The 72,089-nt window shown below is 44.1% G+C and overlaps 2 protein-coding genes across 2 annotated transcripts in view; one reads left to right on the top strand and one right to left on the bottom strand.

Moving 5' to 3' along the window:
* The window catches only part of LOC140724378 (uncharacterized), a 24,693-nt gene extending 11,831 nt beyond the window's left edge, over nt 1-12,862 (bottom strand). The window contains exons 1-5 of the mRNA XM_073038824.1: nt 12,794-12,862; nt 9,052-9,142; nt 7,001-7,167; nt 836-1,007; nt 672-737 (exon numbers count right to left, since the gene is read on the bottom strand). Of these exons, the coding sequence (XP_072894925.1) occupies nt 672-737; nt 836-1,007; nt 7,001-7,167; nt 9,052-9,061 (415 nt within the window). The 5' untranslated portion in view covers nt 9,062-9,142; nt 12,794-12,862. The remainder of the gene's footprint in view (nt 1-671; nt 738-835; nt 1,008-7,000; nt 7,168-9,051; nt 9,143-12,793) is intronic.
* A 15,493-nt stretch (nt 12,863-28,355) lies between these two features.
* Nucleotides 28,356-69,385, top strand: LOC140724377 (NACHT, LRR and PYD domains-containing protein 3-like; the record flags this gene model as incomplete). The annotated part of the gene is made up of 8 exons (XM_073038823.1): nt 28,356-28,478; nt 35,642-35,809; nt 43,779-43,875; nt 47,095-47,526; nt 48,091-48,257; nt 52,773-52,944; nt 53,058-53,123; nt 67,648-69,385. Coding segments are annotated over exons 3-8 (2,585 nt in total), but the record flags the coding sequence as incomplete, so codon positions are not given.
* Between the last annotated feature and the right edge of the window lie 2,704 nt (nt 69,386-72,089).

Raw genomic sequence — 72,089 nt, 5'->3', positions numbered from 1 at the left:
ACAAGATTGGATGGATGAGGGGAGGATGTTTTCTCTGGTGGGAGTATCCAGAACTAGGGGCACAGCCTCAAAATTGAGGGGGCGACCCTTTAGAACAGAGGTAAGGAGTTTGTTTGGTTTTTTTTAGCGAGTAGTGATTCTGTACAATACTCTGCCATAGTCCGCGTTGGAGACCCAGTCCGTGCATATATTTAAGACGGAAGCTGATCAATCAGGACATCAAAGGATATGGTGACCAGTTTGCTTGAGTGGGATCCAGATTCAGCCATGATGGAATGGCGGAACAGACTCGGTGGGCTGAATGGCCGAATGTTGCTTCTATGTCTTGTGGTCACAGCAAAGCTCCGCTCCACTTCGGATCTGAGGTGTGAGATTTCCTTTGCTGGAGTTGAATGCTCCAATTGGTAAGGTCTGGCTTCAGTTTTGTCAAATCTCCAAATATTAGGCGACCGGAATGTCTGTTTATCTAACTCATGGAGGTCTCTGCATGCACAGCCCGAGACCTGGAAGGTGCAGGGGGCTGTGACAAATGCATTTGGTTTCCTGTCCTCAGCCACAGCAACAAAAACCTGCTTCCCAGATTCTGACAGTGCAGAAACATGCCTCGAAAGACAAGGATTCAGACTCTCAGAATTCAAGAAAGACTTCGAGATTTCCGTTCCATCGCTTACCTTTCAGATGTCTGGGCACTTCAGATAAACCCCGCTCAGTGTCCATGTAGGCGAACTGGCCGACACCTGTTCAAACAGATTAACCTGCATGAAGTCTGTTCCGTGTAATACTGTAAATTCATCAGCATTGACATCTGTAACACACAGTGTATTGTTCACCGTACCTCGTTCCCGTATTTCATTCAATATTCTGCTCAGCTTCGGTAAATGGTGATGTAGTTTCACAAAGGATTCCCACATCACCCTCTGGGCCCCGGAGCCCCTCTCCATCACCAGATCCAGGAGGAGTTTGGAAGCGTCCGCTCGGTTTCCCTTCTCCGCGAGCTCAGTCACCCTCTGTAATGAACAATGGGGACATATTGAGGAGCGAAGGGATGGGTACAAATCTACCCTGAACATGGACTGATCCAGCACATTTTGCACACCGCAGATCACTGAGAGCCATTGAACTGTTCATAATGGGGGAAAGATTTTTAAAGAAGCGAGCGTGGTCAGTCGTTTTTTTGTTCAACGCCACAGATTGCGGGGCAGTATCCGCTTGGCAAGGTTTAAGTGGAACGGACATCGTGTATGTGAGCTCAGAGATAGAATGTGGTGTTGATGCTTTGTGTCGGGAATGATTCAGTGAGGAGAGGCGGAGGCTTTAGGTAGATTTTGGATAGTATTTTCCATTCTATCTTTCACGGGTAGAACAGTGGGAATGCCAGGCAGCATAGTGGAATGCTCTTCCTATAGGGTGTGGTAAGACCGGAAGACCTCCAGTACATTCCTGCACCTTCAGCAGTTTCATCCAGCTGCAGCTTGTTACAGACTGCGCTAAGGAACTTGAGCTGGGGCTGTTGAACCCAGGATCATTCAGGAGGCTGAGAGGTTGACTGACAGGATACAAATGGAGGGGGCTATACCCAAGGCACAGGACACAGGGAACTTGGTGACGGTCAGGAGGGGGAAAACGGAATGCCTCGATGCAAGAAACCCCTCTATAACAGGTATGAGGCTTACTGTTCTGGGGTATGAGCTAGCTGAGTAGATACCCAGAGATTATACCTCTGGCACTCAGTTTGGCTTTGTGACTCGGAAAGGGTGAGAAGAGCTGAGCTGCACTGACTGTGAGAATTCAATGGTTAGGAGAACAGACTGGAGATTCTGTTGACGAGAACAAGATTTCTGAATGGTGTGTTGCCAAGGTAAGGGATATCGCGGATCGAGTCTGAAATATTTTTAAGGGCAGGGCGAGCAGCCAGAGGTCCTGGTCCACGTCGGTTCCAATGACAACAGTAGGAAGGTTCATGTAGTTACATGCTAAGCTGAAGGTCAGGAGTTCCAGGATTGTGTTCTCAGGATTGCTACACGTGCTACGTGCTAGTGAGGCCTGAAATAGGACGATAATATAGTCTGACGCGTGGCTGATGAGATGGTATATGATTGAAAGTTTCAGTTGTTTGGATGATTGGGCTCTTTTCCAAAGAATATGGGACCTGGACAGACGTGATCGTTTTGCATCCGAACTGGAGGGGGACTGATCGACTTGCGGGAAGGGTTGTTAGCGCTGCGTGGGGAGTGGGGAGGTGTTAAACTTGAGTTGCAGGGGTTGAAGAACCAGAGTGGATAATGGAGCGGTTGTGTGGAAAAGATTCTGTTAAGCCGACATGCAAAGTCAGGAAACTAATGCTTCGAAATGCGTATTATTTCACTGCAAGAAGTATTGTAGGGAAAGGTAGATGAGCTTTGAGCATGGATTAGAACATTGAATTACAACATTGTGACCATTAATGTGATTTGGATGGAGGAGGTGCAGGACTGGCATCTGGGAACTTTCCGTAATCAATATATTGAGGTCACAACTACAGACAGTGCATACTGGAATTCTATTAGAGTACCAGACAGGGCAAGTAACAGAGGAGTGTGCAAGAGAACACTTTGGATCTGGTGATCATAATGCCATTAGGCTAAAGATCATTATGAAAAAAATAGGTCTGGCTATCGAGTTAAGTATTTAAGTTGGAGAAAGGCCAATTTTTATGGTATCAGAAGGTATCTGAAGAAAGTGGATTGGGAGTTACCAGGAAATTGGATGAAGGGAAGGCAGTGGATGTTGTATACATGGACTTCAGTAAGGCCTTTGACAAGGTCCCGCATGGGAGGTTAGTTAGGAAGATTCAGTCGCTAGGTATACATGGAGAGGTAGTAAATTGGATTAGGCATTGGCTCAACGGGAGAAGCCAGAGAGTGGTAGTGGAGGATTGGTACTCTGAGTGGAGGCCTGTGACTAGTGGTATGCCACAGGTATCAGTGTTGGGTCCATTGTTATTTGTCATCTATATCAATGATCTGGATGATAATGTGGCAAAATGGATTAGCAAATTTGCTAATGATACAAAGATTGAATGTGGAGTGGACAGTGAGGAAAGTGTTCAAAGCTTGCAGAGGGATCTGAACCAGTTGGAAAAATGAGCTGAAAATGGAAGATGGAGTTTAATACAAACAAGTGTGAGGTATTGCACTTCGGAAGGAAAAGCCAAGGTAGAACATACAAGGTAAATGGTAGGGCACTGAGGAGTGCACTAGAACAGAGGGATCTAGGAATACTGATACAAAATTCGCTAAAAGTGGCATCACATGTAAATAGGGCAGTAAAGAGAGCTTTTGGTTCATTGGCCTTTATAAATCAAAGTATTGAGTATAGGAATTGGAATGTAATGGTGAGGTTGTATAAGACATTGGTGAGACCGAATTTGGAGTATTGTGTGAAGTTCTGGTCACCTAATTACAGGAAGGATATTAATAAGATTGGAAGAGTGCAAATAAAGTTTACAAGGATGTTGCCGGGACTTGAGAAATTGAGTGATAGAGAAATGTTGAATAGTTTAGGACTTTATTCCCTGGAGCGCAGGAGAATGAGAGGTGATTTGATAGAGGTGTATAAAATTATGGTATAGACAGAGTGAATGCAAGCAGGCTTTTTCCACTGAGGCTAGGGGTGAAGAAAATAGAGGTCATGGGTTAAGATTGAAGGGGGAATAGTTTAAAGGGAACATGGGGGAACATGAGAGTGTTGGGAGTGTGAAATGAGCTGCCAGATGAAGTGGTGAATGCGGGCTCACTTTTGACATTTAAGAAAAAACTTGGATAGGTATATGGATGAGAGGGGTTTGTAGGGATATGGTCCAGGTGCAGGTCAGTGGGACTAGGCAGAAAAATGGTTCGGCACAGCCAGGAATGGCGAAAAGGCCTATTTCTGTGCTGTAATGTTCTATGGTTCTATGGTTCTATGATTCTATGGGACAGGTTGTTTTCAGGTGACAGATGTGCTTATAAGTGCAAGGCTTTCAAAACTGATATTTTGAGAGTACAATGTACAAATGACCGCAAGTACACTATTTGAATGTTCATGACAAAATAAAAGGCAAGAGTAACATGTTTAGGAAATCTTGGTTTTTGAGACATATTGAAGCCCTGGTGAAGAAGAAGGAGCGCATAGCAAGTACAGGCTCGAACGATCAAATGAGATACTTGGTGAGTAAAATAACTGTAAAAGTTACTAAAAGAGGAAATCAGGAGGGCTGGAGTATGGCATGAGTTTGCAGACAAGGGAGAAGAGAACCGCAAAATCTTCATCAAATATTCTTAGAGCAAAAGCAGACCAACGGGCAAAATTGGTCCTCCTGAAGTTCCGAGTGGGCCTTTATGCATGAAGCTGAAAAAGGCGGGGGAGATTTAAAATGGATGTTTATGCATTTATATTTACTCAGCAGACTTACAGAGTATTTTGAGTGAGGCGAAACAGCAGTGAAATCATGGGCTCTTTACAGATTACAGAAGAGGAAGTGTTTGCTGCACTGAGAGAGAATAGGGTTGATTTATACCCAGGTTGTTCTTCCTAACTTGTTTGAAGTAGTTCAGAGACTGCAGGTGCTCCAGCAAAAATATTCTAAACGTCAAATGCGGAAATATTGAAGGGTAGCTAATGTTATTCTGCTGTTTCAAAAGGCTGTAAGAATAAGCCAAGAAATTACAGGTTGGTGAGGCTAACACAAGTGGTGGTAAAATTATTGGTAGGTATTCTAAGGGACTGGATATGAGTATTTGGATGGGCAAGGTTTGATTAGGGATAGTCAACACTGATTTGTGCCTGGTAGATCCTGTATAACCAGTCTTATAGTTTCTCACGGAAGTTACGAAGCAAGTTCCCAAGCAAGTAATGAAAGCATTAATGAAAACAAGTCAGTGAATGTTGTCTTCATGGACTTCAGCAAGGCCTTTGACACGATCCCTCATGGCAGCCTGGTCAATAAGATTAAATCGCTTGGGATTCATGACATTGCAATAAGTTCGATCAGATATTGCATTCGTGAGAGAAGCTAAGAATGGCAGTAGAGGTTTACTTCTCTGACTGGAGGTCAATGACGAGCGGTGTGCGGCAGGGATATATCATGTGGCAAACTAGGTATGCAAATCTGTGGATGACACCAACATAGGGATAGCGAGGAAGGTTATCAGAGTTTGTAGTGGGAATTGGAACAGCTGGAAAAAGGTGGGATGGAGATCGGCAGATAGAATTTAATGAACACAAGAGTGAGGTGTTGCACTTTTTGAGGACGAACCACGATAGCACTGAGACATTGAGAGGTTGGGCATTGAGTGGAATGGTAAAACCAATATATCAGTGAATACATATCCAAAATCTCTTCAAAGTGTTGTCGAAGGTAGATTGCGTTGTAAAGCTTTTCGGACATAGGCCTTCATAAATCAAAATATTGAATACAGAAGTTGGGATATTATGTTGAAATTGATGTTGCAGAGGCAAATTGGGAACAAAGTGTGCATCTGCCTCTCGGAAGGATATCAATAAGATTGAACGAGTGCAGGAAAAAATTACAAGGTGTTGTCAGGACTTGAGGGCCTGAGATATAGGGAAAGTTTGAATAGGTCAAAACTGCCATAGAGTGCAGGATGTACCAGGAGAGATGTGATAGAGGTATACAAATTTATAAAAGGTATAATGAGGGAAGATGCAAACAGGCATCTATTACTGAGGTTGGGTGAGACGGGAATTAGAGGTTATGAATTAAGGATGAAAGAGGAAAGAAAATTTGAGGGAGAACTTCTTCACTGAGAGGCTGGTGAGAGTATGGAATGAGCTGCCACCGGAAGTGGTACATGTGCATTTGATTTGAACATTTAAAAGCAATTCGGATAAGTACATGAATGGGAGAGGTATGGATTTCTCTAGTCGGTGTGCAGATCAATGCCACTAGACATATAATAGGTCAGTGTGGACATGATGGGCCGAACAGCCTGTTGCTGTAGTGTAGAGTTTGATGGCTACGGCTAAATCAAATTATTACCGGGTCACTGTTGATTTTCCCTGGGGCAATCCCTGGTGAACCGCAGCATGTTCACACTTCAATGCCAGGCTCCATGAGGGTCCAGTGTCAGCCTACAGCCAGGAATTGACAGTGAGGAGCTGCACTATTTCAGGGCGTTTATGCATGTGTGAAAGACCAAAGCCAAACGGCAGTAATTCAGCGAAGGAAGTTTGGATTGAAATTGTCAGTTGTCTCCTGTGGAATGTTAGGGTTGGGGATAATGTTGGGCTCTTCACTAAAATTCAGTCTGGTGAGCAACAGGTAAATGTGTCCCAGTAACACGAGGATCATTATAAAGGTGTTTCTTGGTAATTCTGTGTTAGCTGCAGACGCTTGGAATATTACTAATTGTATTATTTTGCAGTTCTCTGTGTTGTGGTAATTACAAACTCCAAATGGAACAGTCACAAGGAACAGAAGGTAACTGAACCATGAGGTATGTTGGGATACTTGATCAAATGCAAGAGGGTCAGCAATTGAAAAGAGAGACGATATTCAGTATTGCCTGTTCAATTGACGATGGGATTGAAGGTAGACTCGAGAAATGAGCTGAGAATTAAGTCACTATATATTTGACTTTTCGGAAACCCGAGGGTAATCAAGAGAGTCTGGTGATGGCCATTAAGGTCGAGTATGGGGAACATGATGTGATGTCAGACTGAGTGGTGTAAAGTGGTTCTCTGCCCACTTGCTATGTCCGTCAAGTGTCATTTCACTAAATTCACCTCTCAATCATTGTCTGTAATTTAGTCTGTCTAAAAGAGAATGTGTTCAGAAATATGGACAGAGACTTGTATTGGTTAACAAAAGTTCAGGGTTTCTGCAAACGAAAATTCTTTTCTTGATGTTAACCACAAACATTACAGGATTTTTATAGCCCAGAGATGCCGTTACACCGGTTCCATCGGTCTGTGATTGATTCAGTAGAATCTACACTCAGTCTGTGTTCCTCCCACTTACGTGATACTCTGGCCCGGTGAAGTGATCCTCGCCCATTAACATGAAGCTGACTCCCTCCACACCCTCCTCAATCGCCTGCTCCAGTCTCTCCATGTAGAATCTCGTCAACTGGAACAGTTGGTGATCCTCACAATTTGACAGGAAGTCGGAGATAGCGGAGGTAAGATCTGTAGTCAGTCATAGAACATAAAATAGTAGAGTGTACCATGCGTATGCGGACACGATGCCAATTGAAACCAATCCCAGCTTCAGGAACATGGTCAATATCCCTCCGTTCCCGGCCTACTCATGAGTTCAAACGCCTCTCAGATGCTGCTGAGTATCTGTTTCCAGTCTCTCCCTCGGCAGCTCATTCCAGACACCGATCACTCTCTGTGGAAAACCTGCATCCGAAATCCCCTTTAAACTTTACTCTCTAACCTTAAACCTATTCACACCAGTACGTGATATTTGCACCGAGTCACAGATTATCGATCATAAATGTATGAATTCTCTGAGATTGAGGCCTCAGTCTCCGACGCTCCAGATGAAGCAATCCAAGCTTGATCGACCTCTCCCGGCAGCAAGTATTCTGTAATCGTGGTGAAACTCATTTGCACCCTCGCCAGAGCTTCCACATCATCTTTCCACACCAGATTTGTGCACAATGCTGAGATTGACTCTGAACCAACGTTCATCCAGTTACAGCATAACTTTGAAAAATACATATTCGCACATCAACTCATCGTTAGCATGCTACCAATTGTGTTGCCACTTTCAGGGAGCTATGCACATCCATCACAGGACCCGTCTGTACATCAGCCACCCTAATGGTCCCAGCATTCACTGCGTACATTGCTCGCAAACTTGACCTCCCAAGTTGGAACTCCTCACATTTGCCCAAATTCACTGTATTTGGTGATTTTCTGTTCCAATTTCTAATTGGATGCTTCGCATTTTGACTACAGTCCCAAATTTACACGACCCCGCCGAGACTGTCAATGGACCAATCAGTCCACCTATATGATTTGATATACATATATATAATTAGTTTGAGGAATACATAGTTTATTATTGAACTACTTACATCACACACGATGCATAACGAGACAGTGATCCTTGTGGAGACTACTGGTCACAAGTCTTCACCCAGAAGAATGATCCTCCAGTCCTCACAGACCTGACTCTATTTTATGTGCCCAAGACAACACTGAAATCAATGTACAAAGTCTCCGTTGAAGATTCCTCAACCGCAACGGCGATTGTTCGTTTCCCACTGTAGGTGCTACCTGACCTGCTGAGTTCCTCCACCATTGTGTTCATTGCCTTCTCTACTTACTCTTTTGTTTTACTTTAATCTTATTCGCAAACGACATTCATTGCCCCGATAGCCCACTCAGATTCTCTGTTTAAAATTTCTCCTGTTCACAGTTTCCCACACCCAGCCCGTTCTCCCACAATATAACGTTCCTTAACTGGGCCACAGAAAACAGATACCGGGAAACTCCCCTCACCTCCATTGAGCAACAACCCGAAAATCGGGGAAGAATTCACACTGTCCTTCCAAACAGAAAACAGACAGCGGGAAACTCCCCTCACCTCCATTGAGCAACAACCCGAAAATCCGGGGAGAATTCACCATTGCCCTTCAAAACAGAAAACACCATCTATTTCTCTCACTGGCTGTCGGAGGCATTTCCCACATCAGGGCGTACCAAATACTGACGGAAATTCTGTCTGTTCCCTGGACCATTACATTGCCCGCTCTTGTATTTCTATCTGAGTTTCACCCACACCCACTGTTTTTTTTTTCCAGCAGCTCCTTTTCCTTTCACTCAGGTGAAGATCTGCATAGTGAGCGGAGTGATTCGACCATTCCCTTTCTTAGGTCCCTGCGCTGGACCTAGTGAATTGTTCCAGTGTTCAATGTCGCATTACCAGTACGATCAATGAAGGAAGTGTTGCTATGTGTCCTTTTAGCGCCTAAATTTATTCCTCTGAACTAATGACGATTTGGCTACACGTGTACCAGGATGACAGAGTTTTAATGAGAAAGAGGCCAGTGAGCATACCTGTTTCCATTCTGACTCTGACTGTCGTTGGTTGAATGTCGTTGTTTGTCTGCCGTCCGGGTAGAAGAAAACACCACCTGCTGGCGATGATCTGAATTACACAATTAAAAAATAACTATGAGCCAGTTACTCTGTCCTTCAAATTTAAAATACTTCTGTAAGGTCGCTGCTCAGTCTCCCACATTCCAGGTGGGAAATACGTAGAGTGACCATTCTCTTCCCAGAATTGAGGCCTTCTGGCCTTGACAACAGACTCGAAAATCTCTGCACTCTTTCCACTTTAACCAAGCCTTTTCAAACATATAGCGGCTAGAACTATACTTTGTACTGCAAACACGGCCTCACCAACGACTTACACAACGGCGCCATACAGGCTAGCACAACGTTTTACAGGTCGAACAACCCGATTGCAATTCCCGCCGCTCCCAGAAACAGAAGACATCAGAAAGAGATGGCGTGAATACATAAAAGAATTGTACAGAAAATATTTCAACAGCGAAGCCACCTGCAGTGACTCCCTCGTCGATCTAGAGCCGGGCATTCTGGAAGTGAAGTCGAATGCGCGATAGAAAAAAAATACTAATAATAAGGCTGCAGGATGTGACAGGAGTCCAGTTGAATTGCTTAAAACTTTAAAAGGTGATGATGGAAAAGTGTTGTATGTAGTTTGTCAGCTGATCTGGTAAATGGTAAATGGCCTTTAGACTGGGAAAAAAAAACAGTTTATATCCCAATTTCCAAGGGCCAACAGGCTCCGGGACAGCTTCTTTCACCAGTCCATCAGACTAATTAACTCATGTTGATTTGAGTACTGTATACTCTATTATATGGACTGTTCAATTTATTACAAATTATTATAAATTACTTTGTTTGCAAATTGCACATTTAGACCTAGACGTAGCATAAAGATTTTTAACTCCTCATGTATGTGAAGAATGTAAGAAATCAATTCAATTCATAATTGCTAATTTTGTACATTATTTTACAAATCAATGGCATTAATAATGAATTTGAGAGATCTCGACACTGTCACACACATCCCTCTTGTCACAGACTTCCATTCGTTAAAACCATCTTCGGTCATCTCCCTCTGCTTCTTGTTCTCGAGTCCGGTGTGAATCCACCTCGCCAGCTCCCCATTAATCCCACGTGACCGAACCTTCCCGATCAGCTGCCATGCGGGACCTTGTTACAGACTTTACCAAAGTTCAAATGAACAGCATCACTGCCCAACTTCACCTAACTCTCTTAAATAATCTCCAAAATACTTGACAGATATGATGTCCTATTGGGTAGCGTAGATGGTTATTTCCCCACAACCAATGCCCAACTCCCCGGGATTTCAGCTTCACTGCAGACTGAGAAAATTCTGATCCCAGCAGTCGAATTACCAACCTGGACTGAAGCCCTTATACTGCCAGTTCCATATTCTCAGAGTCACCGGCCCAATATCATCACCCATACAAAGACGCTTTGGTGCCAGCGATTTGCCGTGGGTGTTCCTGCCATTTCCGATTCACAAACTAAGGTGGAATTAGAACCTGATGACCCTCTGCCGGGGCCGGTGCTCAGGCTGGTTCCCCGGTCTGTATAGAGGATGCGGATACACTTCAGCCTGACCCCAGCAGCTAAACCGAGCACATTTGATCACAATCTTCCTGCTGTGTGGGGTCTTGCCCAGCACAGCTGGCTGCCATGTCTCCAGCTGTGTAGCAGGAACAAAATGTAAAATTATAAAGTAGAAAGTGCCGGGAACTCAGTACATCAGACTACATCTCTGAAAGGAGGAATGATGGAAGGCCCAGTTCCAGAACTGAGACAGTCCAAGATGCTGCCGATCTGCTGAGCGTTTCCAGTATTTTCTCCTACTTACTTTAAATTTCCTGCAACTGTAGTATTTTCTCCCTCTTCATTTATTGCACAGATAGTTAACTGATTGTAAAATATCAGCAGCACCCTAAACTGTAAATGCCAACCCACCCAACCAATTTCTTAGTTCTGAGGTAATTCTGACCCTGGTATAACACACCCCACAGTGTTCACAGCATCCTTTCCTCCCACTATCATTCTGTTACATTTGCCCCGAGGCCACTGTCTCTACCCTGAGGGGCGGTTACAACAGGGCGATAAAAAATTGCAACACTTGCTACAGCTCTGACGAGCTGTTACCCTGGAAACGGAGGAAGTGGCTCACTGAAAATAACCGAAAAAGGAAATAACAAACTCAACATCAAATGCTATGAGTTCCATTATGATAAAGATTAACACTGCAACCTTTTTGTAACAGTGAAACTAAAATTGAAATGGCTGCTTTTACCCTGCCTCGTGTTGTGTTCAACCAATCCTATAAAAGATGAAAAACAAAACTTCGCAATGTAGACAAAGTTTTAAAGAGAGATTGCTGAAATATATCATTGTTGCAATAGGATACAGGCTGGGCAAAGGTTGAACAAGATAGTTGATATACATCACTGAGATGATGGGATACAGGCTGGACAGAGATTGAATATGATGGTTGATATATATCATTGAGGTGGTTGGATACAGACTGGACAGAGGTTGAACAAGATGGTTGATATATATCATTGCTGCAATAGGATACAGACTGGACAGAGGTTGAACAAAATGGTTGATATATATCACTGAGGTGGTGGGATACAGGCTGGACTGAGGTTGAACAAGATGGTTGATATATATCATTGCTGCAGTAGGATACAGACTGGACAGAGGTTGAACAAGATGGTTGATATATATCACTGAGGTGGTGGGATACAGGCTGGACTGAGGTTGAACAAGATGGTTGATATATATCATTGCTGCAATAGGATACAGACTGGACAGAGGTTGAACAAGATGGTTGATATACATCACTGAGGTGGTGGGATACAGGCTGGACTGAGGTTGAACAATATGGTTGATATATATGATTGAGGTGATGGGATACAGACTGGACTGAGGTTGAACAAGATGGTTGATATATATCATTACTGCAATAGGATACAGACTGGACAGAGGTTGAACAGGATGCGCAGTGGATGAGCAGATGGATCCAGATGGCGATGGGGATGAAACCCAGATAAATGAAAAAGAAAAACTTAATGTTCGCATTAACAGGGCCGTATATCGGGAAACACTGTAAGCATTTCGGCAAGTCGTAGTCATGGAAAGAAGATGTAAATAAACTTCCCAGTCCCCTCAGAGGACGTGAGAGATCTGAATCTCACTGTCCCGTCTGAACGGGGGAAAGATGAAACTACTGATACACGTGGAGGTGTCTCCCGAGGGAGCAATTACTCTGTTTAACCCTCTGTCTGCAACAACACAACGGGCCGAACGGCCGCTTCCAGTGTGCTGGAAATATGTAAAACAATTCTCGACCCCAGGCGTCGATCCAGGTGAAGTTTGGATCCGATACCGGGCCGGGTGATCGAGGTAAAGTTCAGCAGGTACATCCTAATGGATGGGTTCAGTCTCGGCATCACCACCCCATCCCGCTCCTGGGACCAGAACACCAGGGGCTGAGCGGCGGCTCACCTCAGGCGATTCGGTGAGAAGGTCCCATAACCCGGAACCGACCAAGACAGTTTGTATCCAGGGAGCCAGACGAGGCCGCCAGTTCGGGAAAGTTAACGTGAGTCTCTGCCCAACGTCAGGATCCCCCCTGCCCCGGGATCGGATTCAGTACTCACCGATGGCAAATTATCGGTCACGTCCACCCCTAATGACCGGCCTCAATACTCACCGATAAGAACTTGATCAATTTGTCCCGGAGACAGCGATCGGACCACCCGCTCCCAGCAGACGACCCGCTTCAACAGAGAACGGAAAGAAAACCCCCGCCCACCCGGAGACTGTGAGAGCGGGGGCAGGGCCTCGGAAGCGAAAACCTGAGATACTGCAGATCTGTATTTGAAATGGGAGCTGGAAACGGGATCAGTTGACGGGTGGAAGGTCTCCCATCTGAACCGGTGACTCTGCTCCTCGCCCCTCACACGCTGCCCGACCTATTTGCCGCATTTTATACGTTATTTCATATTTACATCAGCTACATTTTTTATTTTTCCCTCTGTATCTTCCCCCTCGCCATCGCTCCACCTCCCGGTTCTCAGAGTACGGGTTCGATTCCCAACCCGGTACGATACACAATTCCTACCCGAAAAGGCCGTATATGGGGATAAGTATCTGGAGGAAGATTAGTGAAGAGGGATGAATGAATAAGGGAATTGTGGAGGGAGTGACCCCTGTTTGTGACATCCTAAACAAATTTGCATAAATGCAATCCCTACATTCATTAGTTATCTTTTTATTACAACATAAACATCATATATTCCATACAGTGGATGCGCAAGGCATCCGGGTCTCCACACCGGCTCCTGAGGTCACTGAGGGGCAGTGACCAGAGAGTGATAAAAATGTTCAACACTCTGCAGCTCTGGTGGGCTGTTACCCTGGTGATGGAGGAAGTTGCTCAGCAGAACTAACTGAAAATTGGAAATAAGGAACAACCTCACATGCTCTGCGTTTAATTGTGACAAAGATGAAAACTGAGCTCTCAGCCATTTTGCAATGGGGGAGATAAAATTATATTGGGAATTTTAACCCTGTCTCAAGGTGCCTCCAGTAAATCTGTTAGTAGTTTCATCTCTACAGAACTTCCAGCAGTGCCGAAGCTGTTCCAAAATCAAAACACGTTGTTGTTTGCGGCCGGTCTGTTCCAGATGTCAACTATAGGATATTTACAAAGGACATCATACAGTACATTGTGGTGGTAACCATTAAGTGTCCTTCTTTGTTCAGTTAAGTGGTCAAAAATTCCATTATATTCTATTGTCTACAAATAACCTATAACTACGATCAACCCCAGGCATTGTTACCGCTGATATTCATATCCTGCTACTGGACAGACTGATGGAAGAGAAGGACCCCAGATACAACTGAATAAATTGAAATTGCGATCTCAGACTCCCCTACTGTTGAAAACATCTTGCCCCTATCACTCTATCCAGTCCTCAGGATTTCATTGACATTTCTGTTGCCAGAGAAATGTCTGTTGAAAACTCCTCCATTGAGAACATTCTCAGATACACCATCTTTCAATGCATTGTGGTGATAACCATTCAGGGTCCTTATTTATTCAATTAAGTAGTTAAAATACCATTATATTCTTGTGCCTGCAATTAACATATAACTACGATCAACATTAGGCATTGATACAGGTGATATTCAGATCCTGTTACTGGACAGAAGTATGGAAGATAATGTCCCCATATACAACTGAATACATTGAGATTGTGATCTCAGATCCTAGACTCCTCTCCTGTTTAAAACATTATGTCCCTGTCACTTTATCCAGTCTTCAGGATTTCATTGACATTTCTGTTCCCAGAGTCACCACCCCTCCATTGAGAACAGGCACAGAGACACAAAATGCCCCTCATACATAAAACTTTTCATTCCAGACTGATTCTTGTGATATTTGCAAACAACAATTGAAATGAGCACACTTCCACGAATAACGGACAAGTTGGTGGCAGGATAATTTATTGAAAGAAACTGAGCTTTCCTTACTGCTCTGTTAACAGTCACAAAATATCTCCCGATGTTCAATGTGCCTATCTATGCATGGAGCCGAAAGAGATGGGAGAGATTTTCAACAAATTCTCTGTGCCTGTGTTTCCTTGGGATACAGGAAATGACTGTAGAAATGACGAAAGCCAGTCAAGTCATGGATTGTGTGCGGATTACACAAGCGGTGCTTGCTGTACCGGGATAAATTAAGATGGATAAATTCCCAAGAATAGGATGGAAACTGCAGGAGACCTGCCGGACACGGATGATGCTGGTATTTAAGGAGTAGAGTTACAGGGGTAGGTTGAACAGGTACGAAATTGTTTCCCTGAAGCACAGGAGAATGAGGGGAGATGCCAGGTGCTGTTCCCGAACTTTTTAATACCGTGGATCCCTACCATTAACTGGAGAGTCTGCGGATCCCAGGTTGGGAAACCCTGCTACAGGTAAATAAACCTATAATGGTAGAAATAGGGTGAATGCAGGAAGGGCATTGCCCCTCATGTTGTGTGTGGTCATAGGTTTAGGGAAAAAAGTGAAATATTTAAGGGGAATTGGAGTAGGAACTATTTCACTCAGAGAGTGGCACGGAAGCAGTTGCAGGTTGCAAATGCAGCATATAGGAGAAGTTTGTATGGGTACATGCATATCGTAATGTTCGAAAACGCTGCAAATACAAGAAACACTCTGGAAATAAAGAATATCTGTGGAGAGGAACAAAGTTAATGCTTCAGTTCCAACCCCTTGTGTCGGAATGGTTTCAACATTTTCTGATTTGATTTCAGGTCCCCAGCATCTTGAATGTTTCTTTAATTTCCAGCTGCTCACGGACAGACGACAGTGAGTGGAAATTTTCAAACACGGTGAGAATACGGAATCCGAGGTAGATAACCAACGATGCAAACACTGAACAGCTCGTCCCAGATACTCACTAACTCTGTGTGTTGAGATTAGCTCCATGTCTATTTGATCTCTCCGCTCAATTGTATCTGTGCCTTTTGGTTTTGGACTTTCCAACCCTGAGGAACAATCCTTGGTACATTTGACTGGGCATCAACGGCTTTGCAGACTACGTCAGGAAAAATAGCTCTGACTGTAACAGTGATCAGGCACCCCCCCCCCCCTCGTGCTCTAATCAATGCTTCAAGGCACCCAACACAAACCAGCCCCGAAAACTACCCCTTCCTACGTTTGAACAGATTTCAATAGGTACATTTAATGTCAGGAAAATGTATACGATATACATCCTGAAATTATTTTTTTCTTCGCAAACATCCATGAAAACAAAGGAGTGCCCCAAAGAATAAATGACAGTTAAATGTTAGAACCCCAAAGCCACCCAAGCTCCCCCTTCCATGCATAAGCAGCAGAAAAGCAACAACACCTCACCACCAGCAAAAAAACAAGCATCGGCAACCCCCACCGAACAAAAAGCATCAATAAAAACACAGACTTTCAGTACCCCAAAGACTACTCGTTCACCCGGTAATAATTCGACATACCACAGGCTCTCTCTCTCTCTGTCACTCACTCTCTCTCTCTCTCTCTCTCTCTCTCTCTCTCTCTCTCTCTCTCTCTCTCTCTCTCTCTCTCTCTCTCTCTCTCTCTCTCTCTCACCCACCCTCTCACTCTCCCTCTCTCTCCCTCCCTCCCCTCCCCAATAGGGGAAAAATAAGTTGTCGCCATTTCAGAGGTGAGCAGCCACTCTCTGTGACAACAATGAAAAGACTCAGCCAAGATTCAACCCCTGTCAGGCTACCGAGCCAGAAATCATCCCAGGCCGAGTGCTCCGGCAGTGTGGACACCAGCTCACTGATGACTTCACAGCCATCGTCAACACTTCACTCATCCAGGCTTCACATCGGCCAGCATCATCCCTGCAACAAATAATTCTACACCGTCAGAATGAAACGACTACCGCCGGGTGGAACTGACACCAATCATGACAAAGAGTGTGAAACAGCTGGTAATGACACATATCGACAACTCCAATCCTGCGCACAGGTCACTCACCAATATTCCTAGTGAAAGAACCGCTCTGTAACAAACTCCAACTCACCCATCTAAATACAGCCCTGTGCAACTGGGTGTTGGACTACTGAACCAACCGTCTTCAGATAGTCAGGATGTACAACCGCTCCTCACTCCCAATCATCCTCAACACAGGCTGTGTGCTGAGCCCATTGCTGTACACTCTGTTCACACATGACCACATGGCCAAACACCCGGGGAATCACATTGTCAAGTTCGCCAAAGACACGACAGTTGCTGAGTCTATCACATATCAATGAGCTGACTTACAAAAGAGAAGGGCTCAAGGCCTGGTACACATTCACCCACAAACTCACCCCATCACACCCCCATTACCACGAGTTTAACATTTCCTGACATTAACAATATGTACAAACACTGCTTTGCCTGACGTCAGTTTATGGATATACCACAAATGTTTTAAGCCATGATATGTGTTTTTATATAATTGTTATATTTATCTCTTTGTGATTTTTGTTTCTGCATGAGATCCACAGCAACAATTATTTCGTTCTCCTTTTCAACAATTTACTGGAATGACATTAAAGAAATCCTGAATTTTGAACCCTGGGGAGAATACCATGACCAACCACATTATCTACACACCCTCCTGATTTTATAAACTGCGACAATGTTACCCCCATTCTCCTGTGAAATAAAGATACAGCTCGGCCAACCACTCTCTATAACTCGGCTCTCTGGTCCAGACAGCATCTTGACCAATCTCTTCTGCGCCCTCTCCAGCTTGATGATGGCTTTCCTACAATAGCATGAAAAAAAAAACACAGTACCTCATTCATTGGTCTTACCAACAATTTATATAACTACAATAAACTGTGCACAATAGAGAACTCAATGCCCTAAATGATGCAGGCCGGCATGACTAAAACCTTCTTTTCCACCTTCTGTACTTGCACCTCGACTTTAGTGTTAGTGTTGAACTCTGAATGGCCGAGACACTGCAGCATATTACTGGCAACAAGGAGTCCTGGGCGAGTTACTGCTTGAGCTGTAATCCTGGGAAACACAGGGCGTATGGAACTGTCAGTATCTGGGATATGGCCCGAGTCAGTACTTCCACAGATGGGAACTGGATGTTCCTCCTTTCACAATGAATCAAAAGGTTTGGTGTGCAGGTCATTGGTTGTGGGGAAATTTCTGATCACACCACTCACTGTGAGATGTGGGGGCGATGTGAGGATTCGGGAGGTCGGTGAGTGGCAGATTCAGCTGTGTGACCCTGTGAGGTTGGGTCCTGAGATATCACAGTTTTATATCCAAGTACAATGGACCCGGGGTTCAAGCTTCCCATGTTTATGAGGTGTTGAGCCAGTATTTCTGTTCTGGGTTCAGATGTTTGTTTCTGGAGTTTCTTTGGAAGTAATGACTGCTATACTGAGGGGAGGATGTGTTACCATTCTATTTCTCACACGGAGAGGCTGCGAGTAAATGGGCTGCACTGTGTTTACAACAGTAGAAATAGACCCGTGAGTTCGGTGTTCAAACTGTGTTTGGAAATTCCGCCCCCCTTCCCCGACTGTCACCTGTCTGTCAGTCGGTGGAAATCAGGCAGAATCTCAAGATGCTGGTAATCTGCACTAAAAACGGGAAATAGTTGAAGCTATTCTGACTTACGGTTGAGAACCCAAATCACTGACTTTGTTCCTGTGGAAATGGACCTGTGCACAGGCGCTTGTTTAGTGATACTCAGTGGGACAGTAAAGGAACCACAGTTTTCCCGTGAATTATCCTGGTACCACTTTCCCTGTTGTTCCTGGAAATGTGTTCAGTACAACTGCTGCTCACATGGTTCACAAGAGTCATCTCAGGAATGTGAGGGTTTCTGTCTGACAAGCATTTGGTGACTCTGGGCCTGTACTCTATGGATTTCAGAAGTATAGAGGTGGACGGGATCCTAATTAAACCCACAGAATGCTGGACAGCCTGGATACAGTGGATATGGAGAGGAAGTTTCCATCGGACGGAGAGTCTGCGAGCTGAGAGGACAGCCTCAAAATAAAGAAGTTTCCCTTTAAACCTGATATAAGAGAAACTTCCTCAGCCAAAGAGTGTTCGACCTGTGGAGTTTGTTGCAACGATGGTGGTTGAGGCTGTCATTTGGTATATTTATGGCAATATATTATTGATCACTAGAGTAGGAATCATGTTTTATTAGCCAGAACTACTAGACGATTAATTCAATACAGCACGAGGCATGGTTAAAAGCAACCTTTCCGATTTTAGATTCATCATTTCAAAATGACAGCCCTGTTAATCTTTGTCACAATGAAACTCACAGAGCGTGATTTGTTATTTCCTTTTTCAGTTACTTTTGTTGGGCCACTTCCTCCGTTTCCATGGTAACAAACCACTAACACTGCAAGAAATGTTACACAATTTCCTCGCTCTGTGTTCACCTCCACTCAGCGTAGAGGCAGTAACCTCGGGAGCAAATGCAACAGAATGATAGTGGGAGTAAAGGGTGCTGTGAGCATTGGCTATATGGAATGAACTGAGAATATAGAACTATAGAAAATCTGCAGCATAATACACAATCCCTTCGGCCAACTGTGCTCTGCGAAACATGTACTTACTTCAGAAATTTCCTAGGGATACGCATAGCACCCCACTTTTCTAAGATCCATGTACATATCCAAGATGCTCTTAAAAGACTCTACTCTATCTGGTCGAACTGTGGAGATTGTTACAACAGATAGTGATTGGGGCTGTCACTGGGTATATTTACGGCAGAGGTTCATATATTATTGATCATTTTTGTTAGCCAGAACTATTAGAGGAGCAATTGAATACAGCACGTTAAAAGCAGTCTTTACAATTTTAGATTCTTCGATTCAAAATGGCTGCAGTTTTAACCTTTGTCATAATGAAACTCAAAGCATACGATGCTGAGTTTGTTATTTCCCTTTTCGGTTATTTTCGGTGAGCCACTTCCTCCGTTTCCAGGGTAACAGCCCACCAGAGCTGCAAGAAGAGTTGCACATTTTTTTTTATCGCTCTGTGTTCACCGCCTCTCAGGGTAGAGAGTGGCCTCAGGAGCAAATGAAACAGCATGATAGTGAGAGGAAAGGATGCTGTGAGCATTGACTGTATGGAATGAACTAAGAATATAGAAATTTAGAAAATCTGTAGCATAATACACAAGCCCTTCGGCCAACAGTGTTTTCCAAAACATGTACTTACTTCAGAAATTTTCTGGGTTTACCCATGGTCCCCTACTTGTCTAAGATCCATGTACATATCCAAGGTCCTCTAAAAAGACCCTAACCTATCGGCCTCTACCACCATCGCCGGCAGAGCTATCCACGTACACACCACTGTCTGGGTAAAAGAAAAATACATACCCCTGACATTGCCTAGGTACCTACTTCCAAGGCCCTTAAAACTGTGCCCTTTCGTGTTAGCCATTTCAGTCCTGAGAAAAAGCCTCACACGATCGGTGTTCTCATCATCTTATACACCTCTATCAGTTCACCTCACATCCCCTATCTCTCCACGGAGAAAAGGCCAAGTTAACTCAATTTTTTCTCAGAATGCATGCTCCACAATCCAGGAAACATTCATGTAAATCTCTTCTGCGCACTTTCTATGGTTGCCACATCCTTCGGGTAGTGAGGTAACCAGAACTGAGCACAGTACTCCAGTTGTGTCTGACCAGCATCCGATATAGCCGTAAAATCACCCCTTGGCTCTTGAACACATTCCTACGGTGATGAAGGTCCTGTAGACTCGGACCGCAAGATCCCTCTAATCCTCCACACTGCCAAGAGTCTTGCCATTAATACTATATTCTGCCATCATATTTGACTTACCAAATTGAACCATCTCACACTAAGCTGGGTTGAACTCCATCTGCTACTTCTGAGCCCAGTTTTGCATCCAACCGAGGTCCCGCAGTGACCTCGACAGCCCTCCACAATATCCACAACACCTGTAAAATTTGTGTCATCAGCAAATGTACTAACCTATGCCGACATTTCCTCATTCAGTTCCTTTATAAAAATTACGCAGAGAACGGGCGCCATAACAGACCCTTGAGGCACTGGGCACTGCACCGATCACTACCCTCCATGAAGAATATGACCTGTCTACAACTACTCTTTTCCGTCTGTAAACAAACCAGTTCTTGATCCACAAAGCAAGGTATCCATGGACCCCGTGCCTCCTTACTTTTTCAGGGAAATCACTGACTACGCCACACAGTGGGACATCGTACCTCTCAAATATTATCGGTGAAGCAGGGCAGTGATTTTTGTCTAAATGGACCTTGGTAAAGCATCGAACAAGATCCTGGAAGGTTCGGTCACGTGGGCTTCACGGGGAGCTTGCGAGGTGGATTCACACCGGGCTCGATGACAGGCAGCAGAGGGCGATGACTGAAGTTGGATTTTGCGAATGGAGGCCTGTGACGAGTGGGATGTGTGTGTCAGAATTTGGACCTCTATAATTCATTATTCGTGCCATTGAGTTGTTAGCATGAATGTTAGTACTAGCATGAATGTTAGTAAGTCTGATACTAAGTTTGCAAGTCTGTTTCATATCGCAACAGGTTACAATGACTTTCAAGAGGACCTTGTGTCAGTGCTAGGCAAGATCCCACAGTGCAAGAAGACAGTGATCAAAGATAGTTTAGCCGCTGAGACAAGCTGAAGTGTATCCGTATCCTCTCACAATCTACAGCCCGGTAAACCAGCCTGAACAACGGCGCAGGCAGAAGGTCCTTAGGATCCCCTCTGACCTTAGTTTGTGAATCGAAAATGGCAGGAACACAACGGCAAATCGCCGGCAACAAAGCATCTGTGACTGGGTTATAATGTAGGGATGGAGTCTCTAAGAACATGCAACTCACAGTATATGGACTTCGATCCAGGCTGGTAATTCTACAGCTCGGGTTGGAATTTCCTCAATCTGCAGTGAAGCTGAGGTTTCGGGTGGTTAGACAGTGGTTATGGGGAAATCACCGACCACAATTCCCATTGGGACCTCATACCTCTCAAATATTTTGGGACATCATACCTCACAAATATTCTGGAGATGTCCGAAAAGGTAACGATGGAGATAGATGACGTAGGGCAGAGATTTTGTCTAAGTGGACTTCGGTAAAGCCCTTAATAGAATCCTGCGTGGCAGCTCATCTGCAAGGTTGGGTCACGTGGGATTCGCGGGGACCTTGCGAGGTGGATTCACAGCGGGTTCAATGACAGGAAGCAGAGGGAGATGACTGAAATTGGATTTAGCGAATGGAGGCCTGTGACGAGTGGGATATGCGTGTCAGTATTGAGACCTCTGTAATTCATTATTCATGCCATTGATTTGACATGAATGTATCTGGCACCGTTAGCAAGTTTGATAGTAAATTTGAGAGTCTTTTTTCATATTCCGACAGGTTACAAATAATTTCAAGGGGCCCTTGAGTCAGTTATAGAGATAGGCTGAGAAATGGCAAATGGTTTCGACTTGGATAAGTGAGAGATGGTGACTTTTGGCAGTCAAACCAGGGTGGGACTGGTATAGTGAATGGGAGGGCATGGAGTGTTGTGGATCAGAGAGATCTGGGAGTACAGGAGTACCGTTCACTGAAAGTGGACGGGCAAGTATAGAGGGTGGAAAAGAAGGATTTAATCATGCTGGCCTTCATCAGTTAGGCATTGAATTCTCGATTATGGACATTATAGTGTAGTTATATAAATTGTTGGTAAGACTACACCGAAAATTAAATACGTGTTTTCTTTTCATACTATCGTAGGAAAGCCATTATCAGGGCGCAGAAGAGTTTGTTTAAGATGCTGCCTGGATTAGAGGGCCGAGTTATATGGAGTGGTTGGCCGAGCTGGATCTTTATTCCACAGGAGAATGGGGGTAACATTATCGGAGTTTATAAAATCAGGAGGGTTTACAGATAATGTGGGTGGTCGTGGTATTCTCCCCAGGGTTCAATACACAGCATTGTTTAATGTCAATCCAGTGAACTGTTGTAAAGGGGAACATAAATCATTGTTGCTGTGGAACTCATGCAGGAACAAAAATCGCAGAGATAAATATCAGAATTATATAAAAACATGTCATAGCTTAAAACATTGGTAGTATGTCCATAAAGTGACGTTAGGCACAGGAGTATCTGTACATATGGTGGGTGCCAGGAAATGTTAAACTCGGGGTAATGAGGGTGTGGTGGGGTGAGTTTGTGGGTTGAGGTGTACCCGGCCTTGAGCCCTTCTCTCTCTATGTCATCTCATTGGTAAGTGATGGACCCCACACTGTCGTGTCGTTGGCGATCTTGACAATGTGATTCCCCGGGTGTTTGGCCGTGCGGTCATGTGTGAACAGAGTGTACAGCAATGGGCTCAGCACACAGCCCGTGTTGAGGATGATTGGTAGTGAGGAGCAGTTCTACATCCTGACTTTCTGAAACCGGATGGTTCAGTAGTCCAACACCCAGTTGCACAGGGCTGTATTTAGATGGTAGAGTTGGAATTTGTTACAGAGCGGTTCTGTCAGTAAGAATATTGGTGAGTAACCAGTGCGGCAGGATTGGAGTTATTGATTTGTGTCACTACCAGCCGTTTCACGCTCTTTGTGATGATTGGTGGCAGTTTCACCCGGCGGTAGTCGTTTCATTCTGAATCTGTAGATTTCTTTGGTGCAGAGATGATGCTGGCCGATGTGATGCCTGCTTAAGTGAAGTGTTGACGATGGCCGTGATGTCATCAGTGAGCTGGTGCCCACACTGCCGGAGCACTCGGCCTGGGATGTTTCTGCCCTGGCAGCCTCTCAGGGGTTGGATCTCGGCAGAGTCTGTTCATTGTTGTTACAGAGAGTGGCTGCTCACCTGTGAAATTATAACACCTTTTTCCCTTATTTGGAGGGGAGAGAGGTGGGAGAGAGAGGGGGAGAAAGAGAGGGGGAGGGAGAGAGGGGAAGGGAGAGAGAGAGAGTGTCAGAGTGAGACAGAGGTGAGAGAGAGGGAGAGAGACAGGGTGCGAGAGAGAGAGGGAGAGAGAGAAAGAGAGAGAGGCGGAGAGAGAAGAAGAGAGTGTGAGAGCGAGGGTGAGAGAGAGAGGGTGAGAGAGAGAGAGGGAGAGAGAGAAAGAGAGAGAGGCAGAGAGAGGGGAAGAGAGGAGAAGAGAGTGTAAGAGCGAGGGTGAGAGAGAGACACATACACTGTGGTATTTCGAATTATCAGGTGAACGAGTAGTCTTTGGGGTTCTGCAGGTCTGTGTCTTTATTGATGCTTTGCTGCGGGCTTGATTGTTCCATGGGGGTTGCCGATGCTTTTTGTTTGCTCCGGGGGGGGGGGGGGGGAGTGGTTGTTGCTTTGCTGCTGCTTATGCATCGGAGGGGGAGCTTGGGGGGTGGGATTTGGGGTTCTAACATTTAACTGTCATTCATTCTTCAGGGCACTCCTCTGTTTTCATGGATGTTTGCGAAGAAAGATAATCTCAGGATGTATATTGTGTACACTTCTTTGATATTAAGTGTACCTATTGCAATCTATTCAAACGTAGGAGCGGGTAGCTTTCGTGGCTGGTTTGTGTTGGGTGCCTCGAAGCACGGGGGGCCGGGGAGGTGGTATCACTGGTACAGTCAAAGCTTTTTTTTCTAACGTAGTCTGTATTGCCTTTGATGTCCAGTCAATATATATCAAGGATTGTTTCTCGGGGTTGGGGAGTCCAAACCCAAAGAGCACAGATACAATGGAGCGGAGAGACCAGAGAGGCCTGAGGGGTAATCTCAAGACACAGAACGAGTGAGTGTCTGGAACGAACTGTTCAGTGTTTGCATTCTTGGTTATCTACCCTGGGTTCAGTATTCTCTCCGTGTTTGGAAATCCCCACTCACTGTCGTCTGTCTGTGAGCAGCTGGAAATTAAAGAAACATTCAAGTTGATTTGATTTGAAATCAAATCAGAAAATGTTTGAAACCATTCCGACATAGGGGGGTTGGAGCATTAACTTTGTTCCTCTCCACTGATATTCTTTATCTGTAGAGTGTTCCTTGGGCTTGCAGGATTCTCGAACATTAAGTTTGAATGATTTAGTCTCCTGGTATAAAACTTGTGTAGGACATTCAATTTAAATTCGCCATCTCACAGCACCGAAACAGGGCTTTCGGCCCATCTAGACTGTGCCTTCCTCTTCCTGATCCCATCCACATGCACCCAGACCATATCCCTGAACACCTCCCTCATCCATGCACCCATACAAACTTCTCCTATTTGCATTTGAAACCTGCATCCGCATTCATGTCACCCTCTGAGTGAGATTGTTCCTACTCCGATTCCAGTTTAATATTTCACTTTTTGCCCCAAACCCATGACCACACTGAACATGAGGGGCAAAACCCTACCTGCATTCACCCTATTTCTACTATCATAGTTGTCTTTACCTCTAGCCGGGGTTCCCAACCTGGGGCCCACAAACCCTCCAGTTAATGGTAGGGATCCATGACAAACAAAAAATTTGGGAACCCCTGCTAGTACCTCCCCTCATTCTCCTGTGTTTCAGGGAATCAATTTCTAACCTGTTCAACCGACCCCTGTAACTCTACTCCTTAAACACCAGCAACATCCGTGTCCGGCAGGGCTCCTGCAGCCTCTACCCTATTCATGGGGATTTATCCATCCTAATTTACCTCAAGACAGCAAGCACCTGTTGTGTAATCCGTACACAATCCATGATCTGGCCGGCTTTCGTCATTTCCACTGTCTCTTCCTGTCTCCCAAGGAAACACAGGCACACAGAATTTGTTGAAAATCTCTCCCATCTCTTTCGGCTCCATGCACAGATTGGCACACTGAACATCGGGAGATATCTTGTGACCGTTAACAGGGCAGTAAGGAAAGCACAGTTTCTCTCAATAAATTATCCTGCACCAATTCGTGGAAATGTGCTCATTACAGTTGTTGTTTACAAATTTCACAAGGGTGATTATGGAATGAAAAGTTTTATGTATGACGGGCATTTTGTGTCTCTGGGCCTGTTCTCAATGGAGGGGTGGTGACTCTGGGAACAGAAATGTCAATGAAATCCTGAGTGCTGGATAGAGTGATAGGACAAGATGTTTTAAACAGGAGAGGAGTCTAGGATCTGAGGTCACACTCTCAATGTATTCAGTTGTATATAGGGACATTATCTTCCATACTTCTGTCCAGTAACAGGATCTGAATATCACCTGTATGAATGCCTAGTGTTGATCGTAGTTATAGGTTAATTGCAGGCACAAGAATATAATGGCATTTAACTACTTAATTGAATAAATAAGGACCCTTAATGGATATCACCACAATGCATTGTGTGAGGCCCTTTGTAAATATCCTATATTTCACATTTGGAACAGACATTTCGCATCCAACAATGTGTTTTGAGTTTGTAACAGCTTCGGCACTGCTGTAAGTTCTGTAGAGATTAAACTACTAACAGATTTAATGGAGGCACCTCGAGACAGGGTTAAAACAGCCATTAGAATTGTAGTTTCCCAATTACAAAATGGCTGAGAGCTCAGCTTTCATCTTTGTCACAATGAAACTCAAAGTATGTGAGGTTGTTCCTTATTTCCTATTTTCAGTTAATTCTGCTGAGCCACTTCCCCCATCACCAGGGTAACAGCCCAGCAGAGCTGCAGAGTGTTGAACATATTTATCGCTCTCTGGTCACTGCCACTCAGTGGCCTCAGGAGCCGGTGTGGAGGCCCGGATGCCTTGAGCATTTACTGTATGGAAATATATGATGTTTAAGTTGCAATAGAGAGATAACTAATGAATGTAGGGATTGCATTGATACAAATCTGTTTAGGATGTCACAAACAGGGATCACTCCCTCCACAATCCCCTTGTTCATTCATCCCTCCTCACTAATCTTCCTCCAGATACTTATCCCTGCATACGGCCTAAGTGCTACACCTACCCGTACACCCCCTCCCTCACCTCCATTCAGACACAAAACAGTCCTTCCAGGTGAGGCAACACTTCACTGCGAATCTACTGAGGTCATCTATTGTGTCCGGTGCTCCCGATGCGGCCTGCTTTACATTGGTGAGACCCGCCATCAATTGGGAGACCGTTATGTTGAGCATCTACTTATCATCTGCCACAAGGGGGACTTCGCAGTGGCCAAACATTTCAATTCTGATTCCCATTCCGACGTCTCGATCAATGGCCTCCTCGTGTGCCAAGATGAGACCATCCAGAGGGTGGAGGAGCAACACCTTATATTCCATCCGGGTACCCTCCAACTTGATTGAATGGATATTGAATTCTCCTTCCACTAAACAAATCCCCCCCCCACCCACTTCTCTATTCCCCACTCTGAACTTTCATTTCTGCTCACCAGTCTATCACTTCACCCTGAGTCCCCTCTTTCCCTTTGTCCTAATGACGACGCTCCAATTCTTTCATCTCCTGCCCTTGACCCGCTCATGACTTGACTTCACCTATCACCTATCAGCTTCCAGTTCGCCATTTTCCCTTCCCCGACCTTTATATTCAGATCACTTCTCCACCCCCCATCCCTCAGTAATGAAAAAGGCTTGTGGTCCAAAATGTGGACTATTTACTCTTCTCCATAGATACTGCCTGTTGTGCTGAGTTCCTCCAGCATTGTCTGTGTGATGCTTTGGATTTCCAGCCTTTGCAAGCTTTCTACTGTTTAAGTATGATAAATACCGTAACAATTATTTGGGTTTTGTTAAGATTATACCTGTAATATGGTGTAAAATCCCGCTCGCCATACTAACACGGGTTACACAGACCAAAGAACAAACTGCCGGAGGAACTCAGTGGGTCGGGCAGCATCTGTGGAGGGAAATGGACTGTCAACATTTCGGGCCGAGACCCTCCCTCTGGACTGAGAGTCGACGGGAAATAGTCAGAGAAAAGAGGTGAGGGGTGGGGATGGGGCAAGAGCTGGGGAGTGAGTGGTGAATCCAGGTGAGGGGCAGGTGGGAAGGTGGAAGTGGTGACAGGGGTGGGAGGTGAGTGGTTGGGGCAACACGGGGCTGCAGAAATGGAATTTAATTCCATGAAGGATTAACAGAAAGGTTGTAAAGTATATGGTTTAGAGATTTACCACACTGATTCCTGGAGGACGACGAAGTCTCACTGATCGTCTTCACATAAAACAGAGGCCGGCAGATGTGTGGGGACCGAGGGGATCGAGGAAATGAGGACCGGGCAGAAACATGTGGCTGAGATGGGAGAGCAGGTTCCATCTTGTTGATGGTTAGAGGGGCTGAATGGCCACCTCCTCCTGTTTCTCACTTGATGTTTCAGTGAGGCAGGAGGAATGTGAATAATATTATTACTTATAAAGATAGAAGTGATTTGAATGAAACCTTTTCGGGTCTGACTTGTGTATCGGATCGGGATGGGAATCGAACCCGTAACTCCGAGATCCGAGAGGTGGAGCGATGGAGACGCCAAAGGTACCGAGGGCAAAATAAAAAATGTAGCTGGTGTAAATATGAAATAACGTGTAAAATGCGTTATCGGTATGGTTAAAATGCGGTGGGTCGGGCAGTGTGTGAGGGGCGAGGAGCAGAGTCATCGGTTCAGACGGGAGACCCTCCACCCGACAAGTTTCTCGCTCCCATTTCAAACGCAGATCAGCAGCATCTGCTGTTTACGCTTCCGAGGCCCCGCCCCCGCTCTCACAGTCTCCGGATGGACGGGGTTTTCTTTCCGTTCTCTGTTGAAGCGGATCGTCGGCGTGGAGCCGGTGGACCGATTGCTGTCTGCGGGGCAAATTGATCAAGTTCCCATCGGTCAATGTTGTGGCGGGTCACTCGGGATGAACGCGACCGACAATTTCCCATCGGTGAGTACTGAAGCCGATCCCGGGGGAGGGAAACCTGATGTTGTGCAGAGAGTCCCGTTAACTTCCTCGAACTGGCGGCCTCGTCCCGCTTCCGGGATACAACCTGTCGTGGTCGGTCCGGGTTATGGGACCATCACACCGAACCGCCTGAGATGAGCCGCCGCTCAGCCCCTGGTGTTCTGGTCCCAGGAGCGGGATGAGGTGGTGATGCCCGGACTAAATCCATCCACTCAGTTGTACCTGGTGAACTTTACCTCCATCACCCGGCCCGGTATCGGATCCAAACTTCACCTGGATCGACGCCTGGGGTCGATAATTGTTTTACATATTTCCAGCATACTGGAAGCGGCCGTTCAGCCCGTTGTGTTCTTGCAGACTCGAGGGTTAAACAGAGTAATCGCACCCTCGGGAGACTCCTCCACGTGTATGAGTAGTTTCACCTTTCCCCGTTCAGACAGGACAGTGAGATCCAGATCTCTCACGTCCTCTTGGAGGACTAGGAAGTTAAATTCCATCTTTTTTCCATTGCTATGACTTGCCGAAACACTGACAGTGTTTCCCGATGTCTGGCCCTATTAATGCGAGAGTTAAGTCTAGTTCATGTTTGCCCAGCCTGTATCCCAATGCCGCAATGATATATTTCAGCAATCTCTCTTCTAAACGTTGTCTTCATTGTGAAGTTTTGTATTGCACCTTTCTATTTATTTATTTGTTTGTTTGTTTGTTTATTTATTTAGTTAGCTAGTTAGTTAATTAGTTAGTTATTGTTCGCTAGGAATACCAAAGGTTTAGTTGGACACAACACGTGGCAGGGTAAAAGCAACCATTTCAATTTTTGATTCACCGTTACAAAATGGCTGCAGTGTTAATCTTTGTCATAACATCTGATGTTGAGTTTGTTATTTCCTTTCTCGGTTATTTTCAGTGAGCCACTTCCTCTGTTTCCAGGGTAACGGCCCGTCAGAGCTGCAGCAAGTGTTGCAGTTTTTATCGCTCTGTGGTCACCGCCTCTCAGCGTAGAGACAGTGGCCTCGGGAGCAAATGTAACAGAGTGATAGTGGGAGGAAAGGATGCTGTGAGCATTGTCTGTGTGGGATGTGTTACACCAGGGTCAGAATGAACTCAGAACTAACAAATTGTTTGGGGTGGGATGGCATTTACAGTCTAGGGTGGCAATCAGTTACTATCTGTGCGTTAAAATGAAGAGGGAGAAAATACTACAGTTGCAGGAAATTTAAAGTAAGGAGGTGAAAATACTGGAGACGCTCAGCAGATCGGCAGCATCTTGGACATTCTCAGTTCTGGAACTGGGTCTTCCACCATTTGTCCTTTCAGAGATGTAGTCTGATGTACTGAGCTCCCAGCATTTTCTACTTTATAATTTTACATTTTGTTCCGGCTACACTGCAGGAAACATGGCAGCCAGCTGTGCTGGGCAAGATCTCACACAGCAGGAAGATTGTGATCAAATGTGCTCGGTTTAGCTGCTGGGGTCAGGCTGAAGTGTATCCGCATCCTCTATACAGACCGGGGAACCAGCCTGAGCTCTGGCCCCGGCAGAGGGTCATTAGCTTCCAATTCCACTTTAGTTTGTGAATCGGAAATGGCAGGAACTCCACGGCAAATTGCCGGCACCAAAGCGTCTTTGTATGGGTGATAATATTGGGCTGGTGTCTCTGATGATATGGAATTGGCAGTATACGGGCTACAGTCCAGGTTGGTAATTCTGCAGCTGGGATCGGAATTTTCTCAGTCTGCAGTGAAGCTGAAATCCCGGGCGGTCGGGCATTGGTTATGGGGAAATCACCGTCTACACTGTCCAATAGGATATCATATCTGTCAAGTATTTTCGAGATTAGTTAAGAATGAACTAGGGCGTATTGCATCATTTTTTGAGAAAGATAGACCGGCATGGATTAGAATAGAACTAGATAAAATAGGAGAAAATACACCAGAAGATTTTATATATAAATGGGAATCTAAATGGATACGGGAAAAGAAAGAATCTCCTATATTAAAACATTTGATTGACTTATGGAATAAGATAAATGTTGATGATGAGACAAAGAAATCTTTATTAGCAAAGAGATCTTTAATTCAAAATAGACTTATTCCTTTTACAATGGATAATCAACTTTTTTATAATTGGTTTCAAAAAGTGATTAGATATATAGAAGATTGTTTTGAAGGAGGTATATTAATGTCATTTGATCAATTAAAGAATAAATATAAAGTATCAAACAACACTCTTTTTTGTTACTTCCAATTAAGGGTTTATTTAAGAGAAAAATTAGGTCAAACAATGTTATTGCCGAAAGCTAATGAAATAGAAACTTTAATTCAAAAAGGAAAAACTAAAAAAAATATTTCTTGAATGTATAGCTTGATTCAAAAACAGGCATTTAAACAAGGAGTCCATAAGTCAAGACAAAAATGGGAAAGTGACTTGAATATTAAAATTGAAGAAACAAATTGGTCAAGACTATGTCTTGATAGTGTGACAAATACAATAAATGTCCGGTTAAGATTAGTGCAATATAACTTTTTACATCAATTATATATTACACCACAAAAAATAAATAAATTAAACCCAAATTTATCTGATCAGTGTTTCCGATGTAACCAAGAAATCGGTACTTTTTTACATTCTACTTGGTTTTGTTTTAAAATTCAACCTTTTTGGACAAATTTAAGAGTTTTATTGGAACAAATTATTGGAACACAGCTTCCACATAATCCAATATTATTTTTATTAGGCGATATTGAAGGGATAAAATCGAAACCCAAATTGAATAAATATCAGAAAGAATTCATAAAAATTGCACTGGCTGTAGCCAAAAAGGCTATTGCAGTTACTTGGAAATCGGATTCATACTTAAGTATAGATCGTTGGAAGAATGAAATTTCCAGCTGTATTCCACTTGAAAAAATTACTTATAATTTAAGAGATAAATATGAAACATTTTTGAAAATTTGGCGCCCTTATTTACAAAAGACAGGATTAAATATATAGGTGCTCCGAAGATAAAATAATTGGTTATTTAGGGAAATAAATAAATATATATACTAAAGTTATTACTTACTCCGTAGAGCATGTGGGGATCTTCCGATATCCAGGCACTCTTTCTTACATTTTTTTTCTTTTTTTTCTATAGGGATGTTAGGGGAGGGGCTAAGGGGAGGGGGGAAGGGTATATATTTTTTTCTTTCTGTAATCATTTGAAAACTCAATAAAAAAAGTTTTTTTTAAAAAAGAATGAACTAGTGCGTTAGGTGAAGTTGGGCAGTGATGTTGTTCATCTGAACTTTGGTAAAGTCTGTAACAAGTTCCCGCATGGCAGCTGATCGGGGAGGTTCGGTCACGTGGGATTCACAGGGAGCTGGCGAGATGGATTCACACCGGGCTTGAGAACAAGAAGGAGAGGGGGATGAATGCAGATGGTTCTAGCGAAAGGAGGCCTGTGCCAAGTGGGATGTGAGTGTCAGTGTTGAGACCTCTGTAATTTATTATTCATGCCATTGATTTGTATGTGAATGTACATGGCTACACAAAGTATTATGTACCGTTGTGTTCAAGGTACTGTAGTAAATATATTATCAAGCTGGAGAGGGTGCAGAAGAGTTTGCTGAAGATGTTGCCTGGACTAGAGGGCCGAGTCATAGGAAGCTTTTGGCCGAGCTGGGTCTTCATTGCAGAGGAGAATGAGGGTGACATTATAGGAGTTCATGAAATCAAGAGGGAATATAGATAATGTGGTTGGTCGTGATATTTTACCCAGGTTTCAAGATTCAAAATTCTTTAATGTCATTCCAGTAACAAGTGCAAAGGAGAACAAAATAATTGTTACTCAGGACAGAAGAAAAAAACCAAAATGATGGAGACCACAATAATAAACAAAACACAATACATGAAGTATGATAGTTTAAAAAGATTGATTCTGTGTCCATGAAGTGATGTTAAGCACAGAAGTGTCTGGACATATGAGACTGACATTGATTCTTACACGCTTGGGCGATCATGGCTCTGCACATCCAATGATCCCTCACAGCGTCAATGATATCCCGCACACTTAGATCTGTTAGTTCTTTCACAGTGTCCATATATTTTCTTCGTTGTCTTCCTCTTCCGCGTTTCCCAGGCATAGGGCCTTGCATTGTAAGACATCCTATCTCTCCCTTTCTGATGACATGCCCCGGGAATTGAAGTTCCCTCTCATTTAATGTTCTCATTAAAGATCTTTTGGTATGGGTACGTTGGAGTACTGTCTCGTTAGCTACCCTGTCTCTATGTGATATCTTCAGCATTCTTCTAAAAAAAATACATTTCTGTTGCTTCTAAGTTTCTTTGGAGTTCTAGTGTTACAGTCCACGTTTCGGAAGCAAGATTGACCAGATGTAGCATTTTAGTAGCCTGAGCCTTGTTGTCATAGAAATGTGTCTGTTGGTAAAAATGGGTTTCATTTTTTGGAAGTTGGTTTTGGCAATGGAAATTCTTCTTTTTATTTCTACTTTACTTCTCGCATCTTGTGATATAAAGCTACCAAGGTATTTAAAGCTGGTCTTTTGTTCAACCTCTTGGTTACCGATGGACAATTGGCAGTTGGGAGTATGCTGCTCTTTTTATATTACCATATATACATTTTTTTACCGTTGATGGTTAGACCAAAATCTGTACTTGTTTGTACCCTTTGTCTAGGAGGATTTGTAGGTCTTCTGCAGCACTTGCTATTAGGGTGGTATCATCTGCGTATCTTATATTGTTGATGTAAACACCTCCAATTTTTATCCCATCTAGGTCTTCTGTTTCTCTGAGTATCATTTCAGTATAGATATGAAATAATTTCGGTGAGGCAACGCATCTCTCTCTAACTCCCCTTTGAATTTTAGTCCAACTGCTTATATTATCATCATTTTTACCGCCACTGTTTGATTCCAATATAAATTTTGAAGCCGTTATTGGTCCCTTCTGTCAATGTTTAGTTAAGTGAGAACTTGAAATAATTTTTCATGTTGCACTTTGTCAAATGCTTTAGTGAAATCAATAAAACATAAAAAGAGATCATTTTGATATTCAATTGCACTGCTAAGAGTGTTGTAAAGCAGGAACTACCATGAGACTTACTGAATGCACCGCAAAAGGGTAAAAACAACCACTGGAATTTTAGTACCACCATTACAAAATGCCTGAATGTTCTGTTCATTTTTGTCACAATGAAACCGAGAACGTGTCACACTGAGTTTGTTATTTCCCCGCTCGGTTATCTTTGCGAGCCACTTCCCCCGTCACCAGGGCAACAGCTCACCAGAGCTGCCGAGAGTGTTGAACAAGTTTATCGCTCTCTGGTTGCTGACACTCAGCGGAGAGAGAGTGGCCTCAGATACGAGGATGCTTTGAGCATTTACTGTGCGGGATGGAATGAAGAAGATTGTAGAGAATGTTTTTGTGCGATTCTGTTCTGGGTGTCAAACATCTTGCAGTCAGTCAATCGTTTCTGCATCAAAAGAACAAAATGAAATCTCCTGCACTGAGTTTCCAGTGCTATATTTTCAATTTTATATTTAAAACATTTTGTTCCTGTTACACGACGAGGAAAGTGGCTGCTAATTGACCTGGGCTGCACTGCACTCAACAATAAAATAATGAACAACTGTGTTCAATGTAACTGTGGGAACAAGCTAAAATGTATCATCACCCTCTTTGTGATCCAAGGCCCATGTTTTACAGCTAATCCCCGTCCAGAAAGAGGATCACCAGGCTCCAGTTCTGTCATGCTTTGGTGTGGGAGTGTAAGTTTTTGAACTGTGATTAGCTGAGACACTGCCGCATATTACCGGCAGCAAAGAGCCCTGGGAGAGTTGGTGCTTGAGATGTAATCTTGGGATGGGGGCTCCAGGAATATGGAATTTGCATTGTTTGTGCTTTGCTCTACGTTGGTGCTTTTACAGAAGCAGATATCTCCGGTGTCTGGATATTGGTATCGTGAATCTTTCAATGTGAGATGTGGGAACACCCAGTGTGAGATGTGGAAAATATGTGCCAGGCTCTCAGTGTGGGCTGTGACCCTCTGAGGTTGGATCCTGGGTTACCACACATGTCTTGACCCAGATAAAATGAATCAGGGGATCAAGTTGTCCGGGTTTATGTGACGTTGAGCGAGTATTTCTGTTCTGTGCTCACATGTTTGGTTCTGAAGTTCCTTTGGAAGCAAAGCAGAGAATGAGTTCCCATTCCATCCCTCACAGGGAGAGGCTGTGATTAAATACGCTGTTTTGTGTTTGCACCAGTAGAAATAGACCGGGGTTTCAGAATTCAATTCACATTTGGACATTCCCCCTCACTGTCACCTGTCTATCTGCCAGTGGGAGTCAAACAGAAACTCAAGATGCTGAAAAGTAAATCAACCCCGTCCATAAAATCTAGAGTTGGTGGAGGGGGGGAGTTAGGACGGGAGAGATTATTTACACCAACCGAATAACAACAAGCCCGGATGCAGCGGAAATGAAGAGGGTGTCTGGATTAGACGGAGAGTCTGGGATCTGAGAGTGCAGCCTCAGAATAAAGAAGCATCAGTTTAAAATTGAGATGAGAGGCATTACTTCAGCCAAGGGTTGTTTGATCTGTGGAATTTGTCACCACAAACAGTGATGGAGGCGATCGCTGGGTATATTCATGTTCTGGGTTGCTAAATAGGTTGAGTGTTATAACAGGGAAGCAAGAATACGGTGATGGAAAATAATCCTCCATGATTGATTATGGAGCAGACTGGAATGACCGAATCACTTAATTCTACTCCTATATATTGTGACTTGTATCTTATACCATGACTGAACGATGACTTCCTTGTATCCCATCACAAACAATAGGAAATCTTCAGATGCTGGAAGTCCAAGCAACACACACAAAATGCTGGACTAACTGAGCAGGCCGGGCAGCATCTATGGAAGAGAGTAGCGTCGACATACAGATGCTGCCTGGCCTGATGAGTTCCTCCAGCATTTTGTATGTGTTCCTTTGTATCCCATGTCAGGATTTGTAAGGTGTGAGGGACAGTTACAGATTTCTTCACTCGGATCATGACATACGCGTTCAAAATTTAAATGTCAGGTTAATGCTTTGTTCTCGTTTGTTTTAGTAACCTACTTCATTATCTCTCTGGTTAAAGTTAGACCTGCGGTGAGAGATTTATTGGAAGAGAAGTCCACGACTGGAAGCAAATCCCAAATGTAGACGAGGGAACAGCAACAATGAACCAGCCCGACGACGGAGAGCACCAATTCGAGAGAACCCTTCTGACTCGGAGTTTCCATTGATTCAGTCAGGAGAAAGTTTGGTGAGTCTCATTTTCTCTAACACTGGTCCTTTAGACATTACATTTCTGTACCAAGGAAGGCAGGAAATAGCTGGAGTGAGACTGAATACACCTAGAAATACCAGTTATGCCAGTTGCAATCATTCCAGATCTGCTAATGTGCTGTCAGCATCAGCTCCGTGAAGCCACGCACATTCCTCATATTGTTTGCTCATTTGAAACTCTTATCAGTTCTAATGTTTCCTTGCTTGTCTGTGTTAGGTCACAATAATCTCAAAATGCATTGAGAATTTCCTCCATTTATAAGAGGCTGCAGTTTTTATCTGCTCCAGTGATTGCAGAAATGCGGAATTATCGTGAACTACAGCAACATGTCATTGACTCCTCTGTCTATTGCAAGCTGCAATGATATACTTGCCCTCGAGTGTATCGTCGTGCAAGCCTCTGCTAAGAGCAAACCCTCTTGAAGCCAAATGTCCCGGCACCACACTTCATTCAGTCCTAACTAGCAAATGCCAACCAATAATTTACATTTACATACACTGTCGTCATCAAACACTTTTCTTCTAACAAATAGTCAGAACCTATGAATCTGTGAATAAGTATAAATAGGTTTTGCAATGTTCCCATTTGACCCTGTACCATGGGTTATATCTGTCCTTGAGATGAACAAGTGTTCTTTCAGCCAGGACTGCTGGAGCTGCCGGAATCGTTTTAAACTCAGTTATTTCGGGATGGGAAGCAGCGTGTTGGGTCAGATGATGAAGCTGTTGATATTAGCTGCCATGTGCAGAAGTTCGCTGATGACACGGCCATAGTGGGGTGTGTCAGGAATGGACAGGAGGAGGAGTATAGGAAACTGATACAGGACTTTGTGATATGGTGCAACTCAAACTACCTGTGTCTCAATATCACCAAGACCAAGGAGATGGTGGTGGACTTTAGGAGATCTAGGCCTCATATGGAGCCAGTGATCATTAATGGAGAATGTGTGGAGCAGGTTAAGACCTACAAGTATCTGGGAGTACAGTTAGACGAGAAGCTAGACTGGACTGCCAACACAGATGCCTTGTGCAGGAAGGCACAGAGTCGACTGTACTTCCTTAGAAGGTTGGCGTCATTCAATGTCTGTAGTGAGATGCTGAAGATGTTCTATAGGTCAGTTGTGGAGAGCGCCCTCTTCTTTGTGGTGGCGTGTTGGGGAGGAAGCATTAAGAAGACGTCTTAATAAGCTGGTAAGGAAGGCGGGCTCTGTCGTGGGCAAAGTACTGGAGAGTTTAACATCGGTAGCTGAGCGAAGGGCGCTGAGTAGGCTACGGTCAATTATGGAAAACTCTGAACATCCTCTACATAGCACCATCCAGAGACAGAGAAGCAGTTTCAGCGACAGGTTAATATCGATGCAATGCTCCTCAGACAGGATGAAGAGGTCAATACTCCCCAATGCCATTAGGCTGTACAATTCAACCGCCAGGACTTAAGAACTTTTTAAAAGCTATTATTAATGCTTTTTGAGATAGTGATTTAGATGCATATCATATTTTTTACTGTTAAGTATTGTATGTAATTAGTTTTGCTACAACAAGTGTATGGGACATTGGAAAAAAAGTTGAATTTCCCCATGGGGATGAATAAAGTATCTATCTATCTATCTATCTATCTATCTATCTATCTATCTATCTATCTATCTATCTATCTATCTATTAAGATATATCCAATGTTCAGAGAGACTGTGAGAGGTTTGGCTGTGGACTGGCTGTGTGCTGTGAAAAGCAGCAACAGTTTCCGCTCCCCCCACACACACTCCCCCTCTCACCTTCCTATTTTTTGCTGGTGTTAATCGCGAGAGTTAGGAACTCTTTCTACTCACTGAACAGTGAAATTAAAGCCTGTGATTCCATTCAAAGCCCAGTTTCTTTATAAAGAGTGGGGTTGAAGTGTTATCGAGATGAACATGGGGGAATGCGTAGCGGAAGTTTAAATCAGATCAGCAGCAGTTTTGGAGGGCCGAGTGGTCTCCTTATGCATTTGTTGTGTTAATTAGAAAAGTTCTGACAGTTCAATTAGTGTAAGACAATGTAACTTCAGCATATTAATTATATTGTGGTACTGGAAAGAAACACTGCATTGATTAACAATATACATTGAGATTTGTGCGTTAATGTTGGACGCCAGCGGGTTGCAGATCGACCATGACTCATTCGGTGATCTGGCCAGCGCGGTACGGGACCGAAGGATGCGCTCCCCGTTCCCTGTTACGCTACCGCGCACTCCCGCTTACCGCCTGTGCGTGCCCTCTCAAGGAGCTTCGTCACACTAACACTCCCGGGCTGACGTTGAGACGATTTAAGCGGGCTGCACGTGCCCGGTATGTCTCGTGAAGTGACGTGAGATTTACTTGCCTCTCATTGGAGATTTCAAATACCTATTTAGTATACCAACCAATGGGGATATGAGCTTCGTCATTTGTCATTCAGGAGTTGCCTCCGTAGACCCCACCACGTGTTTCCTACCTGACTGCTGGGAAAGATCCAACAAGCTTGTTTTTGAATGTCATTTTTCTTCGCCAAGGAGTTGGCGGAGCCGTAAGGGTGACACATTGAAGTGGGAGAATAGGGGGTTTCTCTTCTCAGAAGTGGCGAGGACGAAGAAGGCTTCAGTATATCTGTTGCAGACACTGGTAAAGTGTTGCCCTGCAAGTGCGGTGTGGGGAAGGAAGTGATTTTGAGAGCAAGTCACGATCATACTATGGGACACAATGGGAACCGATGGCTGCCATTTTTTTAATGTCTGGCTTTTAAAAAAAGGAGTAAACTGACTCACCTTAGGCCAGCAGGCTGTCCCAGTGGCTGTTGTGGGGACAGAATCAGGATCAGACTTTATTCGCCAAGTACCTATGCACATACAAGGAATTTACTTCCGGCAGATGTTGTCTCTCTGCTCAAAACAATACTAATGATAAATATAAATGAAAATATAGATTATACATACAGGTAGTGCAATCCAAGTAATAGTTAGCCGACAGTTAACCGGCAGTTAACTGTTCAGCAAAGTGACCGCAGTAGGAAAAAAACTTCTCCAATGCCTATTAGTCTTAGCCTGGAGCGATCTGAAGCGCCTACCAGACGGAAGCAGATCAAACAGCCCGTGCGCAGGATGGGAGGAGTCCTTTATGATGTTCCCCGCCCTCTTCTTCAACCTGGAAGAGTACAGGTCCACAATAGAGCGCAGGGAGGCGCCAATGATGCGCTCGGCAGTCCTCACTGTGCGCTGTAGTCTGGTTCTATCCTGCTTGGTGGCGGCTCCAAACCACACAATGATGGAGGGGCACAGGACAGACTCAATGACTGCAGTGTAGAACTGCAGCAGCAATTCCTGAGGCAGACCGTATTTCCTCAAGAGCCGCAGGAAATACATCCGCTGCTGGGCCTTCTTCAGGATGGAGCTGATGTTCTGCTCCCACTTCAGATCCTGAGAGATGGTGGTTCCCAGGAACCTGAAGATGCTTGGAGTATGGTTGCTCCCTGCTTGCATTAGCAATTTATCTGAGGAATAATTTGAGCGGCACCATCCGTGGCCGGAGGTCACTAGGTCAGAGCGTTTGGCTGTCCGGTTCTTTCACTGTGACACCCCGAACTCCACATCAACTCCATCCAAACCACCCAGGGCGAACTTTAATGACCAACAAACCATAATTGCTCTCAGTGATCAGCGATCTGAATGATTCAGTCGCTTTTAGAGGAAGGGATACCTAGAATTGACATTGTGGAAGTGTTTAGTTTCCCAGGTGCCAAGACTGTGGACGAGAGGTGTTCTGTTACCTGATGCAATCTGTGTTTTCCCTCCTGACAATTCCAGTTAACATCAATAAAACTGCTGTTTATGAAAATCCTAAACAACAAGACTCTACCCTGACTGCAGCCACTCCATCCCAAAGCAGACCACCCTGCACAGTCCTCCCCTCTGATGACGCATTGCTCATTGCGCATGCTCGCATTCCCGGAAGGGCGGTGTTTTCCTTTCCATTCTTTGTTGAATAGGTTTCGGGGTCGGAAAAAGTCCCCCGGGCGGGGAGCCGGGGGATGGGTCACTGACTGCGGGGTGAAGACATAACTTTCCCATCGGTGAGTATTGAGACCAGTCCCGAGTGAGGAGGTCTGATGCTGGGCAGTGAGACCCGTTATCTCAATCGAACTGGCGGCCTTCGCCCCGCTTCCTGGACGGAAACTGCCGGGGTCAGTCCGGGTTGTGGGACCTGCACCCCAAACCGCCTTGGATGAGCTAACGCTCAGCCCCTGTTATTCTGCTCCTCGGGAGGGGTGAGGATGAGGCGGTGATGCTGGGAACACACCCATCTTTCGCCCGTTTGGACAAGGCAGTGAGATCTACATCTGTCATGTCCTTTCGTTGCAAGTGGGGAATGTGTTTCTCCTGACTCCATTCCACTCTTCCAACCTGCCGAAATGCAGCCTGTGTTTCTGGGTATATTACCCATTTGTGTGAGAATTTGGTCTTTTCTATTTTTCTGAGCTACTCAAAAATATGTACACTTTTATTAAACCTCCCTCCAGAATTTCCAGTTTATCTGATATTCCCACACAATTAAAATGAGGATCTGGCTTATTGCCACGGGAGACACTCCACCAGTCACAGGATCCTGTGTCCCCCTCTCATTTTACCGCAGATCTGCAGCATCTGCAGGTTTCATTTCAGCCCCGCCACCCCCTGCTCTGATGGTGCAACAATCACTGCGCATGCTCACTGTTCCTGGATGGGCGGCAGTTTCCTTTCCATTTTGTGTTGGGATTGTCTGCGGGGTCGGGATTGGGAGAGGACCCTCGCCCCTGGGGCAGTGAACTGGGGGAACATCACCAGCACAGGCTGAATTAAATGCAGCGTGAGGCAGGGTAAAAGGAGCCAATACAACTTCAATTTCATTATTATGGACTGTTGCCGCGTTACTCTTATTCATAATGAAACTCGCAGTACATGATGTAGAGCTTTGTTATTTGCTTTTTCGGTTATCTTCGGTGAGCAATTACTCAGTAACAGCCCAAGAAGGAGTGCTGCCTGTTTTTTTCTTTAATTCTCTTATCACTGCCCCTCAGTGAAGAGACAAGTAACTTCAGGAGGAGATGTAACAAATTGACAGTGAGGTGCGGAGGTATTGGGGATGGATGTTGTCAACATTGATGTATTGGAATAAAGAGAAAACTAGTGAATATGGGCATTGCATTTCAGCAAAATCTGTTCAGGACATCACAAGCATTGTGAAATCAGTCAATGTTTGTTCATTGTTTAAGATAAAAAAAAGAGAAATTACTGAAATTCTGGGAGATCTCCAGCCTCCCAGATAACCACATCTGCACCAGGTGCACCAAGCAGCAAATCCTCAGAGAATGAGTTGAGGAACTGGAGCTGCAGCTCGATGTCATTTGCCTCATACGGGACGCTGAGGAAGTTCAAAGTAAAAATTATCAGAGTACTTTTAAAACCACCATCCCCTCAAAACTATTCAGCAAACTCCAAGACCTGACCTCAATACATCCTTGTGCAATTTGATCCTGGATTTCCTCACTTATAGACCCCACTCAGTTCAGATTGGCAAACACATCTCCTTCACAATCTCCATCAGCACAGGAGCACCACAGGGATGTGTATTTAGCTCCCTGTTCTACTCGCTTTACACCTGTGACTGTGTGGCTAAGTACAGCTCCACCACCATAACTTTTTAAAAGTTATTATTAATGCTTTTTGAGATAGTGATTTAGATGCATATCATATTTTTTACTGAGTTAAGTACTGTATGTAATTAGTTTTGCTACAACAAGTGTATGGGACATTGGAAAAAAGTTGAATTTCCCCATGGGGATGAATAACGTATCTATCTATCTATTTATCTATATATGCTTGCTGATGATACCTTTGTTGTGGACTCTGTCAAAAGGGGTGGTGAATCAGCATACAGGGGGGAGACTGAAAACTTGGCTGAGTGGTGTAATAACAACAACCTCTCACTCAATATCAATACGACCAAAAAACTGAATGTAGAATTCAGGAGCGGGAAGCCCGAGGTCCCTGAGCCAGTACTCATTGGAGAATCAGTGTTGGAGGGGGTCAGTAACTTTAATTTTTTGGGTTTCACTCTCAGAGGTTCTGTCCCGGACCCATAATATAAATATAATTATGAAGAAAGTACAACAGCGCCTCTACTTCCTCCAGAGACTGTGGATATACGGTATGACATCAAAAACCTTGGCAAACCTCCATAGATGTGTGGTGGATAGTCTATTGATTGGCTGCATTATGGACTGGTCAAGAAGTACCAATGGCTTTGAACAGAAAATCCTGTAGAAGGTATTGGATTTGGTCCAGCATGTCACGGGTAAATCTCTCCCAACCATTCAGCACATCTGCATGAAATGTTGTTGTAGAAAAGCAGCATCCATCATCAAATATCCTCAACGCCCAGGCGATGCACTTTTATCTCTTCTGCCATCAGGTAGAAGGTACAGGTGCCTCAGGACGCGCAACACCAGGCTCCAGAACAGTTATAATTTTACAAACATTTGGTTGTGAATGTACAAGACTTGACCAGTAAGTTCGCAGATTGCACAAAATTAATAGATGGCGTTCACAGTGAAGATTATCGTAGCTTGTAGGGGATCTAAATGGGCAGAGGAGTGGTAAATAGATTGCAAAGCCAACCCGAGCAGCAATGTTTTCATGTAGAGGCTGGTCAATATGTGGAGGGACCTGCCAGAGGAAGTGGACGAGGCAGGCACAATTGTATAATTCCAGAAACAGTTTGAATATTGTTACGTACCCGTGACACGTGACAGTGGTGTACATGTCGCGTGACAGGTGTTGAAGCTATAGTGGACTTGAGGTAATGGTCTTGTGATGGTGGAGTGACGTCATTTCCCTGCCAGTAGAGGTCATGTGACAGGTTTTTTTTACAGGGTATAAAAGGAGGACCCCTCCCTGTGAGGAGGAACAGTTCGTGGCTGGATTTGCCATGCTGACTTCATGCCACTGCGTGATTTAGTATTATGACGCAGTTTAGTTGAAAATTGGAGTTTTATCTAATGCCTAAAGTTTAAAAGGTCATTGCCAGCAGTTCCTTTATAATACTGCTAGTTGAGAATCAGTGGAGAGTGAAGATCGGAGTTCGGGAATTAAAAGATCGACGAGAGTCTATTTCGACGGTGAAACGGGTTCGACCTTGTTTGATCCTCATTCGGAAGGAATTCGTTGACTGTACCCATGTTAATCCCTGTGAATAGCAGAAAGGATTGAGAGCAGTTTTGTAAAGAAAAGGTCAGTGCCCTTAAGCCATTTCATTCTTCCTAAATTCTTTGTGGGAAAAGTTCGATTTGGAACTGAAGCAAGACGACGTGAAAGAGAATTTAAATCGTTTAAAAAGTCTCTCCCTTAAATGGACTGTAAGCATTTTGAACTTTTGCAATACTACTTTGAAGAACGGTTTTTGCAACATCGCTTTAAGAACTGTTTAAGCTTCATTGCTTTAAGAACTGTTTAAGCTGCCGCACAGCAGCTGATTTCCGGTTAAGTTAGTGATTTGTTTACTTTTGTGGGTTTGTTTTTCAGTGTTTTAATAAACGTTTTATTTGTTATCAAAACCCTGCCTCACTCATATATTTATTGTTGCTGAGTCCGTAACAATATGTAGATGGAAAGAAGAGGCCAGTAGGGAAATAAACCCATCACAGGGAATTGCGACCATCTCGATGAGCACTGTGGTCAGCATTGTCCCATTGGGCTGAAAGGCCTGTATCTGTGCTCTGTGATTCTATCGGTAGACGCACCGGGCAGATGTATAGACATGGTGTGGTAGTTGATATTAACAGGGAATGTTCTGTCCCTAAGCCAACGGATGCTGTGATACAGGGGATGGCGATACTGTTATATTTGCAAAGTACTGTAATCGTACTCTCTCTGACTCACAGTCTGCTTGTTTGTAATTCAGGGCATCAGCAGCAGGTGGAGCTGTCTTGCACCGGGATCGGAATGTAAACAAGAAGACGACAATCAACAATCGTCAGTCACAATCAAAATGGATAGAGGTATGATCATTGGGATCTTTATAATTAAACTTCTGTCCGGTTGGCGCACACTAGTACAGATGAAGAAACTTATTAACTGGGCACAGAAAATTTTCATCAAGCTGGGCCATTGATCCCACTGGTAAAGCGGCCTTGAGTCATTGATCGATCTAACAGTTCCAGCTCAGGGACCTGACACCGGTGATGGTCGAATCACTCCGCTCACCATGCAAAGCTTCACCTGAGTGAAAGGAACAGGGTCTCCTGAATCAGGTGGCTGTGAGTGAAACACAGTAATGCAACAGCGGGCTTGTGGGTTATGTAAAAGTCCAGGGTCAGTTTCTGCTTCACCTCTTGACTGGCCCTGATGTGTAAGATATCTCTCAAGTTTCATTTATAAAATTCAGAACCGGAAAGCAGGAGCATTCCCAGGAATTCAGAGATTGCATGATAACAGAGCATTTCAGGTTTTGGAAGGGCAGCTATCAACTCTCTCCTGGTTTTCTCGGCTGCTGCGGAAAGAAGATGAGGAGAGTTTCCGAAATCTGTTTTCTATAGCCGAGCCGAGAACATTGCCGGAGTTGGGAATGGTTGAAGAACAGAAGACAGCTCATTGTAGATAAATGTGCGGTCTGCTTGGGTGTTTTAATACCCTAATCCATGTCTGGGCTGTGGACAAATAGTGAAAGTGAGTTCTCAATATTTCCCTATCTGCTGCCTGGATTTAAAAATTCCCGGGATCTTTGACGGGAATCCTGTTATAACCAATGACCAATTGTCCCTGTCTCCTGTAGGAATTGTGATTGTGTCAACTCGGTGAGTCCAGGTGGAATGAAACAGAGATTTCAGCCTGGGAACATGTCCTTTGGCCCAGCTAATTCATGCTGATCTAAATGTCTTTTGAGCTTGCTCACTTTTGCCACAGCTTTTCCCAAATTCCCTTTATGGACTTCTTCTATCCTTTTTGCCTGCACACATCCTCTCAACTTTGTAATTTTATTTCTGTTTACAGCCTCCTCTGACTGCAAGTAATTTATACGCAACACCCACCACGTGAAAAAATGCCCCATCGGTCTCTTTTAAATTTCTGCCCTCAAGACATAGACTCCCCTAACCTGGCAAAAACACTGTGGCCGTCGACCCTATCTACACCCTGATTATTTTCTGTACGTGTGCAAGGTCACCCTTCCAGCTCCCATTATCCAGGACAAACTGTCCTAGGCGAACCATATAACAGAAAAGCCAACACCCTAGGCCAGCACCATACTGGTCATTCGCCACTAAACTTGTTCCAGTTTAATCATGCCCATTCTATAGGACCAGAGTTCCAGGACAGATAATAAGGGTGAAAATAAATGATGTTAAAAGTTCATGCAAAGTCAGAAAGAGTCTTATAAGGTGGTAATAATCTTCTGAGGTGTGTCTATTTCAATGCAAGGTGTATTGTGGGAAAGGCAGATAAGCTGAGGGTGTGGATTGACACATGGAATTATGACATCATAGCCATTACTGTAACTTGGCTACAGGAGGGGCAGGACTGTCAGCTTAATGTTCCAGGATTTCGATGTTTCAGACGTGATAGAGGCAGAGGGATGAAGGGTGGAGGGGTGGCTTTGCTAGTCAGGGAAATTATTACAGTAGTGCTTCGTCAGGACAGATTAGAGGGCTTGTCTACCGAGGCCATATGGGTAGAGATGAGAAACAGGAAAGGTATGACCACATTAATAGGGTTGTATTATAGACCACCCAATAGTCAGCAAGAATTGGAGGAGCAAATCTGCAGAGAGATAACAGACAACTGCAGGAAACATAAAGTTGTGATAGTAGGGGATTATAATTTTCCACATATTGCTTGGGACTCCCATACTGTTAAAGGTCTAGATGGGTTGGAGTTTGTAAAATGTCTTCAGGAAAGTTTTCTAAATCAATATATAGAGGTACCAACTAGAGAGGATGCAATATTAGATCTCCTACTAGGAAACGATTTAGGACAGGTGACGGAAGAGTGTGTAGGGGAACACTTTGGTTCCAGTGATCATAACGTCATTAATTTCAACTTGATCATGGATAAAGATAGATCTGGTCCTCGGGATGAAGTTCTAAACTGGAAAAAAAGCCAAATTTGATGAAATGAGAAAGGATCTAAAAAGCGTAGATCGGGACAGGTTATACTCTAGCAATGATGTGATTGGTAAGTGGGAGGCCTTCAATGGAGAAAGTTTGAGAGTGCAGAGTTTATATGTTCCAATCGGGGTTAAAGGCAAAATGAATAAGAATAAGAAACCTTGGTTCTCAAGGGATATTGGAACTCTGATAAAGAAGAAGAGAGAGATGTTTAACATGTATGGGCAACAGGGAGTAAAAAAGATGTTTGAGGAGTATAAAAAGAGTAAGAAAATACTTAGGAAAGAAATCAGGAGGGCTAACGGTAGACATGAGGTTGCTTTGGCAGTCAGGGTGAAGGATAATCCTAAGAGCTTCTACAGGTATATTAGGAGCAAAAGGATAGCAAGGGATAAAATTAGTTCTCTTGAAGATCAGAGTGGTCGGCTATGTATGGAACCCAAAGAAGTGGGGGAGATCTTAAATATGCTTTTTTGCGTTTCTATTTACAAAGGAAACTGGCATGAAGTCAATTGAAATAAGACAGCCAAGTAGTGAGTTCATCTAACCTATACAGATTGACGAGGAGGAGGTGCTTGTTATCTTGAGGCAAATCAGAGTAGATAAATGTCCAGGACCTGACAGGGTGTTCCCTCGGATCTTGAACGAGACTAGTGCTGAAATTGCAGGGGCCCTGGCAGATACATTTAAAATGTCGGTATCTATGGGTAAGGTGCCGTAGGATTGGAGGAAAGCTCATGTTGTTCCATTGTTTAAAAAAGGATCTAAAAGTAATCCGAGAAATTACAGGCTGGTAAGTTTGACGTCAAATTTTAAATTAATTTCCCAGTATCACCGGACACCGTTGCACTAAAATCCCGTGGTCATCCGTGTGTTGAAATGCTGTAAATTCAGTGATTAGCATTACTGTGTCTATCCTGTTATTTTACTGGGAGTGAATGTGTCAAGTCACCGGCTTATTGGGGTGGTCACCTGGCAGGATGTACGGTTCACAGTAACCAGCACAGTCCCACTCCAAATCTGGTCAGAGAGAGTTTCGGCTCCATTGCAATCTGAATCAGTTTAGCTCATCTCTAAATCATAATCGTATAACCTGCAATTCATCACTTATTTCAGGTAGGAAATCGAAACGAGTACGGAAAGTACTGACGAGGCTTTTACCAGGCGGATCATCGGGGAAAGATGATTGGGACACGGGAAGCAAGGTACCGAAGCAGGGTCAGATTGAGAGCGATGTCCCAGTGGAATGCGATCCGGCCGCAGAGGAGGAGGAGCAAATTCAGCCCGGAGACAGTGACGTCAGAGACACCGATCAGGACCCTGGAACCGGCACAAGTGAGGCAACTGTCTGTCAGCCCAGAGACAGTGACGTCAGAGACACTGGTCAGGACCCTGGAACCGGCACAAGTGAGGCGACTGCCTGTCAGCCCAGAGACAGTTACGTCAGAGACACCGATCAGGACCCTGGAACCAGCACAAGTGAGGCAACCGCCTGTCTGCTCGAAAGCTCATTAAACATGGAATTGTCAAGTCCCCAACAAGGTGCGGGTGAGTGAAATATGAGGGCGATGGGTTCGCAGAATGTGGCAGGGATGAGGGTAAAGGTGAGACCTTGTTGGAAGTTTGGACAGAGGAGAGGGGGAATGTGTGGGTGTGGTACATGTGGTGCAGTGAGGCAACCATTACCCCACTATAGGAAATGTACTACCTGCTCTGAGGATTTCCAGTATGTGTATTGGAGGAAACACAGTTGTCCAGATAAGAGTATTTCCAGGATGTGATTCAAGAGAAATGTATTCACCAGGATGGAGAGAGTATCTCTGGGAAGCGAATATTACCGACTGTCCCAACATTTATTGCCCACCCAGAATTGAAATAGGTGAGTGGGTCAGATAGGCGATAGACTAGTTTGCTTCAAATGTGGTCCTTCTATTAATGTAATGCCTATAGCATTGTTCGGTAGGTTTTAAGACCAGTTTTGGAGATTGGGAATAGATCCATTTTTGTGTCTGCAGGCAGGCTTAAGTCATATTTTTTTGTTGAATTTGGTGTCAGCGGTGGAGACAAGGGATATTTGAGTTCAAGACTGCACTTTCCTTTTTATATTCACAGAGCCAGAGTTTACAATCTCTGACCTCCTAGCAGAGGGGGAGGAATATCGACTGTACCAACTGACAAAGTTCTACAGAGACAGACTCAAACAAGCGATTGAAGAAAAGGTTGAGATAATCAGTTTGATGTTGACAGAGGAGAGACATTTCAGTAGAGAAGAAAATGAGGTGAGTGCAGTTCGTGTATTGTCACTGATCTGCTGGTATCAGAAGGAATAGTGATCAACATTAATGTCCTGCATATTTTAGGAGATCGACTTTGGAATGGAGACTTTGATCTCTGATTTGTCTCTCGCAGATCTGGTTTCAGCTGTTAAGGTGGGGAGCACTGGGAACCACAGATTCAACGACACTTTTTCATCTCACACCTGCTGTATTTATCAGTGTGATTTAAGAGCAGTTGCTGCATATCTGGACTTTGAACAGGCATTCATTATGAAACAAATTTCAAATCTTGTCTGTACCGTTGGGCAGATTCATCTCATCTCATTAATCCAGGCTGAATATTAAAATGTCAGATTGTAACCACATCTGGTCTTGTCTCCGTAAGTTCCCAAACAATGTGTGGCTGACTTGTCATAGTCATAGAAAAGTACAACACAGAATCAGGCGGTTGACCTAACTGTTTCCATGCTGGACTACCTAACTACCTATTCCCATTGACCATCACCACGCCATGGCGCTCTATACTCTTATCATTCATGTATCTATCCAGACTTCTCTTAACCGCTTGTACTGCTTGCGCTGCTAGCTAGTTTCACACCCTTAGTACCCTCTGAATCAACGAGTTTCAACTTTGTACCCCTTGAACTTTTCAAATTTCACCCTTTACTGATAACCTCCTATCGTAGTACCTCTTTACCTCAGTACAAAATGCCTGATTGCATTTATCCTATCTGTACCCCATGTAATTGTGTACACCTGTCAAATATCCCCTCAGTCTTTCACGTTCCAATGAATGAAGTTCTAATCCGTTCACTCTTTTCTTATAACTTAGGTCTTCCAGTCCCGGCAGCATCCTTGTTTTTTTTTGTGTTGTGTACTCTTTCAAACTTATTTCCGTCTGTCCTGTAGGTAGGTGAGCAGAACTACATATAATATAGTAATTAAGCCTCACCAACGTCTTATAAAACATCATATCCCAGCTACTGTATACAATATTTTCATTTATGAAGGTTAATACTCTAAGAAACTTTCTTTCAGATCTGCAACTTGAGCACATTTGCCGCCACTTTCAATGAGTTAATTACCAGTATTCCCAGATCACTCTGTTCTACCACACTATTCAGTGCCCTACCGGTTGCTCTGTAAGATCTACCCTCCTTGGTCCTTCCAAAGTTCAACATCTTGCACTTGTTTGCATTAAATTGCATCGGCCACTTTTAAGCCCATTCTCTAGTTGGTCCAGATCTCACTGCAAGCTCTTGTAGTCTTCCTCCTTGTCACCAATGCTGGTGTTATCAACAAAGTTGCTGATCCAGTTAATCAGAATTTCATACAGATCATTGATATAAATGACATACAAGAACGGACAGAGCAACGATCCCAGTGACACTGCACGAGGCACAGGCGTCAATCAGAAATGCAGCAGTCTAGCCACGAGGAAATCTGTAGATGCTGGAAATCCAAGTAACACACACAAAATGCTGGTGGAACACAGCAGGCCAGGCAGCATCTATAGGAAGAAGCACTGTCGACATTGCAGGCCGAGACCCTTCGTCCATCGATTCTGTTCCGCCATTACATCATGGGTGATTTACTATCCATCTCAACTCAATTCTCTTGCCTTCTCCCAGTGAACTTTGCTGACCTGACTAGTCAAGAATGTACCAACCTCTGTTTTAAATATACCCAATAACCTGATCTCCGCAGCTGTCAGTGCCAATGAATTCTACAGATTCACTACTCTTCGGCTAAAGAATCTCCTAATCTCTGTTCTAAATGGACGTCCCTCTAATGTGAGGCCGTTTCGTCTGGTTCTAGACTCCCCCACTTTAAAACGTCATCTCCACATTCACTCAATGCCTTTCGATATTCCACAGGTTACAATTAGATTCCCCTCATCCTTCCACACTCCAGCCAGTACAGGCGCATCCAGCACTCAATCTCATCAAAATTTGGTTTAATATCACTGGTTCTGTCAGTTTTGATTCCTCTCTGGACTTTTCACAATGCTATCACATATTTTCTCTGATCAGGGGACTAAAACCATTCAAAATATGCAAGTGCGGTCTGGCCTTTGCTTGTTCTTATATTCTAATCCTCTCGAAATGAATGCTAACATTGTTTTTGCCTTTCCTAACACCGACTCAAACTGCAAGGAATCCTGCACTAGGTCTCCCGAGACTCTTCACAACTCTGATTTCTGAATTTTCTGCCAGATTCGAAAACAGTCTACATCTTCATTATTTCTGCCAAAGTGTCTGGCCACGTACCTCCCTAAACTACATTCCAATTGCCACTGATTTATCCATTTTTTCAATCGGTCCATGTCCTCCTGTGAAATCGCTGCTTCCTCAACACTTCCTGTCCTTCCCCATATCTTCGTAACGTGCGCAATCTTGTCCATAAAGCCTTCAAATCATTGACATAACGGAAAAAGAAACTGTCCCAAAACCAACAACTGCAGAACACCACTAGTCACCAACATCCAACAAGAAAAAGCCTCATTTGTTCCCGTTCTGTGCTTCCTGACAGTCAGACAAAATCTGTCTGGAGAAAAACATGGATCCTCTATCCATGCTAGTATCTTTCTTGTCCTACTGTCGTCCCCTGTCTTGTTAAACGGCGTCATGTGGGGCACCCAGTCAAAGGTCCTCGGGATGTCCAAGTAAACAATTAACACTGACACTCCATTGTCGACCCAGCATGCTATTCTCTCAAAAAATTCCAACAGGTCTGTCAGGCAAGATTCCCTTCCATGGATTTTGGCCTTTTTCTTATCACGTGCGTCCAAATGCCCCGAAGCCTTATCCTCAATTATCGACTGCTGACATCGTTCCCAAACGCTGATCAGACCAACTGGCCTATAATATAAAATGATCAGTTCTCCGGAACCAATCCAAAATCTAGTGATACTTGAATGATCATTACTAATGCCTCCACAATCCCTTCAGCCTCCTCCTTCAGAAGCAATCAGGTGCGTTGACCTGGACTCCTCTGTCTTCAGAACTTTCAGCTTCCCGAGCGTCTTCTCTTCAATAATTGCAAATACACTCACTTCTGCCACCTGACATTCTCAAATATCCTGCACGTTCTAGTGTTTTTACAGTGAGGACTGACACAAAATACCGTCTACTACCTTTCGACATTTCCTTGTCCTCTGACAGTACCTCTCCACTGTCATTTTCAAGCAGCCCAATATCCACTTTCCTCTCTTTCAATCTTCATATATCAGACGGACCTTTTGGGAAGCTATTTTACATTATTCGCTAGCCTACCTTCATAGTTCATATTTTCTCTACTTACGGCTTTTTAATTGCCTTCTGTTGGTTTGTAGAAACATCCCAGTCCTCCAGCTTTCTACTATATTTTGTAATACTCTGTGCCCTCTCCTTTGCTTTTGTGCTGCTTTGGCTACCTCGTCAGCCACGGCTTATTATCCTCCCTTTAGAATAATTCTTCATCTTTGTGATCATTTGTCCTGCACCTTCTGAATTGCTCCGAGAAACTTCAACCATTCCCGCTCTGCCATTGTCCCTGTTAATGCCATTTCCGAATTTATTTTTGACCAGCCCCTCTCTCATGCCTCTGTAATTCATTTATTCCACTGTAATGCCGATGCATTTAACTTTACATTCTCCCTCTCAAACTGCAGTGTGAGTTCCGCTATTTTATGATCACTGCCTCTTAAGGGTTTATTTATCTGAAGCTCACCAATCAAATCTGGTGCAATACACAACACAGACTCCAGATACGCCATTCCTATAGTGGGATCAACCATAGGCTTCTGTCAAAGGCCATCTCATATGCATTCTATAAATTTTCCTCACTTCGGAGTCGGAACTGACCTGATTTTCCAAAGCTAGCTGCATATTGAAACGACCTGTGACAATTTTAGCATTGACCATTTTCCGTGCCTCTTCTCTCTCCCGTTGTAATTTGTAGCCCACATCCTGATTACTGTTAACAGGCCTGTATATAATGTCCATCAGGGTCATTTTACCTATGCAGTTTCTTAACATCTCCATCGTCCAATCCAATATCAACTCTTTCTCAGGACTTTTCATTTTTACTGACAATAGAGTCAACCCAACACTTTCACCCACCTGCTTATCCTTTCGATTCAATATTTATCCTTGGATGTAAGCACCCAACTATAAATTTTTGTCAGCCACGATTCAGTGATGCCCGCCATCCATTTGTTTTTGCTCTCGCTTTCTCCTCTCTTCCGTTGTTGTTGCCACATCTTGTTGATGTAATTCTGCACATTGACAGATTGAGGAAATTAATTACATTGCATCTACTGCAGGATGTCAGTAAATCCTCATTCTTTCACAATATTGATTTAGAATTTCCTTCAGTTACTGTTTCTCTGTTAATGACTGAACCCAGGGAGGATGAGGCAGCAGCCCAGTGACTGCATCTGTTCTGAAGCTACTGGGGCCATGAACAGATATTTTCCTCCACATTCTCCATGCCTGTCTGTCTGCTCCACAATAAATTCATCGTTTCTTTTTATAGAAAGTCACTGAACTGACAGAGAAGGGGAACCGGACAGAGAGTTCCAGACTCTTCCTCAGTTTGGTGATGGGCAAAGGCTCCCGAGCCCGGAGGGCGATGTGGGAATCCTTTGTGACATGGAGGACTGAGTTACCGAAGCTGGACAGAATACTGAGGGAAATACAGGAACTCGGTATGTTAAAACCACGCACTGAACACAAAGGCACATTGAAATAAACATTTTAGTTATTTTAATTATTTTAGCTCTGTTTCCATGGCTGTTTTTTTTAATATATATTTAAACAGGTCCTGATCCACAGGAATACATGGACATTGCCCAAGGTTTATCTGAATTACCCACTGAGCTGATAGGTGAGTGATGAAATGCACAGTTCAAACCGCATCTCAAATGTTAGTCTGTGACTTGGCAAAACTTGGGAATCAAAATTCGCCATTAATCATTCGCTGATCTCTGGATTCAAGCAACAATTCAAAGAATCTCTCTTTGCAGCCTGAATATTCTACAATATATTTTTCTATTAATCCAGCTGTTGGTTCTGCTGAAGCCTTCACTCCAGGTCCTAACGCTCTGGGAATCCCCACAGACCCCAGGCAGGCTGGTATGATCCTGTCCAGGTGACTTTTCTATCTTCAGACCTTTCATCTTCCAAGCCCCTTTTCCTTTGTAATAGCACCACACGCAATTCTGTTCACTGATGCTCTACACCTTTTGGAATTCCGCTAGTGACTTGCACAGAGTTTGTCTGGCATTTCCTTTTCAACCGTTACAGCAACTACAACAGCAGTTTCTAGTGGGCCGATATCGACCCTCTCCCTTTTTTTCTCTCTTTGTATATCTGGGAAAGAAAAAAAATACTTTGGTATCCTTTCTTATATTATTGACCATATCCTTGCATTTCCTGCACATTCATGTATAACTAGGAGCATCTATAACATAGTTGCCTCCGACATGACCCTAGTCACTAGACTCTAGACACTAGAATACTACAGCACAGTACAGGCTCTTCGGCCCTGGATGTTGTGCCGACCCATATATTCTTTTAAAAAGATTACTAAACCCACACTACCCGTGACCCTCTATTTTTCTTTCATCCATGTGCCTGTCCAAGAGCTTCTTAAGTACCCTTAATGTTTTAGCCTCCACCACCATCCCTGGCAAGTCGTTCCAGACACCCACAACCCTCTGTAAAAAAACTTACCCCTGATGTCTCCCCTAAACTTTCCTCCCTTAACTTTATACATATGCCCTCTAGTGTTTGCTATTGGTGCCCTGGGAAACAGGTACTTGCAATCCACCCTATCTATGCCACTCATAATTCTGTAGACCTCTATCAAATGCCCTCTCATCCTTCTACGCTCCAAGGAGAAAAATCCCAGCTCTGCTAACCTTGCTTCACATGAATTTTTTTTTTCTCCAAACCAGGCAACATCCTGGTAAATCTCCTCTGCACCCACTTCATAGCTTCCACATCCTTCCTATAATGAGGTGACCAGAATTGAACACAATACTGTAAGTGTGGTCTCACCAGAGATTTGTAGATTTGCAACTAGGCCTCTCTACTCTTGAACTCAATCCCCCTATTAATGAAGCCTAGCATCCCATAGGAGTTCTTAACTATCCTATCAACCCGTGCAGCGGCCTTAAGGGATGAAAGGATTTGAACCCCAAAGTCCCTCTGTAAATCCACACTCTTAGGTAACCAACGATTAAACTTGTACTCAGCCTTCTGGCTTGTCCTTCCAAAATTTATCACTTCACACTTATCCAGATTGAACCTCATCTGCCACCTTTCTGCCCAAATCTGCACCTTGTCTCTAACCTATTTTAACCTTCGACAACCTACAGCTCCATCCGCAACTCCTTCAATCTTCATGTCATCCACAAATTTACTCACCCATCCTTCCACCTTTACATCCAGGTCATTTATAAAAATCACAAATAGCAGTGTTCCCAGTATAGATCCCTGCGGCACTCCACTAGTCACCGACCTCCAGGCAGAATACTTTCCTTCCACTACTAACCTCTGCTTTCTTCCTGTAAGCCAATTATTTATCCAAACAGCCAAGGTTCCACTTATCCCGTGACTCATGACTTTCTAGATGAGTCTCTCGTGAGGGACCTTGTCAAATGCCTTGCTAAAATCCATGTAGACCACATCTACTACCGTACCTTCATCAATTGCTTATTGTTACCTCTTCAAAAATCTCAATTAGCCTCGTGAGTCACGACCTTCCCTTCACAAAGCCATGTTGACACAGACAGTAAGTTCCAGGCACCCACAACTCTGTTAAAAAACTACCCACAATTGCTGTAAATTTACCCCATCTCACCTTAACCAAATGCCCTCTGGTATTAGACACCAGTCTTAAGTAAACAATAACAAACAAAATACAGGCTGTCAACCCAAACTCCTATCTCTCAAACTTGTACACCTCTGTCAGATCTCATTCTACCACCAGAGTAAACAAACCAAGTTTATCAAACATCTACTTGCTGACATGCCACCGAATCCAGGCAACAACCTGATGAACCTGTTCTGCACCCTCTCCAATCCTTCCCAGAGCTGGTCAATCAGAAGTGAATACAATACTCCAGATGCACCCTAAAGCCATCAGACTTAGGAGCCATTCGGCGCAGTGAATTTGCTCTTCAATTCCTCTCTACCCCATTATCCCAGTAAACGTTGACACTCTTCCTAATCAGGAACATATCGACCTGCATTTTAAATCTATCCAATGAAGTTTCTTCCTCAGACGTCTATGGCAATAATCTCAGCGATTCACCACCCGCCAGCCAAGAAATTTCTCCCAGTTTGGGTCCCCGGCAGCCAAGACAATTCCCCACAGTTCCCAAGCATGTTAATTTTCTGTATGAGCCTCCCATGTGGGACCTTGTCAAACACTCTACCAATATACAAGTAGACAATATCTATGTGTAACTTCATCCATCACCTTTGTCACCTCCTGGAGGAACTCAAACCAGTTGGCAAGACACAAACCCGACCCAAAGCATTGATACTGAACCCCAAACCACCTCATATATCCTCTCTGTCATACTCCCATGAGGCAGAACATATAAAAGGCTGAAGGTATGTACCACCAGCCTCAACGACAGCTTTATTCTGCATTTATAAGACTACTAAATGGTCACCTACTATGTTATTATTGGCTCTTAATAATAATAAGACAATTTTATATCTAGAATTATAGCATCGTACATCTCGTAACTAATAACAACTCAGATAACAACTTAGCTAACCACAATATACTCACAGGCGAGCAGACAGAATACCGTTCGGGTTTGAACAACAGATAACAGATTATGTAATTCTATTTCAAACCCTGTGGAAAGCAGAAATCTTTCAGTTATATTGTCTATCAAAAAACACATCTGATTCTGTTCCTCGTGTGTTTAAGAGGTTCCAAATAAATATAAAATTCATACAATACTTGTGAAATTTCTACAACATCTGATGAAGCATTCGCGTAAAATTTACGTCCTATTAACAACCACAGAGGAACAACGACCATTATCAATATAAATGAAGGGATTTTCCAGAGCGACTCACTAAGCCCACTGTTGGTTTGTCTAGCTTTAAGCCCACTCATAATTTAATGAAACAGACAAAAATCAGGTATCTAATCAGAAACAAATACGAATTATACCTTGACACAGTTATACATTGATGATTTGAAATTATTTGCTCTTGCATCAGTAAAGCTGAAACAAATAATTCAAATAATGGAACTATTTTCCAAATATATAAGCATGAACTTTAGACTAGGAAAGTACAGAACATGATTAAACTTAAAGTAATGTGCAATAGAGCCGGTAGAATATCAAACAGAGCATCAGGATACAATGCAACAGAATATGAAGCGTATATTTAGGATATCAATAAGCAAAGAAAATAGATAATCGTGCGATAAAGGGAAACCTTCCAACAAAATTTACTTCAAGGCTAAAGAAAATCTGAATTTACTGCAAGGCTGAACAAACTTTGAATTTACATCAAAGATCAACAAAATCTGCCAAACAGAGCTGAACAGTAAAAATATAACAAAGGTAGTAAACACTCACTGTGCCCATATTGACGTATAATGTTGGTATAATATCTCTTTCTCAAACAGATCTGGAAATTATGCAAAAAATAAGAACTTTAATAGCAATTTCTGGAAAACACCGTGTGCACTGGAACGCGCTTAGAATTATATGAACGAGGACAGTATGAGGATGATGAATAACAGATCTAAAAAATGAGACAACAGCCAGATAAAAATTTTCAGGATCAGGGTTAATATCATGGACATATGTCGTGAAAATAGTTTTTCTGCGCCAGCAGCACAATTACAGTAAAGTGTGTGCAGTGAGTCTGTATTTATGTATACACTTGTAGAAATAGAATTGTATCAGCATGACTTAATCAGTTTGATGGCCTGGTGGAAGAAGCTGTCACGGAGCCTGTTGGTCCTGTTGGTACCATTTCCCGGATGGTAGCAGCTGGAACAGTTTGTGCTTGGTGAAACTTGGGTCCGGAATGATCCTTCGGGCACTTTTGTACCCCCTGTCTCTGAAATGACCTGAATAGTAGGAAGTTCACATCTACAGATGCACTGGGCTGTCCGCACCACTCTCTGCAGAGTCCTGCGATTGAGAGAAGTACAGTTCCCATACCAGACAGTGATGCAGCCAGTCAGGATGCACAAAATTGTGTCCCTATAGAAAATCGTTAGCATTTAGGGGCCCATCCCAAACGTCCTCAACCATCTGTTTTTCTGTTTTTTCTTTCTTTTTTGTTCAGTCTAGAGAATATGCCAGGCAGGATGTTGGAATGTTCCTCTTGCAGGATGTGTGAAGTCACGGAGATATCCGGTGTCCCTGACAACGATACCTGCAAGAAGTGCATCCAGCTGCAGCTCCTAACAGTCTGCGTTAGGGAACTGGAGCAGGAGCTGGATGACCTCCGGAGCATTCGAAAGACTGAGCAGTTTATAGATAGTAGCTTCCAGGAGGTAGTTACACCTAAGGAACAGGGCACAGGTAATTGGGTTACCGTCAGGCGAGGGAAGGGGAAAGGGCAGTTAATGCAGGGTTCTTCTGTGGCCATTCCTCTCCAAAATAGGTATACCCATTTGGATACTGTTGGGGGGAAGGATTACCTGGGACAAGCTGCGGCAGCCGGATCTCTGTCACTGAGTCTGGTTCTGCAGTGCAGAAGGGAGGGAGGAGGAAGAGGAGAGCGGTAGTGATAGGGGATTCAATAGTTAGAGGTACAGACAGGAGATTCTATGGTCGTGACAGAGACTCCCGGATGGTTTGTTGCATCCCGGGTGCCAGGGTCAGGGATGTCTCTGATCGCCTGCACAGCATTCTGAAGTGGGAGCGTGATCAGCCAAATTTCGTGGTACACATCGGTACCAATGCCATAGTTAGAAAGAGTCAGGGTGTCCTGAAGAGTGAGTACAGAGAGCTTGGTAGGAAGTTGAAAAACAGGACCTCGAGGGTAGTAATCTCCGGATTGCTGCCTGTGCCACGTGCCAGTGAGGGTAAAGGTGCGATGCTCTGGTAGGTGAACACGTGGCTGAGAAACTGGTGTAGGGTGCAGGGTTTCAGATTTCTAGATCATCAGGACCTCTTCTGGGGCAGGTGGGACCTGTACAAGAGAGACGGGTTACACCTGAACTACAAGGGGACCAATATACTTGCAGGGAGGTTTGCTAGTGTTATTGGGGAGGGTTTAAACTAGATTAGCAGAGGGATGGGAACCAGAGTGCCAGAGTAGATAGTGGAACGGTGGTAAAAATAAATAATGTTGGTTGTTCATGTAAAGCCACAAATAGCAAGGTTGTGTGTGATGGTAATAATCTTCTGAGGTGTGTATATTTCAAAGCGTGGAGTACTGTGGGAAAGGCAGACGAGCTGAGGACCTGGATTGACACGTGGAATTATGACATCATAGCCATTACTGAAACTTGGCTACAGGAGGGGCAGGACTGGCAGCTCAATGTTCCATGGTTCCGATGTTTCATACGTGATAGAGGCAGAGGGATGAAGGGTGGGTGGTGGCTTTGCTAGTCAGGGAAAATATTACAGCAGTGCTCAGGCAGGACAGATTAGAGGGCTTGTCTACTGAGGCCATATAGGTGGAGCTGAGAAACAGGAAGGTATGATCACATTAATAGAGTTGCATTATGGACTACCCAACAGTCAGCGAGAATTGGAGGAGCAAATCTGCAGACAGATAACAGACAACTGTAGGAGAAAGAAAGTTGTGATTGTTGGGGATTTTAATTTTCCACAGATTGACTGGGACTCCCATCCTCTTAAAGGTCGAGATGGGTCAGAGTTTGCAAAATGTGTTCAGGAAAGTTTTCTAAATCAATATATAGATGTACCAACTAGGGAAAATGCAATATTAGATCTCCTATTAGGAAATGAGTTAGGGCAGCTAACGGAACTGTGTGTAGGGGAACACTTTCGTTCCAGTGATCATAACGTCATTAGTTTCAACTTGATCATGGATAAAGATAGATCTGGTCCTCGGGTTGACGTTCTAAAACTGAAAAAGGTCAAATTTGAAGAAATGAGAAGGGATCTAAAAATCGTAGATTGGGACAGGTTGTTCTCTGGCAAGGATGTGATTGGTAAATGGGAGGCCTTCAAAGGAGAAATTTTGAGAGTGTAGAGTTTGTATGTTGCTGTCAGGGTTGAAGGCAAAATGAATAAGAATAAGGAGCCTTGGCTATCGAGGGATATTGGAACTCTGATAAAGAAGAAGAGAGTGATGTATAACATATATAGGCAACAGGGAGGAAATAAGATGCTTGAGGAGTATAAAAAGAGTAAGAAAATGCTTAAGAAAGAAATCAGGAGGGCTAAAAGAAGACATGAGGTTGCTTTGGCCGTCAGGGTGAACGATAATTTTATGAACTTCTACAGGTATGTTAAGAGCAAAAGGATAATCAGAGGGATCGGCTATGTATGAAACCGGAAGAAATGGGAGAGATATTAAACGGGTGTTTTGCATCCGTCTTTACTAAGGAAACTGGAATGGAGTCTATGGAAACAAGGCAAACAAGTAGGGAGGTCATGGAACTTATACAGATTAAAGAGGGGGAGGTGCTTGCTGTCTTGAGGCAAATCAGAGTAGATAAATCCCCAGGACTTGGCAGGGTATTCACTCAGACCTTGATGGAGACTAGTGTTGAAATTGCAGTGGCCCTGGCATAACTATTATGTCGATATCCACGGACCGGGTTGCCAGATAGCTTATGTAGTTCCGTTGTTTAAAAAAGGCTCAAAAAGTAAGCCATGAAATTATAGGCCAGTAAGTTTGACATCGGTAGAAGATAAATTATTGGAAGGAATACTAAGAGATAGGGTCTCCAGGTATTTGGATAGACAGGGACTTATTAGAAAAAGTCGGTATGGTTTTGTGCGTAGTAGGTCATGTTTAACCAATCTAGAGGTTTTCGAGGAAGTTACCAGGAACGTGGATGAAGGGAAGGCAGTGGATATTGTCTGTATGGTCTTCAGAAAGGCTTTTGATAAGGTTCCGCATGGGAGGTTAGTTAGGAAGATTCAGTCGCTAGGTATACATGGTGAGGTAGTAAATTGGATTAGACATTGGCTCAATGGGAGAAGCCAGAGAGAGGTAGTGGAGGATTGCTTCTCTCAGTGGAGGCCTGTGACTAGTGGTGTGCCACAGGGATCAGTGTGGGGACCATTGTTATTTATCATCTATATCAATGATCTGGATGAGAATGTGGCAAATTGGATCAGCAAATTTGCTGATGATACAAAGATTGGAGGTGTAGTTGACAGTGAGGAAGGTTTTCAAAGCTTGCAGAGGGATTTGGACCAGTTGGAGGAATGGGCTGAAAAATGGCAAATGGAGTTTAATGCAGACAAGTGTGAGGTATTGCACTTCGGAAGATCAAACCAAGTTAGAACATAAAAGGTAAGTAGTAGAACAGAGGGATCTGGGAGTATAGATACTTAATTCCCGAAAGGTTGCGTCACAAGTAGATAGGGTCTTAAAGAGAGCTTTTCGTACAATGGCCTTTATAAATCAAAGTACTGAGTATAAGAGTTGGAATGTAATGGTGAGGTTGTATAAGACATTGGTGAGACCGAATTTGGAGTATTGTATGCAGTTTTGGTCACCTAATTACAGGAAGGATATTAATAAAGTTGAAAGAGTGCAGAGAAGGTTTACAAAGATGTTGCTGGGACTTCAGAAACTGAGTTACAAAGAAAGTTTGAATAGGTTAGGACTTTATTCCCTGGCATGTAGGAGAAAGAGAGGAGATTGATACAGGTGTATAAAATTATGATGGGTCTAGATAGAAGGAATACAAGCAGGCTTTTTCCACTGAGGCTAGGGGAGAAAAAAAATCAGATTTCATGGGTTAAGGGTGAAGGGAGAAAGTTTAAAGGGAACATTGGGGAAGGTGCTTCTTCACGCAGAGAGTGGTGGGAGTGTGGAATGAGCTGCCAGCTGAAGTGGTGAATGCGGGCTCACTTTTGACATTTAAGAAAAACTTGGACAGGTATATGGATGAGAGATGTACGGAGGGATATGGGCCAGGTGCAGGTCAGTGGGACTAAGCAGAAAAATGGTTCGGCACAGCCAAGAAGGGCCAAAAGGCCTGTTTATGTGCTGTAATGTTCTATGGTTGCATCTGAGGTGAAAGAGGTGCTGTTGTGCCTTTTTTCACCACACATTTGATGTGTACAGACCACGTGAGGTCCTCAGTGATGTGAATGCCGAGGAACTTAAAGCTATTCACGGTTACAACCCCAGATCCATTGATATCAGTAGGGGTTAGCCTATCTCCATTCCTTTTGTCTTTGCGACATTGCATCCAGCTCCTTTGTTTTTGCGACATTGAGGGAGAAATTGTTTTCTTGACGCCACTGTGTCCGGCTGATGACTTCTTCTGTGTAGGTTGCCTCGTTATTACTTGAGATCTGGCCAATAAATATAGTATCCTCAGCAAATTTAACTAGCAGATTGGAGCTGTGGGTAGCGACACAGTCATTCGCATACAGAGAGTAAAGGAGGGAGCTTAGGACACAGCCCTGAGGGACTCCTGTGTTGAGGTTCAGAGGGGTAGAGATGAGGGAGCCCACTCTTACCACTTGCTGGTGATCTGACAGGAAATCCAGGACCCAGCTGCACAAGGCAGGGTGAAGGCCGAGGTCTCTGAGCTTCTTGTCAAGCCTGGAGGGAATGATGGTATTGGATGCTGAACTGTAGTCTAATAACATCATTCTCACATAAGCACCCCTCTTCTCCAGATGTTTAGGGAGGTGTGCAGAGCTGTGGCTATTGTGTCATCTGTTGATCGGTTGTGTAGGTAGGTGAATTGTAGGGGTTCCAGTGTGGGTGTTAACAAGCTGCAGATGCAGTCCTTGACCAGCCTCTCAAAGCATTTGCTTATTATTGAGGTGAATGTGACAGGACGCTAGATGTTCAGGCATGTTGCCTTAGTTGTTTTAGGTACAGGAACAATGGTGGATGATTTGAAGCAGGAGGGAACTCTACACTAGGAGAGGGTGAGATTAAAAATATCCGTAAATACACCTGCCAGTTGTGCCGCGCGCATCCTGAGTACCCGCCCTGGGACGCCGTCCGGTCCCTCAACCTTGCGACTGTCCACTCATTGGAAATACCTGCGAACTTCAGCCTCAGAGATGACCAATGTGCAGGTTGCTTTGTCGGCTCTCTTCGGGGTCTCAGTGTTGGCGATATCAAACCGAGAGTAAAGAGACTTAGATCCTCTGGGAGACAGGCAGCGATGTTGGCAGCACCACTGCACTTAGCTCTGAAGTCTGCATTGGGGTGCAGAGCTTGCCATAAGCTGTGTGTGTTGTTGGTGCAGAGCTGTGCCTGAATACGATCTCTGTATTGTCGTTTCGCTGCCTGGATGACTTTGCACAGATCGGAGCTGAATTTCTTGAGCTCCTGCTGATCACCGGCATTGTAAGCAGTCGGTCACACGGCAAGTGCTGTTCACACAGAGCTGTTGATACAAATGTTGTGGTTTGGGAAGTCCTGACCGATTTCTGAAGGAAATCATCCCCCCTCTGTGACAATAACATACAGCTGGGGGATGTTGTTATTACACAGCTGTGATAATAACAGCCGGGAACTCCCTTGACAGCCGGAAAGGTTTACACAGCAGCACCAGGTACTCCAGATCCGGGGAACAAAAGGGTTTGAGGGCATGCACATTCTGGGGTTCACCAAGCATTAATGATCATGAAACATACCCTAATTCCTGTTCTCTTCCCAAATCGGTGTGTGTGTGTGTGTGTGTGTGTGTGTGTGTGTGTGTGTGTGTGTGTGTGTGTGTGTGTGTGTGTGTGTGTGTGTGTGTGTGTGTGTGTGTGTGTGTGTGTGTGTGTGTGTGTGTGTGTGTGTGTGTGTGTGTGTGTGTGTGTGTGTGGTGGTACTGGATGACGACACGATCGTTGGTGACGGAAGGGGCCAATTCTGGATCTTTGGACTCGGGAGCATTTGGGACAGAGGGACAGCTGGGATGCAGGCGCTTGGGTAGTTGGATCCTTCTTGCATCCCCTCTTCTTTTCAGCAGTCGCTCTTCAGGGTTCCTCAAAATTCCTGGCTTTTCCATGGATCAGCGGCTGCCACTCGTTGACCTCCATATTTACCTGAGAGAGCCTCTGCTTAATTTGGTCCTTGTACCTCCTGCGCGGGGCACCACGATCTCTCTTGCCCTGAGAGAGTTCTCTGCAGAGTACTGCTTTCGGTAACCTGGAGTTATCCATGCGAGATATGTGGCCTGTCAGACGGTGGATCTGGCTAAGCAGCAAAGTGGCTTCAGGGCCTGGAAGTTGAACACATATAGCTGTGCATGTCTGTGTGATTATATGAAATATTAAACTAAATAAGTAGTCCAGAAATAGAAATTTAAAAAGAGATTAGTGAGGCAGTATCGATGGGTTCAATGTCCATTCGGAAACTACATGGTAGAGGAGAAGTTGTTCTGAATCGTTGAGTGTGCGCCTTACTCCGTTCCTCGTGAACCAGACGGTGATGCAGCCAGTTCCAACGCTCTGCAAGTTACATCTGTAGAAATATTCAAGTGATGTTGGAAACTCCTGATGAAATATACCCACTGTTGTGCCTTCTCTGCAGTTGCATCGATATATTGGGTCCAGGTTGGATACTCGGAGATATTGACAGCCAGGAATCACATTGGAAAAAATGTTGAATTTCCTCATGGGGATGAATAAAGTATCTATCTATCTATCTATCTATCTATCTATCTATCTATCTATCTATCTATCTATCTATCTATCTATCTATCTATCTATATATCTATCTATCTTTCCACTTCAGATCCCTCTGTGAGGATTGGTGTGTAGTATTCCCTCATCTCGCCTTTTCTGAAATCCACAATTCGCTCTATTGACACACTGTCATAACGCAAGCAGGATTCAGCACTCCATACACGCATATGCAACACCGATAAGGGGTACACATCACTGAACGTAAATGAATGCATAGCCCATAAAAGTGAAGAAACTATCATAATGGTAGAAAACGTTAACCAATGGAAGAGTCTGACTCCCCACGGAGGACATCCACCGATCTGAGCCGATTAGATGTCGACAAGGAAGCGTCGAGCCCCTGGCTCAGAGTTGGAGACCTCTTCCCAGAAACAGAAGGGATCATTGTAGCAATACAGGACAAGGTTGTTGACACATGTAGTTATCAATAATACAGAATAAACGACTGATAGGTCCAAGACGATATATGCTGAAAATTATAAGAGAAACTACAAACAATCCGACTTTACAAGATCCTGCAGTAGTTCAACTGAATCTCATTACTTGCACAAGCAGAATAAAATGGCGGACAACATTCACAAAAATATTGCTTCAACTACAACTGATGAAAAACACCATAATTTACTAAACGTACAAGCCTCTTCCACTTTTAGAGTTAGAGTCCTTCATATCATACTGCGTCCGATCATTATTTCATATAGGATAATACATGATCTGCGTTCGGATGTAATTTTACAGGATAAACAAGCAAAAGCAACTTTTTAAATATATATAGCCATTCCAAACACACAAAACTTACAGAAATGAATTAGTAAAAAAACAATACCAGAAATATGTTGAATTGAAAGTGCAAAATGAAAGACTATGGAACACGAACAGGGTATTATTTATCCCAATCGTAATATCAATAACTGGTATCGTCCTAAAAGGCTTTACAGAATAGTATTAATAAATTAGGCCCACACGGCGATACTTGTGTAAATCTTCGAAAACACATAACACTATACACCACGAGAATAGTCTGAAATCTCCTATCAATTGAGACATGATTGTGCTTGGCTATGCCTGTACCTCAAGTTTTATCAGTTTAGGCTAAGATGATATTATTATTATTATTATTATTATTATTATTATTATTATTATTATTATTATTATTATTATTATTAGTAGTAGTATTATTATTATTATTGTTGTTATTATTATTATTTTTATTATTATTATTATTATTATTAATAATAATAATAATGACTTATTTATAAAGCACCTTTCATCCAGACGATGCCGTTCAGACCGCATCACAACGAGATAAACTGCAAACTAGAAAATAAAAGACAAAATGTGTCAGTCCTAATATACACCTCAGACGTCTGCACAGTACTGTAGTTTTAGGTGTTGAATTCTACAGTTTAGGAACATAGTCCCAAAAAAACTCCACGCTGACCTCCCAATGATCCTTTGACCTTCTACCTTATCGTCTGCCTGCACTGCATTTTCTAGGCAACTGAAACACTGTTTCCCTGAACTATTCTGTTCCATTTTTCCTTGTACAACCTCATTGCACCGATGTGATGTAATGATCTATTTAGATCGCGTGCAGAAAAGTTTTCCATTTTACAGTGGTGCATGTCACAATAATAAACCAATTTACCGATTCGTTGTCAATAATACAGCGCCCCTTGGTTGCTTAAGTTTGTTATAACCCGGGGGAGGGTGGTGGGGGTTACAGTGCGGATGAGCTGCCACGACCTATTAAATGCTCCCAGTGGCGAGTAGCCTCTGTCCAGCTCTTGGCCTTCACGTGCGGTTTAGCCACTAATCCCGGTGGAAGCGTTTCTTCTGACAGGAGAAGGGGCAGTGGTGGGTTACTGGTGCCTTACAACCAGTCGCTTTGGGCAGATGGGGCTTGTTGGCTGTGATTGGTAGCTCACCCAGGAACAAGAAAACTCTGATCTCAAAACTCCACTGCCTTGTAACTGTAACCCCTCATGGGGAAGAGTTTGGGAGTAAACCCATTGGAAAAGCCTGGAGCTGGAGTCCCTGAGTCAGTGTTAAATGGTGTTCAATGCAGACTGGCATCTCCTGCGACACCTCTGGTGCCAAGCTGTGTCAGTCTCTGTCGTTCCTTTGTGTAGATCAGATGCATGGAGAGAGGGAGCTTGCTACATCTGCAGAAGATTCCTCTCCATATCGGAGTGTCCCGGCTTGCAGGGGCAGGACATCCATGGTCGACTCTGACAGACGGAGGCCTCATTAGACAGCGCCCCACACCCCCACAGCAAGACTGATGAGTAGCAGTTGCCAAGACTTCATCACCCTCTCCCACAGACATGATGTACATCACTGAGACAGACGCTTGTGGCTTCTTCCATTAACACAGATTGCATCTTTCCACCAATCCTCCATCACTGTGATTGAAAACTACCCATTTTCATTCCTGTCGTTCTGATGGGTTATCGATCTGCAACTTCACTGTGATTCTCCCCCAGACGCTGCCCGACTTGAGTATTTCCCGCGTATTCTGCTCCTGTTTTGATGCAAGAGCAGTGGACACCTGTGACTCCCCAGTGTGCAGATTGGCCAAAATGCACAGTGTACTGCTCTCCATAGTTCCACACCAGATCAACATTAACATCATCTGTTAATGAGGCAAACAATGCTTTAAATATAGTGAAATGTTGTTGGAACGGGAGTGCAGTCAGGATTGCAATAGGATATTCAAGATTCAAAAACGTTATTGTCGTTCCAACCGTACATCAGCTTTGCATGGTAGAATGAGACAGCGTTTCCCAGGAGCAATGCAATCATAACATAACAAACGCAACACGAAATAATAAACACTACAATAAATATAAAACACAACAGCCACATGTCACTTTAAATCAAGTTATAAGTGTCCGGTGCAAGTTAAAAGTGTCCAAAGCAGAGTCAGGTAGAGCAGGTATTTAGCAGTCTGACTGCCTGTGGGAGGAAGCTGTTTAGTAGTCTTGTGGTTTTAGTTTTGATGCTCCTGTAACGTTTGCTGATGGCAGAAGAACAAACAGTTCATGGAGAGGGTGTGAGGGTTCTTTAATGATGTACCGTGTCTTCTGGAGACATCGACGTTGAAAGAGGTCTTGGAAGAAGGTAGGGAGACCCCAATAACCTTCTCTGCTCCCCTAACCACCCCCTGCAAGGCTTTTTTGTCGGCAGCACTGCAGCTGGAGTACCAGGTTGTGATGCAAAAGGTCAGCACACTCTCAACCACGCCTCTGCAGAGTGTAGTTAAGATGTTAGTGGGGAGTGATGCTTGTTTAAGCTTCCTCAGAAAGTGCAATCAGGGGAATGTTCACCTTCACAAATAACTAGAACCAGAACATGAGGATTGGACATTTTCAGGGACATCCATTGCTGACAATTCTGTGTTTGCGAACAGAATTTTACTTTCTGTGCTAATAACCATGGAAGCATTGAATTTATTCATGTAATCTCAAACACTGAATGCTGAAATACCGTTATAAAGATCTTCGTCAGATGAGCCGTTTAACGTTTTGAATATGTTCTCTGTTCCCATGGAAGATGTTCAACAGAAACACAAGGAAACTCTGCGGGCACAAACTGAAACACTGAGAGTGAACACGATCCTGATGACGGAGAAGGTGAAGGTTTTCAAGTTGGCTGATCGATACGCTGAGCTCACGGTCATTTCTACTGTTCGAGATCGGACACTGGTGGAACATGCGCTGCTGGCAAGAGGCAGAGACCATGAGGATTATAGAGAGAAACAACTCCGCAGACAGCTGGAAAAAATCCGTACTGATCAGTTATTCCAGAGCAGCTTTTCCCGGAGTAAATCCAAATCTGGGAGTTCAGCAGCAGTGGCCGGAGTCCCGGGGATCGGGAAAACAACGATGGTACAAAAGATTGTTTATGACTGGGCCATGGGGAAAATATACCAACAATTCCAGTTTGTCTTCAGTTTCAAATTCCGAGATTTAAACACCATTAATTGTAGAATAACCCTGAGGGAACTGATTCTGGATCAGTATCCTTACTTTGGGAATTTCCTGAGAGAATTCTGGAAGAACGCTGAGGGATTACTGTTTATATTCGATGGTTTGGATGAATTCAAACACAAAGTCGATTTTGCGGACAGTCGGAGAGATACAGAACCCAAGCACCAGTGCCCAGATCCTGAGTGGAGGTGTGAAGTGTCTGACATTGTGTACAGTTTAATCCAGGGCAAGCTGCTCCCAGGGTGTTCAGTGTTGGTGACCACCCGTCCCACTGCGTTACATTTATTGGAAAAGGCAAAGATCGCTGTCTGGGCTGAAATCCTGGGATTTGTTGATGAGGAACGGAAGGAATATTTCATCAGACATTTTGAAGATCAGACGGTGGCGGAAGCTGTTTTCAAACACGTGAAGGAGAACGAGATCCTGTACACCATGAGCTACAACCCCTCCTACTGCTGGATCCTCGCTCTGGCACTGGGCCTCTTCTTCACACAAAGAGTCAGGGACTCACAGCGAGTTCCCAAGACCATCACCCAACTGTACTCCTACTATATTTATAACATCCTGAAAAACCACGGCCGTGAGATTGAGAACCCCCGTGATGTGTTACTCAGGGTTGGTCAGATGGCCTTCAGAGGAGTGTCTGAGAAGAAGATTGTGTTTACAGATGGAGATTTGATCAAGTACAATCTGCAGCCTTCCCAGTTCCTGTCCGGGTTCCTGATGGAGCTTTTGGAGAGAGAGGATTCTGCCCAGAGCGTGGTGTATACATTCCCACACCTCACCATCCAAGAGTTTGTAGCTGCAGTCGCACAATTCCTGAATCCACATCCCGGGGATATCCTGAAATTCCTCACTGAAGCTCACAACACGACAGATGGGCGATTTGATGTATTTCTCCGTTTTCTTGCTGGTCTCTCCTCCCCAATGACAGCTCGGGGCCTGGTGGAGTTTCTGGGTCCATTTCCTCATGAAACAACCTGCCGGGTGATTGACTGGGTGAAGGAGGAGGTTAAACGCCAGAGTGGAAACATGAGGAGTGAAGCTGGTAAAAGGAGCCTCCTGAACACATTGCACTACCTGTTTGAGTCTCAGAATCGTGGACTGGCTCAGGCCGCACTGGGATCAGTGGAAACACTTTCATTCAGTAGAATGACACTGACCCCGATTGACTGCACGGTCCTGTCTCATGTCATCGGACTCTGTGATACAATAAAACACCTCGACCTGGGGAACTGCGACATTCAGTGTGAAGGAATCCAGCGGCTGGGACCCGGGCTGCACAAGTGCCAGGAGTTGAGGTAACTTGATTTATCTCTCATTCTGAACTGTGAAACTGTCTCGTTGTGTTGTTTCAATGTAAAGGGATTTCGGTAAATTTGTAGCAAATCAGATTGTGAAGAATTGTGACAAATGACCAGGGACATGTCAGTAATTCCCCAAGGACAGGAGGGTTCTGTTGTTCCTTGTGAAGGGATGTTGGAGACTTCATCAGATCAGTGAACATCGGCCATTGGTTTAATGGTAGTAAATCACAGGAATGGCTGTGTTTCTCACTGCCTGTGACACGTCCATTGACAATGTTCCTCCTCACTGTTACTGACACCCAGACCGACACTGACTGCAGCAGGTGGGTCAGAGATTCACAACCCCTTCCCGGTGAGGGACAAGATACCGTCAGCAGACTGTCCCAGTGAGAAGGAAAGAAATACCATTGTGAGATTGCCCTCCCCTGCCCTTGATAGTGTGTGACTTTGCTCACTACCAGATACACAGAGAGCGAGGCCGCATCTCCTTTGGGCCTCTGTTCAGACCCAACACACCCGTACAAAAATTTTCTGCATCCTGTCATCTTGTAGGATTATCGTTTACCCTTGCAATCCTCCTGTGTGACTTTTTATCCCAATCCCCCTTCGATTCTTAGGGATCTCGTCCCCATCCCCATTCCTCCTGTGTGCTCTCTATTCCCCTTTCCTCATCCTGCAGTGGAATGTCTTTTCCCCACCCCCCTTCCTACGGGATATTTCTTCCCCATTCCCCTTCCTCCTGTGGGATCTCTCTTCCCCATTCCCCTTCCTCCTATGGGATCTCCCTTCCCCATTCCCTTTCCTCCTGTAGGTTCTCTCATCCTCATTCCCTTCCCTCCAGTGATATCCCTTCCCATTCCCCTTTCATCCTGTGGGATCTATCTTCCCCATCCCCCTACCTCCTGTCGGATCTCACTTCCACATCCGCCTTCCACTTGTGGGATCTCACTTCCCCATCCCCATCTCACTTCAATCTTTCCTTGTAACTCAACTCCTGAAGAGCCGGCAATATCCTAGCAGATATTTTCTGCACATTTTCAGTCTTACTGATATCCTTCCTATAGTTCAGTGACCAGAACTGCACACAATACTCCAAATTTGGCCTCACCAATGTCTTATACAACCTCACCATAACATTCCAACTCCTATACTCAACTTTGATTTATGAATACCAGGATGCCAAAAGCCTTCTTTACAACTCTGTCTCCCTGTGACGCCACTTTCAGGGAATTATGTATCTGAACTCCCAGATCCCTTTATTCCTCCGCACTCCTCAGTGCCCTACCATTTACCGTGTATGCCCTACCTTGATTTGTCCTTACAAAATGGAACACCTCACACTTGTCTGCATTAAATTCCATCTGCCATTTTCTGGTCCATGTTGCCAGTTGGTCCAGATCCCTCTGCAAGCTTTGAAAGCGTTTCTCACTGTCCACAACGCCTCCAATCTTAGTGTCATCAGCAAACTTGCTGATCCAATTTATCACACTATTATCTAGATCACTGATATAGACAACAAACAACAATGGTCCCAGCAGAGATCTCTGAGACACGCCACTAGTCACAGGCCTCCAGTCTGAGAAGCAATGATCCACTACCACTCTCTGTCTTCTCACACACAGCCAATTTCGAATCCAATCTACAACCTCTCCATGGATACCTACTGTCTGAACCTTCTGAACTAACCTCCCATGTGGGACCTTGTCAAAGGCCTTACTAAGGTTCATGTAGACAACATCCACAGCCTCTCCTTCATGTGCATTCTTGGTAACCTCCTCGAAAAACACTAGAGGATTCTTTAAACACGATCTGCCATGAACAAAGCCACGCTGACTATCTTTAACCAGCCCTTGGTTGTCCAAATCCTTGTATATCCGATCTCTCAGAACACCTTCCAATAATTTACCTAATACCGATGTCAGGCTCAATGGCCTGTAATTACCTGGTGCACTTTTGGAGCCTTTTTCAAACAACGGAACAACATGAGCTACCCTCCAATCCTCCGGCACCGCACCCGTGGCTGAGGAGATTTTAAATATTTCTGCCAGGGCCCCTGCAACACTCTGTCTATTCCTCTTAATATTTTGTACACCTCTATCATGTCTACTCTCACCCTCCTTCTCTCCAGAGAGTAAAGCCCTAGCTCCCTTCATCTCTGGTCATAATCCATACTCTCTAAACCAGGCAGAATCCTGGTAAATCTCCTCTGTACCCTTTCCAATGCTTCCACATCCTTCCTATAGTGAGGTGACCAAAACTGGACACAGTACTCCAAGTGTGACCTAACTAGAGTTTTATAGAGCTGCATCATTACATCGCGTCTCTTATACTCTATCCCTTGACTTATGAAAGCTAACACCCCATAAAATTTCTTAACTACCCTATCTACCTGTGAGGCAACTTTCAGGGATCTGTGGACATGTACCCCCAGATCTCTCTGCTAGTCCACACTACCAACTATCCTGCCATTTCCTTTGTACTTTGCCTTGGAGTTTGTCCTTCCGAAGTGTACCACCTCACACTTCTCGGGGTTGAACTCCATCTGCCACTTCTCAGCCCACTTCTGCATCCTATCAATGTCTCTCTGCAATCTTCGACAATCCTCTACACTATCTACAACACCACCAACCTTTGTGTTGTCTGCAAATTTGCCAACCTCCTCTTCTACCCACACATCCAGGTCGTTAATAAAAATCAT

This window comes from Hemitrygon akajei, unplaced genomic scaffold (assembly GCF_048418815.1).
Source record: "Hemitrygon akajei unplaced genomic scaffold, sHemAka1.3 Scf000199, whole genome shotgun sequence".
Lineage (NCBI taxonomy): Eukaryota > Metazoa > Chordata > Chondrichthyes > Myliobatiformes > Dasyatidae > Hemitrygon > Hemitrygon akajei.
This window is presented reverse-complemented; position numbering and strand designations above follow the sequence as displayed.